General features: G+C 47.3%; 1 protein-coding gene across 1 annotated transcript; it reads left to right on the forward strand.

Annotated features, from left to right (window-relative positions):
• The first annotated feature begins 47,900 nt into the window (after positions 1-47,900).
• Positions 47,901-50,547, forward strand: LOC125529891 (cysteine-rich receptor-like protein kinase 44). Its single transcript, XM_048694310.2, has 7 exons — positions 47,901-48,221; positions 48,318-48,431; positions 48,542-48,687; positions 48,790-49,000; positions 49,423-49,663; positions 49,755-49,905; positions 50,000-50,547. The coding sequence occupies exons 1-7, from the start codon at positions 47,945-47,947 to the stop codon at positions 50,327-50,329; spliced, it is 1,470 nt and encodes a 489-aa protein (XP_048550267.1). The 5' UTR covers positions 47,901-47,944; the 3' UTR covers positions 50,330-50,547.
• Positions 50,548-72,089: the final 21,542 nt, after the last annotated feature.

The raw sequence follows: 72,089 nt of genomic DNA on the forward strand, positions 1-72,089 counted from the left end.
GCTGCGCTCATGCACCTTGTTAGCACGCGCATGGTGGATGCAGTCGCGCTCTCGGCAGAGTGGGCCACCGAAGTTGCCCTCACGACGCGGGTCCACGTGCCCATCTTTCACCGGCGATGATTGAATAGTGAAATGATATTTGGGGAGCGAGCTAGTGTGTTTGAGACGCCGGCTGTGGACTGTAGCCGACGGACCTTCTCGCGTAAGCCATAGGCGTACTATACACCGACGGTGCTCCGGATGTTTTGTGCTGCATCTCACATGGTTGGTGATAATAAACTGTGTGCGATCTACTTGATTTTTCATCTTGATTTGAATTACATAATGGGGTCACAGCGGCAATGGACGTTGTTTGAATTGCTATACCTTTTATCTGCAGTGAACATGCAATATGTTTGTCATAAAATAATTGGAATTATTCAGGGTTCGTTTGAACATTTTATACATTAAATTGGTTTTCTAGCCATTTCAGGTGCACAATTCAAAATTAAACTACATGCACATGCTCCAGTGCACCAACATGAGTTGTAAAATCATATATGTGTCCATGGGTTTATGCTTATGTCCCATGCAAGAAATTTATGTCCCATCCAAGACATTTTTATGCATTAATTGAGTTTTCAATGCATTTATGTGCATGATTCAAATTTGAACTAGATGCACATGCTCCAGTGCATATAAATTGGTTGAAAAATCAAATATGTGTCCTTGGGTGCAGGCTTAGGTCCCATGCAAGAAATGGGAATGAATTTCAAACACCAGGGCACCGTCGATTGCCAGCAAAACATTGAGATACTTGGTTTTTAAATTCTAGTAAATCCAAAACTCGTTTAAAATTCAAGAAACTTGGCATGCTATCATGGAGCGGCATCAACATGTCGAGGTCATATTTTTGTCCCATTTTGGGCAGGTTTGGGTATATGCTTCTCACAAACCTGAGCTTCTCACAACAAGCATGATGGTTTCGGTAGGGAACATCCCACCTTTGGGGACGAAACGATATCCATTGCCTCTTATTGCTTTCAAAAAATTTCTTGTGTCAACATAGAACAACATGAGTGTTGTGTCAATTTTTGTGATTTTGCGGGGTTCGTTTGGACATTTTTATGCATTAACTGAGTTTTCAATGCATTTATGTGCATAATTCAAATTTGAACTACATGCACATGCTCCAGTGCATATAAATTGGTTGAAAAATCAAATTTGTATCCTTGGGTGCATGCTTAGGTCCCATGCAAGAAACTGGAATGAATTTCAAACACCAGGGCACCATGATTGCCGGCAAAACATTGAGATACCTGGTTTTTAAAATCTTGTAAATCCAAAACTCGTCTGAAATTCATGAAACTTGGCATGCTATCATGGAGTGGCATCAACATGCCATGGTAAATGTTTTGCCCCATTTGGGACAGCTTTGGGTATATGCTTCTCACAAACCGGAGCTTCTCACAACAAGCATGATGGTTTCGGTAGGGAACGTCCCACCTTTGGGGATGAAACGATATCCATTGCCTCTTATTGCTTTCAAAAAATTTCTCGTGTCAACATAGAACAACAGGAGTGTTGTGTCAATTTTTGTGATTTTTCACGGTTCGTTTGGACCTTTTAATGCATTAACTGTGTTTTCAATTCATTTATGTGCATAATTCAAATTTGAACTACATGCACATGCTCCAATGCATATAAATTGGTTGAAAAATAAAATATGTGTCCTTGGATGCATGCTTAGGTCCCATGCAAGAAATGGGAATGAATTTGAAACACCATGGCACCATTGATTACCGGGAAAACGTTGAGATACCTGGTTTTTAAAATCTAGTAAATCCAAAACTCGTTTGCAATTCATGAAACTCGGCATGCTATCATGGAGCGGCATCAACATGCCGCGGTAAAAAATTTCTCCCATTTGGGGCAGGTTTGGTATATGCTTCTCACAAACCAGGTCTTCTCACAACAAGCATGATGGTTTCAGTAGGGAACGTCCCACCTTTGGGGACAAAACGATATCCATTGCCTCTTATTGCTTTCAAAAGATTTCTCGTGTCAACATAGAACAATAGGAGTGTTGTTACAATTTTTGTGATTTTTCGGGATTCGTGTGGACATTTTTTATGCATTAACTATGTTTTTAATGCATTTATGTGCATAATTCAAATTTGAACTACATGCACATGCTCCATATATTGCTGAATTGTGTGATATAAATTGGTTGAAAAAACAAATTTGTGTCCTTGGGTGCATGCTTAGGTTCCATGCAAGAAATGGGAATGAATTTCAAACACCAGGGCACCGTTGATTGCCGACAAAACGTTGAGATACCTGATTGCTCTCTAGTTATAGCGCCAGAAAAGCTCTTGTCTGCTAGGATTACGTCGGTATTTCCCCAAAGAGGAAGGGATGATGCAGCACATCGATGGTAGGTATTTCCCTGAGTGAAGAAACCAAGGTTATCGAACCAGTACGAGAACCAAGCAACACAACGTAAACAGCACCTGCACACAAATAACAACACCTCGCAACCCGACGTGTTAAAGGGGTTGTCAATCCCTTTCGGGTAACGAGGCCAGAAAATCGTAGTAGATTGAAATAATAGATCGCAAATAAAATAAATTGCAGAAAAGTATTTTTGTATTTTTGGTTTAATAGATCTGAATAAAAATGCAAAGGAAAAGTATATCGCAGGCAAATATATGAGGAAGAAGACCCGGGGGCCGCAGGTTCTAGTGGCTTCTCTCGAGAAATATAGCAAACGGTGGGTAAACAAATTACTGTTGGGCAATTGACAGAACCTCAAATAATTATGATGATATCTAGGCAATGATCATTAGATAGGCATCACGTCCAAGATTAGTAGAACGACTCCTGCCTCCATCTACTACTATTACTCCACACATCGACCGCTATCCAGCATGCATCTAGTGTATTAAGATCATGGAGAAACGGAGTAATGCAATAAGAACGATGACATGATGTAGACAAGATCCGTTTATCTGTTGCTAGATATAGATCTCGTCTTTTTGTCCTTAGTAGCAATGATACATACGTGTCGATTCCCTTTTCTGTCACTGGGATCTAGCACCATAAGATTGAACCCACTACCGGGCACTTCTTCCCATTGCAAGATAAATAGATCAAGTTGGCCAAACAAAACCCAAATATCGGAGAATAAATACGAGGCTATAAGATATCAAAGAAACTCAAATAAATTTCACGGATATAAAAAGATATGACTAATCATAAACTCAAAGTTCATCAGATCCCAACAAACACATCGCAAAAAGAGTTACACCATAGGGATCTCCAAGAGACCATTGTATTGAGAATCAAGAGAGAGAGATGAATCCATCTAGCTACTAACTACGGACCCGAAGGTCTACAAAGAACAACTCATGCATCATCGGAGAGCCACCAATGGAGGTGGTGAACCCCATCCGAGATGGTGTCTAGATTGGAACTGGTGGTTCTGGACTCTGCGGTGGCTGGATGAATATTTCATCGACTCCCCTAGGGTTTTGGGAATATTTGGGTATTTATAGAGCAAAGAGGTGGTCCGGGGGGCACCCGAGGTGGGCACAACCCACCAGGGCACGCATGGGCCTCCTGGCGCGCCCTGGTGGGTTGTCCCCTCCTCGGGACTCCCCCCACGTGTTACCAGGGCCCAACTTGTTCCTTCTGGTCCATAAAAAATCTTCGTAAAGTTTCGTGGCATTTGGACTCCGTCTGATATTGATTTTCTATGATGTAAAAAACACGGAAAAAACAGGAACTGGCACTTGGCACTATGTCAATAGGTTAGTACCAAAAAATGATATAAAATGGTTATAAAACATCCAAGATTGATAATATAACAACATGGAACAATCAAAAATTACAAATACATTGGAGACGTATAAATACCTAGTTTTTAAAATCTAGTAAATCCAAAGCTCATCTGAAATTCATGAAACTTGCATGCTATCATGGAGCGGCATCAACATGTCGCCGTAAAATTTTTGTCCCATTTGGGGCAGGTTTGGGTATATGCTTCTCACAAACTAGAGCTTCTCACAACAAGCATGATGGTTTCGGTAGGGAACGTCCCACCTTTGGGGACGAAAAGATATCCATTGCCTCTTATTGCTTTCAAAAAAAATTCTCGTGTCAACATAGAACAACAGGAGTGTTGTGTCAATTTTTGTGATTTTTCGAGGTTCGTTTGGACATTTTTATGCATTAACTGAGTTTTCAATGCATTTTTGTGCATAATTAAAATTTGAACTACATGCACATGCTCCAGTGCATATAAATTGGTTGAAAAATCAAATATGTGTCCTTGGGTGCATTCTTAGGTCCTATGCAAGAAATGGGAATGAATTTCAAACACCAGGGCATCGTTGATTGCCGGAAAAATGTTGAGATACTTTATTTTTAAATTCTAGTCAATCCAAAACTTGGCATGCTATCATGGAATGGCACCCGACATACTGTGGTATTTTTCATGTCCATTTTGAGAGAAAGCGCACTCGAATAATGACAGCCAACATAGGCATTTTGAAAAAATAGCTGCCACTTTAATATCTCAAACATTTGTATAATTCAAACCGTGTGCATTATGTTAACCATTCACGTGACGCCACGTGTCTTGGCTTTAATGGCTGTGGGAGGTGTCGTGCGTACAGCTGCTTGACCTTGACTGACCGGGAGGTGTGCAAGCGCAGTCCGGTGCACAGGCTGACCGAGAGGCATGCAAGCTGTCCTTGAATGCGCAGGCTCACTGGAAAGCATGCGAGATGTACGCTGCGCAGGCTCACTGGGAAGCGAGCCCTTTGAGTTCCATGGCCGCCCGCCTTCCTCTTTGTGTGCGCGCCCCCCTCAGCGGCATGGGACGCCGTTGTTGAACGCTACCTCTCAGCGCCGCATTGAAGACTTCAACAACGGCGTCCCGCAGGACGAGAACGACAACGACGGCGTGGCACGCCGCCTCCGTCGCCACCGGAAATAGTTTTTTCTTTGGTTTAATAATGTATCTCGATCATATGAATATAAATTCGCAGTATGACTGAATGAAAGATATGGTTTGAGCGAACTTGTGCTTTTCTCTCTTAATGTATAGACTTATCAAATGATTTTCTTTTAAAAACATCAATGGTTTTTAAATATAAAACACTCATCACAAACGTTTTAGTTAGAGCACCCGTATGCAAACCGACAGCTTCCCCAGGAAGCCAAAGGAAAATGTGCCGAGCAAAATTTGTGCAGCACTTGATCGCAAACGTTTTAGATAGAACACCCGTATGCAAAGTGAGAACAGGATTTGTGCAGCTCTTCAAAGCAAACGGTTCTTTTGGATGACCCATGTGCAACCATTTACAAACAATTTGGTAAGATTTGCATCTGTCATATTGGGTATGTTGCGATTTTTTAAACTGGAAAGATTGACATTTGTTGATCTAGTAACATTGCCATTTGTCAACCTTGTAACACTGTGATTTGTCAAAATATGAAGCTAAAAATCACTAGCAGTATCTAATTTTTGCAACTAAAATTCAGCAATTAAGCATCGATTTCATTCATAGATTAAGCAGTCGTTCTTAATTTATACAAACAGTTCAACTCGACAGCTGAACCGACCAAACTTTTCCCCAATTGTTACCAACCACGTACTGAAATAGCTAGTTCAACTATATATACTAGCTAATTTTAAGTACGTTGTACAGTTCCACCACATCTATAGTTAGATGAACTGAACAAAATAGCCCATAAATACTACTACGGAGGGGCTTTGTACTACTTCCGGCTGCCTCTCCTCTGTTGAGCACGCTCAGTAAGAGGCAGAGGAGGAGGAGCCTACCGACGAGATGGACAACTGCAATACGGTGCCTGCCGCTACTGCAGCTTCAGTGACGCTCACCTCGAACACCCTCTGCCACTCCAGATGACCCCTCTCGAAGCATTGGTTCTCCTCGTAGATCTCTTGATTCCTCGCCTCTGAGGCGGCGTGTGCCGCGGCCACGACGGCGATAAGGCTCTTTGCGTGCTCGACGAGGTGCTCCTCCTCCTCCCGCAAGAACTCTATGTAGCGCGCAAGGTCACGGACGCACATGCGGGCATCCACCTCTGCCTCCCGCCTTCGGGCGACGGTGGACGATGGGGTGGCGGCCACGACCACCACCTCCCGCCTTCGGGTCGCGGTGGCGGAGCGGGTGACGGCCACGGTGGCCGGCAGTGGGGTGGCGGCCACGACGGACACCTCCCACCTTCGGGCCACGACGACGGAGTGGGAGATGGCCCTGGCTTTTAACGGTGGTGTGGCGGCAATGGCGGCCGGCAACAGCTGCCGACGGGCAGCGGTGGCGGAGCGTGTGGTGGGTGTTCCGTGCACACCCAAGAGGGATGCCATGCGCACTACACTACGTCGGGGGCTGCATCGGCGCCGCAGTGTAGCCTCCCAGCTGGAGTTGTCATCTGATGACAGCGGAGTGGTTGAGCGACGACGACGGACCGGTGCCATTGGCGATTGTGGGAGAAGCAGACAAGATAAGCTACAGGGAGGGAGGGGACAATGCGACGCAGGACTCGCCGACCGTGAGGGTTTATATAGCAGGCCGGTAAGCATTGGGATTTTGGGGGATTTCACCAAGTCGGGCGGGAAGCTTGCGTGGGAACCTGCGAGGTTGCGCGGGAATGGTCTCACCGACGATTCATTGGCGCCACTGTTTGGCCAAAAGAATGCTCCCGCGCACTGCGCAAGCTTGCGATGTATGCCGTATACGGCAGCATGGTGACAAGACGTGCGAGAGGAGGACGAAAGGCCACGTACACATACGGTTAATAAAAAACGTTTGCTATTTAATTACCTACTATACCCCCGTCCTGGATTATAAGTAGGATTTAACTAATAAAATATGAATGCATGTCGCCAAAGATTATATAGTTGGATTCGTATTTGAACATAGTTTCCAATTATATAATTTTTATAACATGCATTAACATTTTTTTGTTTAAATTTGAGGGAAAAGTATGGCACAGAATATAAAGGGGACTATATACTAGACGGAGGTAAGAGCACATGGGAACGTATCTGGTGCACCAACACTTGTGGTGCTACCGGTGCACCGGATGCCGTACAACATTTTAAAAAAATCTGAAAAAATTCGAGCACATTGACATAACATCAATGTATGTCGTCACAAAATTTTGTATCAAAATTTGAAATATTTTTTGAGATACAAAAATGACAAAATTGACATCAGTGTGATAATGGGCCAAATCTAAAGCCCAACTTATGTCATGTACTATTTAGTGTTGAATTTGTTATTTTTGTTTTAGGAGCTGTGTTTCGAATTTTGACTTGAAATTTTGTGAAAATCTACATTACTGTTGTGTCGATGTGCTACATTTTTTCAGAATTATTCTAACATTTAAAATGTGCGACTTGAGTTCGGTGCACCGGTAGCACCACAAGCACCGGTGCACCAGATATTCTCCCAGTAGCACACGGCCGCTCTCTACGCAGCGACGCAACTGTTGGCCGGCTTGTACGCGACCATTTCCCGCGTGTTCAACTGCTCTATTCATGTGGTTGCCTGTGGTTCAAGCGGCCGCGGCGCGCTCTGCTCTCGAGTCCCTCCGGGTGCTCTGCCCTCGTCCCTCCACGCGCGCTGCCAGTGTTTGGGGCCGGCACATGATCACGCACATTCGTGTGCATGCAGTTGCGCCGGGTGCGGCGCGGCGATGCAGTTACCCGCTGCAAAAACTGCCATGCGGATGCGCCAAGAATCCATGCCGCCCGGCCCCCTTTTATTCCTGCGGCCATTTACCTTCATCTCTCGTCTCACACGACACAATAAACACACCCACGAGGACACATACAGAGAGGACATGCAGCGGTTCCAATGGCGCTCCCCGTCGCTCCAATGGTGCTCCCGGCGGCCGACAATGACAATGGCGGGCAGTTCACCACGCAACACGTCGTGGACACCCATGTGAGGGGGAAGGCTCTCTCGGTGGTGTACACGAACGATCCGGTCTCGGTGGAGAGCTCCATCCAAACTATGGAGCAGTTCCTTTCCGAGGACAAGTACCAAGTGGTCTGCTTCGACCTCGAGTACACCTCAATAACTGAAATAAACATCAAATCACACGGCTTATTAGCAGCAATCGTCTGTGTTATTACTAGTCTTCACACACATTTCTGATTACGAACCTGTTTGTCGCGTATCACACACTTCTTGTTAAGTTGAACCATTTCCATTGAGTTGCCTAATCACACACAGTTCATCCTAGTGAACCGTGTGATGTATATCGCACACACCTTCATTTGGCTTCCTGTTTCTTTTGTTCCTCCTCATCGCAAATAGTTAATTGAACTGAACCATGTGCCCTGCATCGCACACGCAACTAAAATCTGAACCGTGTTTGATGCATCGTCCATCGCAAACGTTTTGCACCTATTTTTTTTTGAATATGTGCTGCAAGGCAACAGCCTCACAGCTCTTTATTGAAAACAACAAAGAACAAAGTCCTATTACAAGTCCATACAAGAAGAGAAAAGAGGAAGACAGAAATACTTACAAAGTTACAACCCAAGCAGGGCAAATAAAAACACTACCTAAGGAAGGTTAGAGATCCAAGTTAGAAGGCTATCCTTGTATTTACATTTTATCCTATGAGAAAGAAGGGTTATGTCATGGATGAAGTTATGCCTCCATGCTCTGAAAGAAGGTGTCTCATTCCTGAAAACCTTGCCATTCCTCAAGATCCAAACGTTTTGCACCTATTTTGACGGGTTTTTACACTACCGTCTGCGATTATGGCATCACACACAGTTTTGTCGAAGGGTCTCTAATTGTAGTGTCGTGTTTGGACCATCCTGCAGTAGTGTTATCTCCTGAAAAATGTTCTTGGAAGCTTAAGAAAGGGGGTAAGCATTCGTAGACAATTACCAAACTATTGTGAACATCATGCATTTGTTTCTTGTGTTGAACCCCAAAAGGTCTATGAGGCGCTCGAGGATCCGGATTGGCTTAATGCCATGCATGAAGAACTCAACAACTTCGAGCACAACAAGGTGTGGAGATTGGTGCCAAGGCCAAAAGGAAACCATAATGTTATTGGAACCAAGTGGATATTCAAGAACAAGCAAGATGCTCATGGGATTATCGTTCGCAACAAGGCTCGTTTGGTAGCACAAGGCTACTCCCAAGTCGAGGGTATCGACTACGGTTAAACCTTTGCTCCCATTGCTCGCCTTGAATCTATTCGTTTGTTGATTACTTATGTTTCTCATCATAACTTCAAGTTGCAACAAATGGATGTGAAGAGTGCTTTTCTTAATGGTCCTATTAATGAGTTGGTGTATGTCAAACAACCCCCGAGGTTTGAGGATCCCGAGTTCCCCAATCATGTGTACCAACTTGACAAGGCACTCTATGGCCTTAAACAAGCCCCACGTGCGTGGTATGAGCACCTTACCGAGTTGTTGGAAGATCATGGGTTTGAAATTGGGAAAATCGACCCCACTCTTTTTACTAAGAAGGTCAAAGGGGAGTTGTTTGTATGCCAACTATATCTTGATGATATTATCTTTGCTTCTCCTAACAAAGCTTTCAATGAGGAGTTTGCTGCTCTCATGACCTTGAAGTTCAAGATGTCCATGATGGGAGAGTTGAAGTTCTTTCTCGGGTTCGAAATCAAACAAAGAAGAGAAGGAACCTTCATCAACCAAGCCAAATATACTCAAGACATGCTCAAGAGATTAAAACTAAGTGATGTCAAGCCGGCTTCCACTCCAATGCCCGTCAAATGCAAACTTGACATAGATCCCATTGGTAAAGCAGTAGATCAAAAGGCATATCGCTCCATGATTGGCTCCTTGTTTTACCTTTGTGCATCTAGACCAGATATCATGTTAAGTGTGGGAATTTGTGCATGGTTTCAAGCCACACCTAAGGAAAGCCACTATGTGGCGGTCAAGCGAATCTTTCAATATTTGGCTCATGCCCCAAACTTTGCCTTATGGTACCCAAGAGGAGCTAACTTCAACCTTGTGGGCTTTTCGGACTCGGATTGGGCGGGAAGGAAGTGGATAGGAAGTCAACTTACGGAGGGTGCCAATTTCTTGGTTGCTCTTTGGTGAGTTGGTCTTCTAAGAAGCAAAGGTGTGTGTCTCTATCGTCCACCGAAGCGGAGTATGTGGCTGCCGGTAATTGTTGTGCTCAACTCCTATAAATGAGGCAAAGTTTAAAGGATTACGGTGTCATTTCTGACAAAGTGCCACTTTGGTGTGACAATGAAAGTGTCATCAAGATTTCTCTCAACCCGGTGCAACACTTCAAGACAAAGCATATTGATATTCGGTATCACTTCATCCGGGATCACATTGGGCGAGGGGAGATCGAGCTCAACTATGTCAACACTCATGATAACCTTGCAGATATTTTCACGGAGACCTTGGATGAAGCAAGATTTCGTGAGTTAAGGCATGAGCTAAATATCATTGATTTGAGCAATGTGGATTAAACCTTTGCACACCCCACGATACTCATCTTGATGTCTTGTTTAGGTGTAGGCATGGACATAGGGGGAGTGTTGTTCTCTCAATGAACTCTCCCTCCCCCCATTATGCATAAATTGATCAACTCTTTCACATTAGCCATTTTTGATGGTATGTTTGCTTCAAAGACGAGTTTTGGTCATGGGCCCAAGGATAATTCTTCGCGGTTCCATACCAGTTGACTCAAACATTGGTGGCTCCGGCCACCGCCCTCTCTCGTTGAGAGGTTTTGTTTCGTGTTTGGTCCTCGTTGTCTTTTGCCTTCTTTTGAGCCGTGTTTGTGTTTGAGTTGCCTCGTGTGTGTGCTTTTTGCGTGTCCACTTGCTTGAAGGTTGCATTGAAAAGGCCGTGTTTTTCTATTTTTGTCGAAACATGCACTTTCTTGGGTTTACGGTACTACCTTCGCAAGCCACAATACTACCACTAGAGATGGGCTGCCCTCTGCGTGCACAGCTGCATCCCTGGCACGGTACTACCGCTTCCATCGCGGCAGTAATTTTTTACTGCCGCTGGAAGAGTGGTAATACCGCCCTGTGCGCGGTACTTCCGCCCAGGCGATACTACCGCAATGACCCGCGGTACTACCATGCCGTCGCGAGCACGTGAGGGTTAAGAGCGGGCAGGGGGAGTTCCAACTCCCCCATACCCATTCATCTCTTTTCCCCACTTCGTCTCTCTCTCTCCTTCCCAAGAATGGCACCGGAAGACCTCGCCGGATCTCCATCTTCGGCTGCTCTCCTCGCATTCCGACCGATGGGATCAATCCCCACCTCGCCCTCTTGCCATGGAACTCGATATCTCCCCTTGTCCCTCTCTCTTTGCCCCATTGTAGTGTTTCTAGGTTTTGGGGAGATGCATGTGTAGTTCTTGTGATTTTTGGCTAAATCTTTGCAAGAGGAGATTGTTGGAGAGTGCTAGTGCAGTAGATATGCTATTTGGTGTGATACAACGGTGTAGTTTTGATCAACGGTAGTACCGATCTACTTTTACGGATGTTTCTAGATCCGTTCTTGCCGTTCTTGTGAGTTGGTGTTCCGTGCGGTACTACCGCTCCTCCTGGAGCGGTACTAACGCCCGCTCATGCGAGAACTGCCTCGTGCGGTACTACGGTTCTTCTGGAGCGGTACTACCGTCCGGGGCACGGAAGTAAAATTTTACTTCCGCTCCAAGCATGGTACTACCGTGCCCACCCGGCTTAGTACTACCGCGGCTGGAGCGGATGTAAAATTCTACGTCCGCATCCTGGCCCAGTACTACCGTTGAGTTAAAAACTACTCGGTTTTGTCCTCCCAATCTCATTTTTACATGTTTCATTTGGTTTTGGCTTTGGTCTTTGCAATAATACTTCTCGCTTTTCTCGTGTGTCTGTGTTTGTGTGTCATAGGTGGTGGCTCCGGTTCCAATGTCAGGCGTTTGAATCCCAGCCGTGACACGAGCTCCGAGCGGCTTCGCAACCAAGAAGCTCCTGAGGGGTCCAGTGCCCCACAATGCAGGACCAAGACGACAGCTACCAAGACCAAGGAGCCAAATGTTGGCATGAATGAGATGCCTTGCTACCTCTTGAGCTCTGCATTGGTTTCCCTTGAAGAGGAAAGGGTGATGCAGCAAAGTAGCATAAGTATTTCCCTCAGTTTTTGAGAACCAAGGTATCAATCTAGTAGGAGGCCACGCACGAGTCCCTCGCACCTACACAAACAAATAAAATCCTCGCAACCAACGCAATAAAGAGGTTGTCAATCCCTTCACAGTCACTTACGAAAGTGAGATCTGATAGATATGATAAGATAATATTTTTGGTATTTTTATGATAAAGATGCAAAGTAAAGAAAGCAAAATAAACAGAAAGTAAATAGCTTGTTGACGGAAGATTAATATGATGGAAAATAGACCCGGGGGCCATAGGTTTCACTAGTGGCTTCTCTCAAGAGCATAAGTATTACGGTGGGTAAACAAATTATTGTTGAGCAATTGATAGAATTGAGCATAGTTATGAGAATATCTAGGTATGATCATGTATATAGGCATCACGTCTGAGACAAGTAGACTGACTCCTGCCTGCATCTACTACTATTACTCCACACATCAACTGCTATCCAGCATGCATCTAGAGTATTAAGTTCAAAAGAACAGAGTAACGCTTTAAGCAAGATGACATGATGTAGAGGGATAAACTCATGCAATATGAAATAAACCCCATCTTGTTATCCTCGATGGCAACAATACAATACGTGCCTTTCTGCCCCCTACTGTCACTGGGAAAGGACACTGCAAGATTGAACCCAAAGCTAAGCACTTCTCCCATGCAAGAAAGATCAATCTAGTAGGCCAAACAAAACTAATAATTCGAAGAGACTTGCAAAGATAACCAGTCATACATAAAAGAATTCAGAGAAGATTCAAATATTGTTCATAGATAAACTTGATCATAAACCCACAAGTCATCGGTCTCAACAAACACACCGCAAAAGAAGATTACATCGAATAGATCTCCACAAGAGAGGGGGATAACTTTGTATTGAGATCCAAAAAAAGAGAAGAAGCCATCTAGTTAATAACTATGGACCCGAAGGTCTGAACTAAACTACTTACACTACATCGGAGAGGCTATGGTGTTGATGTAGAAGCCCTCCGCGATCGATGCCCCCTCCGGCGGAGCTCCGGAAAAGGCCCCAAGATGGGATCTCACGCATACAGAAAGTTACGGCAGTGGAATTAGGGTTTTGGCTCCGTATCTTGTAGTTTGGGGGTACGTAGGTATATATAGGAGGAAGAAGTATGTCGGTGGAGCAACGTGGGCCCCACGAGGGTGGAGGGCGCGCCCCCTACCTCGTGCCCTCCTGGTTGCTTTCTTGACGTAGGGTCCAAGTCCTCTGGATCATGTTCGTTCCGAAAATTCCCGAAGGTTTCATTCCGTTTGATATTCTTTTTCTGCGAAACTCTGAAATAGGCAAAAAAAACAGCAATACTAGGCTGGGCCTCCGGTTAATAGGTTAGTCCCAAAAATAATATAAAAGTGTATAATAAAGCCCAATAATGTCCAAAACAGGATATAATATAGCATGGAACAATAAAAAATTATAGATACGTTGGAGACGTATCAAGCATCCCCAAGCTTAATTCCTACTCGTCCTCGAGTAGGTAAATGATAAAACAGAATTTTTGATGCGGAATGCTACTTGGCATAATTTTAATGTAATTCTCTTAATTGTGGTATGAATATTCAGATCCGAAAGATTCAAGACGAAAGTTCAATATTGACATAGAAATAATAATACTTCAAGCATACTAACTAAGCAATTATGTCTCTTCAAAATAACATGGCCAAAGAAAGTTATCCCTACAAAATTATATAGTCTGGCTATGCTCCATCTTCACCACACAAAGTATTTAAATCATGCACAACCCCGACGACAAGCCAAGCAATTGTTTCATACTTTTGGTGTTCTCAAACTTTTTCAATCTTCACGCAATACATGAGCGTGAGTCATGGACATAGCACTATATGTGGAATAGAATGGTGGTTGTGGAGAAGACAAAAAGGGAGAAGATAGTCTCACATCAACTAGGTGTATCAACGGGCTATGGAGATGCCCATTAATAGATATCAATGTGAGTGAGTAGGGATTTCCATGCAACGGATGCACTAGAGCTATAAGTATATGAAAGCTCAACAAAAAGAACTAAGTGGGTGTGCATCCAACTCGCTTGCTCATGAAGACCTAGGGCATTTTGAGGAAGCCCGTCATTGGAATACACAAGTAGGGATGGCCCCCGCAGGGTATGGGTATGGGTGGAGCTATCCCATACCCTTACCCATCCGCCCTGAGTTTACCCATCACCCATACCCGTCAAGGGTACAATTTTTTCCCATACTCGTCACCCGACAGGGTTTATGGGTACCCACAGGTAAAAATATCCGCGTTTACAACACATAAATTGAGTAGAAAATAGTTGTAAAAAGCAATATATAATCATAAATTATTAATAGCAACACATTTTAAACAACAATGTACAACAACATATTGTAACAACAACATATTCTCATAAACAAAAATACTTTCCTATAAAGTGACATATAAAAATGTTAAACAACAACACATATGAATACACTTTAAGTTCACCAAATCATGAAAAATTATAGAGATAATTTGAATACACATTAGTGTTTTTACCTAGCGTGATTAGGAGGGAAAATGAATACATTGGGATATTAACGGAAACCCACCTGTCAACATTTTAGATGGGTACATGGGTACGCGGGCATGGGTTATACGATCCCATACCCGTACCCTCTCTACCCGATGGGTATGATATTTTTCCCATTTAAGTTCCCATGGGTAATTTTTTGTCCCATGCCCTTACCCTAATAGGGTTTTTACCCACAGGGTACGCGGGTAATGGGTACCCATTGCCATCCCTATTTAATACAAGCCAAGTTCTATAATGTAAAATTCCCACTAGTATATGAAAGTGATATCATAGGAGACTCTCTATCATGAAGATCATGGTGGTGCTTTGAAACACAAGTGTGGTAAAAGGATAGTAGCATTGTCCCTTCTCTCTTTTTCTCTCATTTTTTTATTTGGGCATTTTCTCTCTTTTTTATGGCCTCTTTTTTCTTTCTTTTTTTACTTTTCGACCGGAGTCTCATCCCGACTTGTGGGGGAATCATAGTATCCATCATCCTTTCCTCACTTGGGATAATGCTATAATAATGATGATCATCACACTTTATTTACTTACAACTCAAGAATTACAACTGAATACTTAGAACAAGATATGACTCTATGTGAACGCCTCCGGCGGTGTACCGGGATATGCAATGAATCAAGAGTGACATGTATGAAAGAATTATGAATGGTGGCTTTGCCACAAATACAATGTCAACTAAATGATCATGCAAAGCAATATGAAAATGATGGAGCGTGTCATAGTAAACGGAACGGTGGAAAGTTGCATGGCAATATATCTCGGAATGGCTATGGAAATGCCATAATAGGTAGGTATGGTGGCTGTTTTGAGGAAGGTATATGGTGAGTGTATGATACCGGCGAAAAGTTCTCGGTATTAGAGAGGCTAGCAATGGTGGAAGGGTGAGAGTGCGTATAATCCATGGACTCAACATTAGTCATAAAGAACTCACATACTTATTGCAAAATCTATTAGTTATCGAAGCAAAGTACTATGCGCATGCTCCTAGGGGGATAGATTGGTTGGAAAAGACCATCGCTCGTCCCCGACCGCCACTCATAAGGAAGACAATCAATAAATAAATCATGCTCCGACTTCATCACATAACGGTTCACCATACGTGCATAGTATGGGAATTAAAAAATTCAATACAAGCATTTCTCAAATTCACAACTACTCAACTAGAACGACTCTAATATCACCATCTCCATATCTCAAAACAATTATCAAGTATCAAACTTCTCATAGTATTCAACACACTCATAAGAAAAAAAAACTATTAATCTTGAATGCCTAACATAATTAAAGCAAATTACCATGTTGTTTTGTAGGACTCTCAAAATAATCTAAGTGACGCATGAGAGACAATAGTTTCTATAAAACAAATCCATCACCGTGCCCTAAAAGATATAAGTGAAGCACTAGAGCAAAAACTATATAACTCAAAAGATATAAGTGAAGCCCATAGAGCATTCTAACAATTTCCGAATCATGTGTGTCTCTCTCAAAAGGTGTGTACAGCAAGGATGATTGTGGAAAACTAACAAATAAAGACTCAAATAATACAATATGCTCCAAGCAAAACACATATCATGTGGTGAATAAAAATATAGCTCCAAGTAAAGTTACCGATGGAAGTAGACGAAAGAGGGGATGCCCGGAAGGCATCCCCAAGCTTGGGCTTTTAGGTGTCCTTAGATTATCTTGGGGTGTCATGGTCATCCCCAAGCTTAGGCTCTTGCCACTCCTTGTTCCATAATCCATCAAATCTTTCACCCAAAACTTGAAAACTTCACAACACAAAACTTAAAGTAGAAAATCTCGTGAGCTCCGTTAGCGAAAGAAAACAAAACATCACTTCAAGGTACTGTAATGAACTCATTATTTATTTATATTGGTGTTAAACCTACTGTATTACAACTTCACTATGGTTTATAAACTATTTTACTAGCCATAGATTCATCAAAATAAGCAAACAACACACGAAAAACAGAATCTGTCAAAAACAGAACAGTATGTAGTAATCTGTAGCTAACGCAAGTTCTGGAACCCCAAAAATTCTAACATAAATTCCTGGACGTGAGGAATTTATCTATTAATCATCTTCAAAAAGAATTAACTAAATAGAACTTTCCAAATAAGAATGGCAGCAATTCTCGTGAGCGCTAAAGTTTCTGTTTTTTACAGCAAGATTAAAAAGACTTTCCCCAAGTCTTCCCAACGGTACTACTTGGAACAAACACTAATTAAACACAAAAAAACACAACCAAAACAGAGGCTAGATAAATTATTTATTAATAAACAGGAGCAAAAATCAAGGAATGAAAATAAAATTTGGTTGCCTCCCAACAAGGGCTATCGTTTAATGCCCCAAGCTAGGCATAAAAGCAAGGATAGATCTAGGTATTACCATCTTTGGTAAGCAATCCATAAGTGGATCTCATAATAGATTCATATGGTACTTTAATTTTCTTACTAGGGAAGTGTTCCATGCCTTTCCTTAATGGAAATTGGAATCTAATATTCCCTTCCTTCATATCAATAATCGCACCAATCGTTATAAGGAAAGGTCTACCAAAAATAATAGGACATGAAGGATTGCAATCTATGTCAAGAACAATAAAATCTACGGACACATAATTCCTATTTGCAACAATAAGAACATCATTAATTATCCCCATAGGTTTCTTAATAGTGGAATCCGCAAGGTGCAAGTTTAAAGAGCAATCATCAAAATCACGGAAACCTAGCAAATCACACAAAGTCGTTCGAATCGTGGTAACACTAGCACCCAAATCACACAAAGCATAGCATTCATGATCTTTAATTTTAATTTTAATAGTATGCTCCCACTCATCATAAAGTTTTCTAGGGATAGAAACTTCCAACTCAAGTTTTTCTTCATAAGATTGCATCAAAGCATCAACAATATGTTTAGTAAAAGCTTTATTTTGACTATAAGCATGAGGAGAATTTAGCACGGATTGCAACAAGGAAATACAATCTATCAAAGAGCAATTATCATAATTAAATTCCTTGAAATTCAAAATAGTGGGTTCATTGATATTTAAAGTTTTGACCTCTTCAATCCCACTTTTAACAATTTTAGTATCAAGATTTAAAGACTCCGAATTTTTGGAACGCCTTCTTGGTAAAGGTGGATCATATTCTGTCCCATCATTATCAAGATTCATATTGCAAAACGAAGATTTAATAGGGGACACATCAATAACTTTTAGATCTTCATCTTTATTATCATGGAAACTAGAAGAACACACTTTTATAAAGCAATCTTTCTTAGCATGCATCCTAGCGGTTCTTTCTTTGCACTCATCAATGGAAATTCGCATGGCTTTGAGAGACACATTGATATCATGCTTATGTGGAATAGATCTAAGTTTCAAAGAATCAACATCAAGAGAAATTCTATCAACGTTCCTAGCCAATTCATCAATCTTAAGCAATTTTCTTCAATCAAAGCATTGAAATTCTTTTGCGAAGTAATAAATTCTTTAATATTAGATTCAGAATCAGAGGGTATCTTATTAAAATTTCCATAAGAATTGTTGTAGGAATTGAAGGAAATATGCCCTAGAGGCAATAATAAAGTTATTATTTATTTCCTTATATCATGATAAATGTTTATTATTCATGCTAGAATTGTATTAACCGGAAACATAATACATGTGTGAATACATAGATAAACAAAGTGTCAACTAGTATGCCTCTACTTGACTAGCTCGTTGATCAAAGATGGTTATGTTTCCTAACCATAGACATGAGTTTTCATTTGATTAACGGGATCACATCATTAGGAGAATGATGTGATTGACTTGACCCATTCCGTTAGCATAGCACTTGATCGTTTAGTTTGTTGATATTGCTTTCTTCATGACTTATACATGTTCCTATGACTATGAGATTATGCAACTCCCGTTTACCGGAGGAACACTTTGTGTGCTACCAAACATCACAACGTAACTGGGTGATTATAAAGGTGCTCTACAGGTGTCTCCGAAGGTACTTGTTGGGTTAGCGTATTTCGAGATTAGGATTTGTCACTCTGATTGTCGGAGAGGTATCTCTGGGCCCTCTCGGTAATGCACATCACTTAAGCCTTGCAAGCATTGCAACTAATGAGTTAGTTGCGGGATTATGTATTACGGAACGAGTAAAGAGACTTGCCGGTAACAAGATTGAACTAGGTATTGAGATACCAACGATCGAATCTCGGTCAAGTAACATACCGATGACAAAGGGAACAACGTATGTTGTTATGCGGTCTGACCGATAGAGATCTTCGTAGAATATGTAGGAGCCAATATGAGCATCCAGGTTCCGCTATTGGTTATTGACCGGAGACGTGTCTCGGTCATGTCTACATTGTTCTCGAACCCGTAGGGTCCGCACGCTTAACGTTACGATGACAGTTTCATTATGAGTTTATATATTTTGATGTACCGAAGGTTGTTCGGAGTCCCGGATATGATCACGGACATGACGAGGAGTCTCAAAATGGTCGAGACATAAATATCAATATATTGGACGGCTATATTTGGACACCGGAAGTGTTTCGGGTGATTCCAGAGAAAACCGAAGTGCCGGAAGGGTTACCGGAACCCCCCAGGGAAGTATTGGGCCTTTGTGGACCTGAGGGGAGAGAGAGGGCAGAAGCCTAGGAGGTGGCGTGCCCCCTCCCATGGGGAGTCTGAATTGGACTAGGGGAGGGGGGCGCGGCCCCTCTTTCCCTCTCCCTCTCCCTCTCTTTCCTTCCCCCTTCTCTCTTCCTAGTTGGACTAGGAAAGGGAAGTCCTACTCCTACTAGGAGGAGGACTCCCCCCTCCTTGGCGCGCCCCAAGGGCCGGCCGGCCTCTCTCCCTTGCTCCTTTATATACGGGGGCAGGGGGCACCTCTAGAGACAAGTTGATCTTCGTGATCGTTCCCTTAGCCGTGTGCGGTGCCCCCCTCCACCATAATCCTTGATAATATTGTAGCGGTGCTTAGGCGAAGCCCTGCGACAGTAGAACATCAAGATCGTCACCACGCCGTCGTGCTGACGGAACTCTTCCCCGACACTTTGCTGGATTGGAGTCCGAGGATCGTCATCGAGCTGAACATGTGCTAGAACTCGGAGGTGTCGTAGTTTCGGTGCTTGATCGGTCGGGCCGTGAAGACGTACTACTACATCAATCGCGTTGTTATAACGCTTCCACTTCCGGTCTACGAGGGTACGTAGACAACACTCTCCCCTCTCGTTGCTATGCATCACCGTGATCTTGCGTGTGCGTTGGAATTTTTTTGAAATTACTATGTTCCCCAACAGGAATTACCATAATTATTAGAGGAATTACTAGGATACGGCCTAGGATTAAAGTTTCCTCTATATGCGTTGTTACCAAAATTATTCATACCAACAAAATTCACATCCATAGATTCATTATTATTCTCAATTAAAGTAGACAAAGGCATATCATTAGGATCATAAGAAACACTTTTATTAGCAAATAATTTCATAAGTTCATCCATCTTTCCACTCAAAACATTAATTTCTTCTATCGCATGCACTTTCTTATTAGTAGATCTTTCAATGTGCCATTGAGAATAATTAACCATAATATTATCTAGGAGTTTAGTAGCTTCTCCTAAAGTGATTTCCATAAAAGTGCCTCCCGCGGCCGAATCTAAAAGATTTCTAGAAGCAAAATTCAATCCGGCATAAAAAAATTGTATAATCATCCACAAATTCAAACCATGTGTAGGGCAATTGCATATCATTAATTTCATCCTCTCCCAAGCTTGTGCGACATGTTCATGATCAAGTTGCTTAAAATTCATAATATCGTTTCTAAGAGAGATGATCTTAGCGGGAGGAAAATACTTAGATATAAAAGCATTTTTGCACTTATTCCACGAATCAATACTATTTTTAGGCAAAGATGAAAACCAAGCTTTAGCACGATCTCTAAGCGAAAAGGAAATAGCTTCAATTTAACAATATCATTGTCCACATCTTTCTTCTTTTGCATATCACACAAGTCAACAAAGTTGTTTAGATGGGTAGCGGCATCTTCACTAGGAAGGCCGGAAAACGGATCTTTCATGATAAGATTCAACAAAGCAACATTAATTTCACAAGATTCAGCATCGGTAAGAGGAGCAATCAGAGTGCTAATAAAATCATTGTTGTTGGTATTAGTAAAGTCACACAATTTGGTATTATCTTGAGCCATCGTGACAAGCAAGCAATCCAACACACAAGGAAATAAGAGACTGACAAAAGGAGGCAAATGGAGAAAGAGAAGGAGGACGGAGAGAGAGAGAGAGGGCGAATAAAACGGCAAGGGTGAAGTGGGGGAGAGGAAAACAAGAGGCAAATGGCAAATAATGTAATGCGAGAGATAAGGGTTTGTGATGGGTACTTGGTATGTTGACTTTTGCGTAGACTCCCCGACAACGGCGCTAGAAATCCTTCTTGCTAACTTTTGAGCACTACGTTGGTTTTCCCTTGAAGAGGAAAGGGTGATGCAGCAAAGTAGCGTAAGTATTTCCCTCGATTTTTGAGAACCAAGGTATCAAACCAGTAGGAGGCCACGCACGAGTCCCTCGCACCTACACAAACAAATAAAATCCTCGCAACCAACGCAATAAAGGGGTTGTCAATCCCTTCACGGTCACTTACGAAAGTGAGATCTGATAGATATGATAAGATAATATTTTTGGTACTTTTATGATAAAGATGCAAAGTAAAGAAAGAAAAATAAACAGAAAAGGAAATAGCTTGTTGACGGAAGATTAATATGATGGAAAATAGACCCGGGGGCCATAGGTTTCACTAGTGGATTCTCGCGAGAGCATAAGTATTACGGTGGGTGAGGGAGTCCTGGATTAGGGGGTCTCCGGACAGCCGGACTATCTCCATTAGCTGGACTGTTAGACTATGAAGATACAAGATTGAAGACTTCATCTCGTGTCCGGATGGGACTCTACTTGGCATGGAAGGCAATCTAGGAAATACGGATATGGATATCTCCTCCTTTGTAACCGACCTTGTGTAACCCTAACCCTCTCCGGTGTCAATATAAACCGAAGGGTTTTAGTTCGTAGGACAACAATCACAACATACAATCATACCATAGGCTAGCTTCTAGGGTTTAGCCTCTCTGATCTTGTGGTAGATCTACTCTTGTACTACCCATATCATCAATATTAATCAAGCAGGACATAGGGTTTTACCTCCATCAAGAGGGCCTGAACCTGGGTAAAACATCGTGTCCCCTGCCTCCTGTTACCATCTGGCCTAGACGCACAGTTCGGGACCCCCTACCAGAGATCCGCCGGTTTTGACACCGACATTGGTGCTTTCATTGAGAGTTCCTCTGTGTCGTCGCCGTTAGGCTTGATGGCTCCTACTATCATCGATAGTGATGTGGTCCAGGGTGAGACTTTTCTCCCCGGACAGATCTTCGTATTCGGCGGCTTTGCACTGCGGGCTAATTCGCTTGGCCATCTGGAGCAGATTGAAAGCTACGCCCCTGGCCATCAGGTCATATTTGGAAGTTTGAACTACACGGCTGACATCCGCGGAGACTTGATCTTCGACGGATTCGAGCCACAGCCGGGCGCGCCGCACTGTCACGATGGGTATGACCTAGCTCTGCCGCCGAATAGTACCCCAGAGGCCGCGCCCGCATCAGCTCCAACCGTTAGCTCGGAGCCAACTGCGCCAATCGAGGACGGGTGGTTAGACACCACCTTAGGGCTGCAGTCTCAACGGCGATCGAGCCAAACACCAGCCTAACCCTCTGTGCAGCCCGTGACTCCAAGGTGCCGGACTCTTTTTCGAACTCCGAACCATCCGCGCCCCTGCCAATCAAATCCGATTGGGCGCCAATCATGGAATTCACCGCCGCGGATATCTTTCAGCACTCGTCCTTCGGCGACATTCTGAATTCACTAAGGTCTCTCTCTTTGTCAGGAGAGCCCTGGCCGGACTATGGCCAACAGGATTGGGATGCGGACGACGAAGAAAATCGACGCCCACCCACCACCCACTTAGTAGCCACTGTCGAGGATTTAACCGACATGCTCGACTTCGACTCTGAAGACATCGATGGTATGGACGACGATGTAGGAGACAAACATGAACCAGCGCCTATAGGGCACTGGAAAGCCACCTCGTCATATGACATATACATGGTGGATACACCCAACGAAGGAAATGGCGACGAGATAGCGGAGGATGACCCCTCCAAGAAGCAACCCAAGCGCCAACGTCAGCGGCGCCACTCTAAGTCCCGCCAAAGCAAAAGTGGTGATACCGGCACAGGAGATAATAACACTCCGGATAGTGTCGAAGACAACAACAATCCCCTCCAGCAAGATTTAGAGCAGGAGGATGAAGGAGCCAGCTCTCCTGAGAGAGCGGCAGACGGAGAGGAGGAGGATGACAATTACATGCCCCCTCCGAAGATGAGGCAAGCTTCGGCGACGGTGAATTCGCCGTACCAGAGGATCCAGTCGAACAAGAGCGCTTCAAGCGCCGGCTTATGGCCACGGCAAATAGCCTGAAGAAAAAGCAGCAGCAGCTTCAAGCTGATCAAGATCTGCTAGCTGACAGATGGACTGAAGTCCTCACGGCCGAGGAATATAAACTCGAGCACCCCTCCAAGAATTACCCAAAGTGCAAGTTACTACCCCGACTGGAGGAAGAAGCGTATGATACAGCTGATCGGCCACCTCGTGGCCGCGATAGAGAGGCATTCCAGCCAAAAGCTCAGCCTCCACCCCGACGCCGTTCAAATAAAAAGGCATGGGGAGATACGCCAGACCTGCGAGACATATTGGAGGACAAAGCAAAGCATGCAAGATCGATCTACGGATCATGACGGCGCACCACTCTAAGAGACGACAAACGTCACACCGGATACAGTAAAAGCAAATCCGGCCGGGCCGAACACAGCGGGCAAGACCCATTCGAGTTGCGTCGTGATATAGCCCAATACAGAGGCGCCGCACACCCCTTATGCTTCATAGACGAAGTAATGGAACATCAATTCCCAGAAGGTTTCAAACCTGTAAATATTGAATCATACGACGGCACAACAGATCCCGCGGTATGGATTGAGGATTTCCTCCTCCACATCCACATGGCCTGCGGTGATGACTTACACGCCATCAAATACCTCCCACTAAAGCTCAAAGGACCAGCGCGGCATTGGCTTAACAGCTTGCCAGCAGACTCCATTAGCTGTTGGGAAGATCTGGAAGCCGCGTTCCTCGACAACTTTCAGGGCACTTACGTGCGACCACCAGACGCCGATGACTTGAGCCACATAATTCAGCAGCCAGAAGAGTCGGCCAGGCAATTCTGGACTCGGTTCCTTACAAAGAAAAATCAAATCGTCGACTGTCCGGATGCGGAGGCCTTAGCGGCTTTCAAACACAACATCCGAGACGAGTGGCTAGCCCGGCACCTTGGTCAGGAAAAGCCAAAATCTATGGCAGCTCTCACGACGCTCATGACCCGCTTTTGTGCAGGTGAAGACAGTTGGCTGGCTCACAGTAATAACATATCAAAGAACCATGGTACCTCAGATACCAAGGACGGTAATAGCAGGTCACATCGCAACAAACATAAGCGCCGCATTAACAGCCAAAATACTGAGGATACGGCAGTCAATGCCGGATTCAAAGGCTCTAAGCCCGGTCGGCGGAAAAAGCCATTCAAACAAAGTACGCCGGGTCCGTCCAGCTTGGACCGTATACTCGATCGCTCGTGTCAAATACACGGCACCCCAGACAAGCCAGCCAATCACACCAACAGGGATTGTTGGGTGTTCAAGCGGGCCGACAAGTTAATTGCCAAAAACAAGGACAAGGGGCTGCATAGCGATGACGAGGAGGAGCCCCGGCAGTCGCACACCGGAGGGCAGAAGAGGTTTCCCCCGCAAGTGCGGATAGTGAACATGATATACGCGACCCACATCCCCAAGAGGGAGCGGAAGCGTGCGCTCAGGGACGTATATGTGTTGGAGCCAGTCGCCCTAAAATTCAACCCCTGGTCCTCCTGTCCGATCACCTTCGATCGCAGGGACCATCCCACTAGTATCCGTCATGGCGGATTTGCCGCACCGGTCCTAGACCCAATCATTGATGGATTCCACCTCACTCGAGTCCTTATGGATGGCGGCAGCAGCCTGAACCTGCTTTATCAGGACACAGTGTGCAAAATGGGTATAGACCCCTCAAGGATCAAACCCACAAAAACGACATTTAAAGGCGTCATTCCAGGTGTGGAGGCCCATTGCACAGGCTCAGTTACACTGGAAGTGGTCTTCGGATCCCCGGATAATTTCCGAAGCGAAGAGTTAATCTTCGATATAGTCCCGTTCCACAGTGGTTATCACGCGCTGCTCGGGCGAACCGCATTCGCTAGATTCAATGCGGTACCACATTATGCATACCTCAAGCTCAAGATGCCAGGACCTCGCGGAGTTATTACAGTCAATGGAAACACAGAGTGCTCTCTCCGAACAGAGGAGCACACCGCAGCCCTCGCAGCATAAGTGCAAAGCAGCCTCTCAAGGCAATCAACCAGTTCGGTGCTTCAAAGCCCGGACACCTTCAAGCGCACTCGGGGCAATCGGCAAATAGACCGCCTGGCGCGATCTGAGCTCGCGTGGCAATACGGCGGCCACCCCAATCCCAGCCCAACGGCGAAACTCGTGCCGCGCGTACATAATTACGCATTAAAAATACCATGGGCACAGGTGGGGAGGGGGCACAACTGCGGCACGCCCCAAGACGTGGCTTAAACCGCACTAGGGGCTTCCCGTTTGGTTATTTTTCTTTTTTTTCAGGACCTTAATCTCTGGAACCACTGTCCGGCAGCACTATTGTCGAACACATGATGCAGCAACCAAGGAGGCAGACAGCTACGTCATACCACGGAATTCCCAGGTTGATTACAGTAACGAGCGAAATATTCGATTTAATATCATTCCTCAGCTTGCCCTTGGAAGGGACATAGTCCTAGTCTTTGCTTATCGCACTATCTGTATCACTCTGCTTTAACGCAATTTTTTAATAAACAATGCATGACATTACGACTATTATTGCATTCTTGTTATATATATATCTATGTGTTCATTAATGACACCTTGCAACCGTACACCTTGGTACGGCTAATACACCAGGGGCTTACATACCTCACAATACGGTGTGAAAAGTCCGAACACTTTCACAAGTGCGGCACCCCGAACTTATAGCATTATATGCATCAGCTCCGAATCATGTCTTTGGTCAAATGTTGGGTTTGCCCGGCTCCTATGTTTTGGTACCTTACATTCCGCTCTATCGGCTAAGGTAGCGCTAGGAGAACTACTGCGATTGTGCCTCGGTTCTTCTGGGTTCAGCACCTCAATAGAGAAAGCTAAAACTGACTGTCATGATAAGGCGAGAGACTGGTCACTGTTCGGCGAGGTTTTTCAAGTCCCTAAAGACTTATGCCGCTTAGGGCGAGGGGTCGGCCCTGTCCGGCTTACAGGCGTGTATCGCGCCCCGAATTCGGCCTTCCGAATACCAGGGGCTTCGCCGAAATTTAAAATTATAGAATTCTATGGCTAAGTGAGAGTGATAAAGCATTACTAGTCCGGTTGCCTTGTTCGTTGTGCTGAGCACCTCCCTCGAAGGACCCAAATATGGGAACAAGAGTGCTCAGGTTTATCCCGAACACCCCAGCACTCGTGGCATGGGGGCAGAAGCCGAGGACTAGCCATCTCTCAGATTGGATAAACGGCCAAACAGAAGGTAATATTTTAAATTCACACAAGCGTTGCATAGCGCATACGAAACAAGTTTTCATCATACAGGATCACACGAGCAAGTTTACTCAAATATTACATCCTTTGAACATTCGTCCGCTACAAGACGGGCACCCTTCAGGACACCCTCATAATAAATTTCGGGGGTGCGATGCTCCTTGCCCTGCGGCGGCCCTTCCTTGATCAGCTTCACAGCGTCTAGCTTGGCCCACTGCACCTTCACACGGGCGAAAGCCCGGCGTGCACCTTCGATGCAGACGGACCGCTTGATGACCTCCAGCCGTGGGCAGGCATCCACAAGCCGCCTCACCAGACCGAAATAGCTGTTCGGAAGGACGTCATCAGGCCACAGCCGAACTATAAGGCCCTTCATGTCCTGTTCGGCCGCCTTGTGCAGCTCGACCAGCTGCTTTAGCTGGTCGCTCAGAGGCATCGGGTGTTCGGTCCCAGTATACTGAGACCAGAACAGCTTCTCCGTTGAGCTTCCCTCCTCGGCCTGGTAAAACTGCGCGGCATCCGACACGCTGCGGGGCAAATCTGCGAATGCTCCTGGAGAGCTCCGAATTAGGGTAAGTAATCGGTAATTTACTTTTGCATGCTTGCTCTGCATATAGAATGCCTTACCCGCTGCTATCTTCTTCATTGCATCGATCTCCTGGAGGGCCTTTTTGGCTTCGGCCTTGGCACTCTTTGCACTCTCGAGGGCCGCGGCAAGCTCAGACTCTCGCGTCTTCGAGTCAAGCTACAACGCCTCGTGCTTCGTCACGAGAGCCTGGAGATATTGCTGCACCTCGCCCACACGAGCCTCTTGTTTTTCCCGCTCGGTGCACTCCTTGGTCGCTTTATCTTCGGCCTTGGCTAGCGCTTGCTTCAGGGTCGCCACCTCGGTCATGGCCCCTGGCAAACATACGATGATCATGTCATTTTGCAATCGCGTCTTCTTTTATATATACATATCTATAGACAGGGTATTACTTACCCTTGTTCTCCTCGAGCTGCCTCTTGGCAAGGCCGAGCTCTTTCCTGGACCCCTCGAGGTCCTGCTTCAGTACGGCGACCTCCGCAGTCAGTGCGGCGGACGCCAGCAGTGAAGCCTGCATATGCATATTGACACACTTATATTAGACTCTTGCGATATTATTTGATCCTCTGTTCGGCTTTTCTTTGTGAACACCGAACAAAGCATCAGGGGCTACTGTCAATGCGGTAATATTTCTACTACATTTTAAAACAATTACCTCGAAGCCTGTTAGAATGCTGGCACAGGCTTCAGTCAATCCGCTCTTGGCGGACTGAACCTTCTGGATCACCTCGCTCATGATAGTGCGGTGCTCCTCGTCGATGGAAGCGCTGCGAAGCGCTTCCAGCAGACTGTCCGGCGCCTCTGGATGGACAGAGGTCACCGGCACAGGCGTCTTTCCCCTCTTAGAAGGAGGCCGCATGCCCGAGCCCGGAACCGCTGGAGGGTCCGGCGCGGTGTTCGGCTAAGGGCCGAACTCGGAGCTCTCAGGGGCCCCGTCCCCTCGACTCTCGGAGTCCGAAAGGTCGCCTTGAGGCGCCTCCGGGACTGTCTCCCCTCGATCCGGTGCCTCTTGAGACAACACCTCGGCGTCGTCGGCATGATGAGGGGAGGTGGCGGTCGGGACTGGATCGCTATCCATGTCCGACAAGCCCAAGGAGTCGTCCGATGATACCTCGATATTGGCTCGTGGTGGCCTGCATAATTATGTTCGGTGATTAGGGAAAACAGTGTGCCGAAGGAATTCCATGAGTTACTCTGGTATCCGAATACTTACGATCTCCCCGGGGGCTTGGCCCTGGGCAACCACTCGTCTTCGCCTTCGTCGGCGGCGGTGGAACTGTCCGGAAGGAGAGTCCTTCCCTTCTTGGACCCTCCGGCCTCCCCAGTTGGGGCGGCCTTCCTTTTCCTGTCTCCCCCAGCCGGTGGGGGAGCATCTTCTTCTTCTTGCTCATCTTCGGGGGAAGAGTGCGCCGCAGAGTCATCAGAAGGTGAGTCCGACGACGCCTGGCGTCGGGAACTCTTTCGGGTTCCCTTGGCCTTCTTGGTCTTCTCCGGCACCGTATAAGGGGTCGGAGTCAACATCTTTGCCAAAAGAGCGCTACGGGGCCTTCAGGCAAAGGAGCCGGACGGTCGATCTGTCCGGCCATCTTCTGCCAGTCCTGTCAAAGGTACGGGAGTTTAGATCCCGCATAGAGTCAATCTATAAAAAAATAAGTATCCTGTGAAAGGTAAAGCATCTTACCGCACTGGCTTGGCGCTTTGCGCTGAATCCGCGATCCTCAGTAATAGGAGGGGGACCTCGACACTTTTGAACAGCACCCTCCAGGCATCTTCATGAGTCGTGTCGAAGAGCCTGTTCAGAGTTCGGTGCTGCGTCGGGTCAAACTCCCACAAATTGAACTCCCGTTGTTAGCACGGGAGGATCCGGCGGATGAGCATAACTTGGACTATGTTGACAAGCTTGAGCTTCTTGTTCACCATGTTTTGAATACATGTTTGGAGTTCGGTCAGCTCTTCCGAACTACCCCAGGACAGGCCCTTCTCTTTCCAGGAGGTGAGCCGCATGGGGATGCTAGATCGGAACTCGGGGGGCGCTGCCCATACAGGGTCGCGCGGCTCGGTGATGTAGAACCACCCCGATTGCCACCCCTTTATGGTTTCCACAAAGGAGCCCTCGAGCCATGTTACGTTGGGCATCTTGCCCACCATGGCGCCTCCGCACTCCGCCTGGCGGCCACCCACCACCTTCGGCTTGACATTGAAGGTCTTCAGCCATAAGCCGAAGTGGGGCTTGATGCGGAGGAAGGCCTCGCACACGACGATAAACGCCGAGATGTTGAGGACGAAGTTCGGGGCCAGATCGTTGAAATCCAGGCCGTAATAGAACATGAGCCCCCGGACGAATGGATGGAGAGGGAATCCCAGTCCGTGGAGGAAATGGGTGAGGAATACTACCCTCTCATGGTGCCTGGGGGTGGGGATGAGCTGCCCCTCATCTGGGAGCCGGTGCGCGATGTCGTCGGGCAGGTATCCTGCTCTCCTCAGTTTCTTCATGTCCCCCTCCGTGACGGAGGAGACCATCCACCTGCCTCCCGCTCCGGACATGGTTGGAGAAGGTTGAGGTGGGAAGTGTGGACTTGGGCGCTAGAGCTCGAGTGTGCGAAAACGGATGAGCAAAGGAGGAAGAAGGCGTGGATAGAAAGGTGAATCCTTATCCCTTTATATGGGCGGACGAAGCTAAGCGTCCCCACTTGCCTAGTAAAACTCGCTTATCCCCCAAGCGCCGCAATTGATGGCGTAGTTGGGTTACCCACGCCCGTATTGATGAGAATCCCGTAATAAGGGGACACGATCTCTGCTTTGACAAGACATGTCGAAAAGCTGCCTCGCGTTATGTGCGGGGCTGGTTAAAGGAAACGGTTCGAATAATCACTGGGCCATGACATAACTTCATGCTGCCAAAACAAGCCAGCAAATTAGATCTGCGAAAATATTATTCTCTCTACGGTAGAATGTGGAACTTATTTTGCAGGGTCGGACACTATCCTCGTATTCAAATTCTTCTGTGATGTATTCGGAGAAGGAACCCGCCTTGCAATGTCGAAGACAATATTGCGCGCCGGACTCATCGTCATTGAAGCCTGGTTCAGGGGCTACTGCGGGAGTCCTGGATTAGGGGGTCTCCGGACAGCCGGACTATCTCCATTGGCCGGACTGTTAGACTATGAAGATACAAGATTGAAGACTGCATCTCGTGTCCGGATGGGACTCTACTTGGCATGGAAGGCAAGCTAGGCAATACGGATATGGATATCTCCTCCTTTGTAACCGACCTTGTGTAACCCTAACCCTCTCCGGTGTCTATATAAACCGAAGGGTTTTAGTCCGTAGGACAACAATCACAACATGCAATCATACCATAGGCTAGCTTCTAGGGTTTAGCCTCTCCGATCTCGTGGTAGATCTACTCTTGTACTACCCATATCATCAATATTAATCAAGAAGGACGTAGGGTTTTACCTCCATCAAGAGGGCCCGAACCTGGGTAAAACATCGTGTCCCCTGCCTCCTGTTACCATCCGGCCTAGACGCACAGTTCGGGACCCCCTACCCGAGATCCGCCGGTTTTGACACCGACAGTGGGTAAACAAATTACTGTTGAGCAATTGACAGAATTGAGCATAGTTATGAGAATATCTAGGTATGATCATGTATATAGGCATCACGTCCGAGACAAGTAGACCGACTCCTGCCTGCATCTACTACTATTACTCCACACATCGACCGCTATCCATCATGCATCTAGAGTATTAAGTTCAAAAAAGAACAGAGTAACACTTTAAGCAAGATGACATGATGTAGAGGGATAAACTCATGCAATATGAAATAAACCCCACCTTGTTATCCTCGATGGCAACAATACAATACGTGCCTTGCTACCCCTACTGTCACTGGGAAAGGACACGACAAGATTGAACCCAAAGCTAAGCACTTCTCCCATTGCAAGAAAGATCAATCTAGTAGGACAAAAAAACTGATAATTCGAAGAGACTTGCAAAGATAACCAATCATACATAAAAGAATTCAGAGAAGATTCAAATATTGTTCATAGATAAACTTGATCATAAACCCACAATTCATCGGTCTCAACAAACACACCGCAAAAGAAGATTACATTGAATAGATCTCCACAAGAGAGGGGGAGAACTTTGTATTGAGATCCAAAAAGAGAGAAGAAGCCATCTAGCTAATAACTATGGACCCGAAGGTCTGAAGTAAACTGCTCACACTTCATCGGAGAGGCTGTGGTGTTGATGTAGAAGCCCTCCGTGATCGACGCCCCCTCCGACGGAGCTCCGAAAAAGGCCCCAAGATGGGATCTCACGGATACAGAAAGTTACGGCGGTGGAATTAGGGTTTTGGCTCCGTATCTGGTAGTTTGTGGGTACGTAGGTATAAATAGGAGGAAGAAGTACGTCAGTGGAGCAACATGGGCCCCACGAGGGTGGAGGGTGCGCCTAGGGGGGTAGGCGCGCCCCCTACCTCGTGCCCTCCTGGTTGCTTTCTTGACGTAGGGTCCAAGTCCTCTGGATCATGTTTGTTCCGAAAATCATGTTCCTGAAGGTTTCATTCCGTTGGGACTCCATTTGATATTCTTTTTTTGCGAAACTCTGAAATAGGAAAAAACAGCAATTCTGGGTTGGGCCTCCGGTTAATAGGGTAGTCCCAAAAATAATATAAAAGTGTATAATAAAGCCCAATAATGTCCAAAACAGGATATAATATAGCATGGAACAATCAAAAGTTATAGATACGTCGGAGACGTATCATGCCTCAAGGCGAGTTTCTGATTCGAAGGAAGCTCAATCCCTACGTCAACCCTAGGGAGATCACAAGGGGGAATGACCTTTTCTGGACCAAGCAACAAAACCTTATCTTCTTGGATGTGATCAAGGCCAAGCAAAACACCTATGTGCTAGTGAAGTGGATTGACATGAATCATATGAAGAAGGACAACAATCGGGCATACTTTGGTGAGCCTGTGGATATGGTGGAGCAGTTTAGCATTGGGGAGTTTCTCACGTTCCACATGGACTTTACCTTGCATCCATGCTTAGTGTCATTTATATTGTTGCAAGGATTGCCTGGTCTATAAAATATAGGGGGAGTGTTGATCCATGTATGTGTGCCATGCAGTCCAAAGCGTATCTATAAAGTGCACACATCTAGGGGGAGCCTGTCTATATTTTATAGATGTTTGGGTTTGCTTATTGTCGGTGTCAAAACCGGCGGATCTCGGGTAGGGGGTCCCGAACTGTGCATCTAGGCCGGATGGTAACAGGAGGCAGGGGACACAATGTTTTACCCAGGTTCGGGCCCTCTTGATGGAGGTAAACCCTACGTCCTGCTTGATTAATATTGATGATATGGGTAGTACAAGAGTAGATCTACCACGAGATCAGAGAGGCTAAACCCTAGAAGCTAGCCTATGGTATGATTGTATGTTGTGATTGTCGTCCTATGGACTAAATCCCTTCGGTTTATATAGACATCGGAGAGGGTTAGGGTTACACAAGGTTTGTTACAAAGGAGGAGATATCCATATCCGTATTGCCTAGCTTGCCTTCCACGCCAAGTAGAGTCCCATCCGGACACGAGACGCAGTCTTCAATCTTGTATCTTCATAGTCTGACAGTCCGGCCAATGGAGATAGTCCAGCTGTCCGGAGACCCCCTAATCCAGGACTCCCTCGGTAGCCCCTGAACCAGGCTTCAATGACGATGAGTCCGGCGCGCAGTGTTGTCTTTGGCATTGCAAGGCGGGTTCCTTCTCCGAATACATCACAGAAGAATTTGAATACGAGGATAGTGTCCGACCCTGCAAAATAAGTTCCACATACCGCCGTAGAGAGAATAATATTTTTGCAAATCCAATTTGCTGACTTGTTTTGGCAGCATGACGTTATGTCATGGCCCGATGATTATTCGAACCGTTTTTCAACCAGCTCCACACATAACGCGAGGCGGTTTCTTGACACGTCTTGTCAAAGCAGAGATCGTGTTCCCCCAATTACGGGATTCTCATTAATGTGGTCGTGGGTAACCCAACCGTGTCTAGGACTCCTAGATTATAGGCAAGTCCTAAACGGCTACGAAGAGGACGCTTGATATTCACCCTCTTTATAAAGGGACAAGGCTTTCGCTTTTTCCCTCTCGTGCTCAATCAAACCCTTCCCCCGCCTCGAGTTCCAACACCCAAAGCCCAGGTTAGGTGCTCCGGATCTTCAATCATGTCTGGATTCAGCCTTCAAGGCCGATGGATGCCCTCCTCCGTGACGGAAGAGGACATCAAGAAGTTGAGGGAGGCCAGATACATGACCGCCGAGGTTTCGCATCGGCTTCCTGCTTGAGGGCAGGTCGTCCCTACTCCCGAACCCAATGAGAACGTCGTGTTCGTCTCCCACTTCCTCCGAGGCCTAGGCCTCACTCTGGATCCCTTCATCAGGGGTTTGATGTTCTATTACGGGCTAGATTTCCACGATCTAGCTCCGGACTCCTTTCTCCACATCTCGTCATTTATTGTCGTGTGTGAGGCCTTCCTCCGCATTACCCCTCACTTCGGCCTGTGGCTCAAGACCTTTGAAGTGAGGCCGAAGATGATCGAGGGGCAACATGCAGCGTGCGGAGGTGCATCAATAGGCAAGATGGCAGGAGCTCCCTGGCCGAAAGGTTCCTTTCCAGAGGTGTCCGAATTATGGCAACAGGAGTGGTTTTACGTCACAGCTCCTAGAAGTGCCAAGTGGGCGGCTGCCCCCGCTTTCCGCTCGGGCCCCCCACCACGACTAATGTCATGGATTAGCAGAGGTCTGAGCTGGGGTCCAACCAAGGACGTGCCTATACTGCAAAGCCGCATTCGAGATCTCTTCGAGGGAGATTTTAATTTGGTCGTGGTAATGCAAGTTATGCTGGTTCGTCAAGTCCAGCCTTGCAAATGCCGGCCCCTTTGCTTGTGGGAGTTCAACCTAGAAGGACCGCGTGCCATTCAAAGTTTCCTCGGCCTGACGCACGAGGAGATGTACAGGTAATTCTTCGGACCTCAAATAGAGTGTGCGGATGCTACTGAGGACGTGGGCCTGAGCAATAACCGCTCCGTCGAACAAGTAAGAAATCCTCTAGCCAAACACACTATCCTTTATTCATCATGAAGTTATTTCTGAGAGATCGCTCTTCGACCAGGACTAGCTAACAAAGGCGAAGATGATTCGGTGTTCGGCCCCCCTCCCTGAGGGTTTGGAAAATCCGGTATTGGAAAAGATGCTCGAGCTCGCACCTTGCCCGGAGCCCTCGAAGGAAGATACAGGGGGGAATAATATGGGCGGAAGCGGGCCCCCATCGCTGCCAGTTCCAACCGAGGGAATGAGCGCCTCCTTAAAGGAGGATAACCGGGGGAGGAAGAGGACTACTTTCGAGGATCCGGAAGCTGAGGCCTCCAAACGAGAGAAGAAGTCTCCAACAGAGGGTCCTGCCTCGGGGGGTGCTCTTGCCACACAAAGTCCGCGGGGGGATCAGCCCTCCAACGAGTCGTAAGTGATCCAAAAAATACTTTAATAGTAAAGGTATACTATCTTTCTTCTGAGAAAATAACCACCGCATATATCTTGCAGTTCGGGTCTTAGCCCTTTTCAGCTGAGCTCGTCTTCGGGGGATCTTCTTCCGGAGATGATGGAGAGCGAAACGCCTCCCCCGGACTCCTCCGCTCAAGAAGCGGGCGACCCCGAAGTGTCGTCACGGAGGGCCTCTCCGGATCCGGTGAGGCCAGAAGATAATCCCATAGACCCCCGAAGTCCCCAGCGTCCGGCTCCCGAAGAGAGCAAACAAAAGAGTCCGGCACCATCTGGTATGCGGTCGGACGTTCTGAGGGAGCTGTTGGGGCGAGCGGACATCTCAGAAGAACACCGTACGCTGATGGGTACGGTGATGGAAAGAATTTCGTCCGCCGAAAGCGGATTACATGAAGCCTTTATGAGTCTAGTGACAGGCTTTGAGGTACGTGAGATAATATGTGATAGTACCGCACATGTTAGGTGTGCCCTGTGTAGATAGTAGCCCCTGAGACTCTAGTTGTCGTCAAGAACGGCGGCGAACAGAGGATCATAGTCCCAGGCAATAACCAGACTGCCTTTATATGCAGGTGGTGGAAGCTCCGGTGGCTAGCCGGACTAGTGAGTTTGCCGAATTAAAACGGCAACTGGATGCGGCAGACGCCGACATCGAGCTTGTTAACAAGCGGCTTGACGAATCACAGGGTAAGTAATGTTTTTTGGTGAATGTCACACAATAAGAGCGGCATGATGCCAGTATCTTTAATATGTTGTGACTGCAGACAGAGCTGCCACCGTGGAGACCCTTCGGGCGGAACTCGCCCGAGCCAAGGAACAAGCGAGGGTTAGTAATGCGGCTGCTTTGAAGGCGGCCGAACAGTTAAGAGCCGAGAAGGCCGCCCATTGCGAAAGCAAAGAAAAGATGTCCAAGATGGCCGTAGAATTAAAAGGCACTGCCGACCGTTGCCAGTTCCTTGAAGAAGAGAACCGAGTGAAGGCAGCGGACCTTGAGAAGGCCACTATGGCGACTAAAGACAGTCGCTCTGCTATGAGGGCGAAGAAGGAGGAGTTGCGCGAAGCTGGGGATATTGCGGCTGGGAAGCCCTTTCTGCTGCAGAGGAAGTTCGGAGATCCGCGGTATGCCCCTCTGGATCGGCTGTGGAGTTCGGCAGACGCATATATGGACTTGGCGGCGAGCGTTGTTGATGCGGTCGAATACTTCCAAGATCAATCAGATCGTGAAGTGGACAAACTATTCTGGTCGCAATTCAACGTTCCAGAGCGTCCGCTTCCCTTGACTGAGCAGCTAGCCGAATGGGCCGAACTTAATAGGTTGTCCGGACTCGCCATGAGGTCTGTTGTAGATCATTTGTGGCCGGAGAAGCCGAAGCCGAACAGCTATTTCAGCTTAGTGCAGCAGTTCCTTGGTGCGGTGCCGCGCATCAACGCGATGAAGAGGTCAGCATGCATAGAAGGCTCGCAGATGGCCTTTGCCCGTGTCAAGGCATACTGGGCGGAGATGGATGCTACCACTGTTGCGGCGCAAGGTTCGGCCATAGGTCGAGTAGCTGCTGAGCACTATTTTGAAGAGGTTCTTGAGGGTGCTCGTTTGATAGAGTCCCAGTGCTCGAAGAATATTATGTTTGAATGACATGTATTCCCATTGTAAACACAATGTTTTTATAAAATATAGTAAGGCTGTATTTATACTTTTGCCGGAAAGTAATGTGATGCCTCCTGTGCGGCCGTTTGCGTATATATGTATATAACTTGAAAGATTGCAGTCGTCGGCTTCAACCCCCACGCATATAATGCGGAGGTGCTCGCAAAAAATGCGTGTTCACACTTAACCCAACGTCTTGGTCCTATTAAGGAGGTGATAGCGCAGCGAACGAGGCAACCGGACTATAATGCTTTAACACTTTCACTTAGCCATAGGAGTTTGACAATGGGGCTACTAGATAGCCCCTGGTGCCTCCGCACTCTCCCGATCTCAGGGTGCGTACATGCCTGGCCGGAAAACGGCCCTTCATTAAGGCGGAGGAATTCTAACATTCCGATAGGTCATCGAGTGGTTGACCAGTCTCACGTTATATCATGATAGTCAGTTTTCGGCTTTCTCTACTGAGGTGCTCGTCCGGATGAACCAGGGCACAATCGCAGTAGTTCTCCTGGTGCTGCGTTAGCCGATAAAGTGGAACGTAAGGCACAAAAACACAGGAGCCGGGCAAACCCAACATTTGACCAAAGACAATGATTCGGAGCTGATGCATATAAGGCCAAACTCGCGACGCCGAACACTGCCTAAGGTATTCGGTCTTTATGGTATAAATCGGGCCTAAATAGTGCCCTTTGTAAGAAGCCCCTTGTGTCCAGGTACGTGCATTATTCTGACGCGGCCACATGCCAAGACGTCAGCATCCTTCTCAATTGTACTGAGAATTCGAGGGATGTGTATCAACAAGAGACAGTAAAAAAGGTTTACGCAGGGTCTTAATCTAAAAAGAATCCTTGGAGCGGGTCCCTGCTGCACGTCTACGCCTGTGTCTCCGTTGTGCTGTATCCTGGACGGGTGTAGCGCGATGATCATCTGCAAAAAGATAGTTTTTAAAGAAACCATGTATAACTAAAAATGAGTAGAAATTGCCACTTGTCTGCGCGCGTTGAGCCCCTTGTATTTGTAATAGGGGTGTGGCCATCAATCCGGTACAAATTACATATAGCAGCGCCGGACTCGTCTAACCGCGACCGTGGTCTTGACGACCTATCAAATGCTTTAGTTGGTGAGGCCGTTTTTTAGTGTGCGGCTGCCATTCTCTTCGGCGCGCAAAGATCGCTTAATACTTCCGTTCACTGTAATGATGCCGCGTGGACCGGGCATCTTGAGCGTCAGGGAAGCGTAATGTGGTATTGCATTAAAGCAAGCAAAAGCTTCGCGTCCAAGTAGTGCTTGATAGCCACTTTGGAACGGAGCGATGTGGAAGGTTAAATGTTCGCTACGGAAGTTATCGGTGAAGCCGAATATAACCTTTAGTAGCAGGGAGCCCGTGCAATGAGCCCCTGGGCCTGGCATTACTCCTTTAAAGGTAGTATTGTTATGGCAAATTTTCATTGGGTCTATCCCCATTTCGCGGATTGTATCCTGGTATATCAGGTTGAGACTGCTGCCACTGTCCATCAGGACTCGTGTGAAGTGGTATCCGTCAATTATTGGGTCTAATACCAGGGCAGCCCATCCTGCACGCTGGATACTTGCTGAGTAATCACGATGGTCGAAAGTGATCGGTTGAGACAACCAGTGGCAGGACTCCGCGGTGATATGCCTTTGGGCATATTTTTCTGGGAGTGTTGTTTTGTTTCTCCCCTTGATCATGTGTAACATGTTTACTGTTTTGACTTCTGGTGGAAATTTCTTTTGTTCCCCAGTGTCTTGCTTGAGAGGCTCATCCTCGTCTTCGCTTGGTGTATCCTCCCCCTTGTGTACGGCGTTGAGCTTGCCGGACTGCTTGAAGACCCAACATTCTCTGTGGGTATGATTAGCGGGTTTACCAGGGGTGCTATGGATCTGACATATTTGGTCCAGAATTTTGTTTAGGCTAGACAATTCGTCTCTGGTGCCTTTAAAGGGCGGCTTTTGCTGACCTGGCCGAGAGCTTTTGAATCCGGCATTTACTGTTGTGCTCTTCGTGCTGTCTTCTTTATTCCAGCGTTTGTTATTGTTGTTGCGCCGTAATTTCCCATTTCCATCTCTAACTTCAGATGTACTGGGGTCGCTGGTGCTGCATCTGGCTAGCCAGCTGTCCTCACCCGCGCAAAAGCAGGTCATGAGGCTTGTTAATGCTGCCATTGTTCTCGGCTTTTCTTGGCTGAGGTGTCTGGCAAGCCATTCATCACGGACGCTATGCTTAAAAGCTGCCAAGGCTTCGGCGTCCGGACAGTTGACAATTTGGTTCTTTTTAGTAAGAAACATGTTCCAAAGCTTTCGGACTGACTCTCCGGGCTGTTGAGTTATATGACTCAAATCATCCGCGTCCGAAGGTCGGACATAAGTCCCTTGAAAATTTGCCCGAAAGGCGTCTTCGAGCTCTTCCCAGCTTCTAATGGAGTTTTCGAGGAGGCTTTTAAGCCAGTGACGAGCTGCCCTTTGAGCTTGAGGGGTAAGTACTTGATGGCGTGGAGATCATCTCCTCGAGCCATATGGATATGGAGGATATAGTCCTCAATCCAGACCCCAGGGTCTGTTGTTCCGTCGTATGCCTCTACGTTTACGGGTTTAAATCCCTCTGGAAATTCATGGTCCAGCACCTCATCGGTGAAACATAGGGGGTGTGCGGCACCCCTATATCTGGGTGTACCGCGTTGTTCGGATGTTTGTTGTGTTACATCGTATGCTGGGACGCGCTTGCGTGGTCCATAGATGGATCTAGTTGCGCCGTCCTTTTGGTGCGAGCCTCGCGTGGATCGCGTATTGGCTTGTGAGTGGCGTTGTTTGCCGCTCTATGTTGGTCGTGAAGTCGTCTATCCGGCCAGGTGGCCGTTTTGATTTTTGATTGTGGGGGGTCTGAGGCCTCCTCATGGAATTCAGGTAGCAACTTCCGCTTTGGGTAGCTCTTGGTGGGGCGATTGCCGCCGTACTTCGCTGCTGTGTTGAGTACTTTACTCCATCTGATTTGGAGTGTGTCCTGCGCAGCCTTGAGCCTTTGCTTCTGCTTTTTCAGACTCCTCGCGGTGGCAACAAGCCTTTGACGGGCATTCTGCTGCTCCGGGTGCCTGTCCGACGTTATGTCGTCCGGACTATTATCTTTGACAGAATTGGTTTGTTCGGTTTGATTCTCTGTATTGCCGTGGTCTGGCAGTGGTTCGCCCTGCTGCAATGCTGGGTCTGTATGATCATTATTTCTGTCGAGGCGGGATTTGGGGCGGAGCTTGCGCCGCCGCTTTGACTGCTTCTCGAGGGAACAAGCCTTCGGTGCGTCCTTCCGTTCCTCGTCGTCGTCTTCTTTTGGTGTGTCCACCATGTATACGTCATATGATGAGGTGGACGTCCAGCGCTCTGTGAGCGGTGGTTCCTCTTCGCCTCCCGCATCGTCGTCCATACCGTCGATGTCTTCAGAGTCGAAGTCAAGCATGTCGGTTGAGGCATCGACAGTGGCTATTAAGTGGGTGGTGGGTGGGCGTCGAATTTCTTCATCGTCCGCATCCCAATCCTGTTGGCCATAAGCCGGCCAGGGCTCTCCTGACAAAGAGAGAGACCTTAGTGAATTCAGAATGTCACCGAAGGGCGAGTGCAGAAAGATATCCGCGGCGGTGAATTCCATGATCGGCGCCCAATCGGATTCGATTGGCAGGGGCGCGGGCGGTTCGGAGTCAGAAAAAGAGTCCGGCACCTTGGAGTCACGGGCTGCGCAGAGGATTATGCTGGTGTTCGGCTTGATCGCTGTTGAGACTGCAGCCCCTGAGGCGATGCTTAACCACCCGTCCTCGATTGGCGCAGTTGGCTCCGAGCTAAGGGTCGGAGCTGATGCGGGCGCGGCCTCTGGGGTACTGTTCGGCGGCAGAGCTAGGTCATACCCATCGTGACAGTGCGGCGTGCCCGGCTGTGGCTCGAATCCGTCGAAGATCAAGTCTCCGTGGATGTCGGCCGTGTAGTTCAAACTTCCAAATCTGACCTGACGGCCAGGGGCGTAGCTTTCAATCTGCTCCAGATGGCCAAGCGAATTAGCCCGCAGTGCAAAGCCACCGAATACGAAGATCTGTCTGGGGAGAAAAGTCTCACCCTGGACCGCATCGCTATCGATGATAGTAGGAGCCATCAAGCCTAACGGTGACGACATAGAGGAACTCTCAATGAAAGCACCAATGTCGGTGTCAAAACCGGCGGATCTCGGGTAGGAGGTCCCGAACTGTGCGTCTAGGCCGGATGGTAACAGGAGGTAGGGGACACAATGTTTTACCCAGGTTCGGGCCCTCTTGATGGAGGTAAAACCCTACGTCCTGCTTGATTAATATTGATGATATGGGTAGTACAAGAGTAGATCTACCACGAGATCAGAGAGGCTAAACCCTAGAAGCTAGCCTATGGTATGATTGTATGTTGTGATTGTCGTCCTACGGACTAAAACCCTTCGGTTTATATAGACACCGGAGAGGGTTAGGGTTACACAAGGTCGGTTACAAAGGAGGAGATATCCATATCCGTATTGCCTAGCTTGCCTTCCACGCCAAGTAGAGTCCCATCCGGACACGAGACGCAGTCTTCAATCTTGTATCTTCATAGTATAACAGTCCGGCCAATGGAGATAGTCCGGCTGTCCGGAGACCCCCTAATCCAGGACTCCCTCACTTATGTTCAGTTTATATCCTTATGTGCAAATCCAGTATTGTCATCAGTCCACCAAAAAGGGGGAGATTGTAAGGGCATATTTCTCCCTATGTGGTTTTGGTGATTGATGACAATGCATTTGCAGACTAATCGTGTGCATTGAGCATTTCAGATATCTCCTGTCTAGGCACAAGACGATTCGGTGCCCCTCGGAGCCTATCGAAGACGGTGTTTCTCTACATTTCTTTTCGGTGGATTTGAGTCGTAGGGAAGCCGTACTATTAAGAGGGGGTCCACTTCGGAAAGGTTAGGGTGGAATCAACACATACATATTGTTCCTTTGCACCACCTTTCCTTCGCTTCATTGGAGCACCGGTCGTTTTTCCCTTGTCTATGCGAAGATGAAGGCCTCCAAGTGTTATAGTTCTGTGGCGCGCGGTAGTACTGCTCAAGGAGCAGTAGTACCACAGCGGTCCACAGTAGTACCGCCTAGGGCAGCGGTAGTACCGCGTCAAGTGGTACTACCGCTCCTGGCCAGCTGTAGTACCGTGGCCCCTAGCCCAAAATGCTGGCACGCATGGAAGTAGGTGCGGAAGTAATTTTTTACTTCCGCGCCCTACGCGGTAGTACCGCTCCCTGTGAGCGGTAGATTTTCGCATAGACCGAAACTCAGCAGAAGTAGCCATGGATGTAACTTTATTAGTCTGTGCCTTCCCAGCCCAGTTGAACCCTGCCTTGCGGTAGTGCCGCAAGGACATGCGGTAGTACCGCTCCGGTGGTTCTATCGCTCGTTGCTATATGCAACAGGGCGTCGTCTGGTCTCTACCGCACGAGCGGTAGTACCGCACCATCATGCGGTAGTATCACACATCTGTGCGGTAGTACCATATGCCGCGGGCTGAATAAGTGGGTAATGGTTGGATATTTTCCCCCACTATATAAAGGGGGTCTTCTTCCCCAAGTTGACAACCTCTGCCCTCCCTAAGCTCCATTGTTGCTCAAAGCTCCATTTTTGCCCTATCTCTCTCCATAGCCAATCAAACTTGTTGATTTTCTAGGGATTAGTTGAGAAGGCTCCGATCTACACTTCCACAAAGAGAAATTTGATTCCCCCCACTAATCCCTTGCGGATCTTGTTACTCTTGGGTATTTGAGCACCCTAGACGGTTGAGGTCACCGCGGAGCCATATTCCATTGTGGTGAAGCTTCGTGGTGTCGTTGGGAGCCTCCGATTAAGTTTTGGAGATTGCCCCAACCTTGTTTGTAAAGGTTCGGTTGCCGCCTCCAAGGGCACCAATAGTGGAATCACGACATCTCGCATTGTGTGAGGGCGTGAGGAGAACACGGTGACCCTAGTGGCTCCTTGGGGAGCATTGTGCCTCCACACCGCTCCAACGGAGACGTACTTCCTTTCAAAAGGAAGGAACTTCGGTAACACACCCTCGTCTCCACCGGCTCCACTCTTGGTTATCTCTTACCTTTACTTGTGCAAGCTTATATTGTGTTGTATCCCTTGCTTGCACGTGTGCTTGTTGTTGTTGCATCATATACGTTGCTCACCTAGTTGCATATCTAGACAACCTACTTTGATGCAAAGTTTGATTTGGTAAAGAAAAGCTAAAAATTGTTAGTTGCCTATTAACCCCCCTCTAGTCAACTATATCGATCATTTCATCATGTCTACATAGTTCTCGAACCCGTAGGGTCCGCACGCTTAACGTTCGATGACGATTTAGTATTATATGAGTTATGTGATTTGGTGACCAAATATTGTTCGAAGTCCCGGATGAGATCACGGACATGACGAGGAGTCTCAAAATGGTCGAGAGGTAAAGATTGATATATAGGATGACAGTATTCAGACACTGGAAGTGTTCCGGATACTATCGGGTATTTATCGGAGTACCGGGGGGGTTACCGGAACCCCCGGGGGAAAGATATGGGCCATAGGAGGGGAGCACACCAGCCGACAAGGGTGCCCCCCCCCAAGGAAGGAGGCCGAGTTGGAGATGGGAAAGAGGGGGTTCACCCCCCCCCTTTCCTTCTCTCCTTCCTCTTCCCCCCCCCCCCCCTCCGGAAATAAGGAAAGGGGGGAGGCCGAATTGGGGAGGACCCCAAGTAGGATTCCTCCTACTTGGGGCGCCCCATAGCTGCCTCCCCTCCCCTCCCACCTATATATATGTGGGGATTGGGCACCTAGAATACACAACATCAATTGTTAGCCGTGTGCGGCGCCTCCTCCGCAGTTTACACCCCCGGTCATAGTTCTATGATGCTTAGGTGAAGCCCTGCGAGAATCACTTCACCATCACCGTCACGACGCCGTCGTGCTGACGGAACTCATCTACTTCCTCGACACCTTGCTGGATCAAGAAGGCGAGGGACGTCATCGTGTTGAACATGTGCAGAACTCGGAGGTGTCGTGCGTTCGGTGCTTGATCGGTCGGAGCTAGAAGAAGTTCGACTACATCAACCGCGTTGTCAAACGCTTCCGCTTTCGGTCTACGAGGGTACGTAGACACACTCTTCCCCTCTCATTGTTATGCATCTCCTAGATAGATCTTGCGTGAGCGTATGAGCTTTTTTGAAATTGCATGCTATGTTTCCCAACAAAATCCATACCAACTACATTAGCTATTAGATATAGGGGGAGTGAATTTTGTATATGGAATTCATGTTGACCTTAAGGTTTTTCAATCATGAGTATGTTAGTTTGATTTCAAACATATTCTTGAATTGGTTAGTAGGAATTAATGAAGTTGATGGTGGATTTGTGTGCTTTGGAATGGTAAGGGAGTTGTTTTGGTCATCTTTGGCTGGGTGATGTCACGTTTCCCTTTTTACCATTTTTATTTAGTTACTTATTTGACTAGTTTTTGTTTTTCTATTTTTGTGATGAAAAGTTATTTTGCTTGTTTGGTGTGTAGATATTCATCAGGAGTTTGTGTTAGATGGATTCTTGTTATACCGGGGAAACTATGTGTCGGTACTAAAACCAACTGATCTCTGGTAGGAGGTCCCGAGTTGTGGATCTGGGAACGATTGGTAACAGGAGATGATGTTTGCACAGGTTCAGGTCCTCTCGAAGAAGGAAAACCGTACGTCCTACTTTGATTATATTGATGTGATCGAGTATTGAGTACAAGATGATCTACCTTAAGATCTTATGTTGTGTTCTAAACCCTAAGGTGAGTAATTGCACCTCTACGGACTAAGCCCCTCTGTTTATATAGGCATCGGGGGTATCTAGGGTTACACATGGTCGGTTGCCAACTAGGAATAAACATGTCGAGTGCTGGAGTAGTCCTTACTATTAATACGGTTACTGTTCGTGCTACCATTGCTACTATTACCATTACTATCAAAACTATCAAACTATTGTGCTACTAAACATTTTGTTGCAGAGAAATAACTTTTTAGGTGTGGTTGAATTGACAATTCAACTTCTAAGGCCTATAAACATTCTTTGGCTCTCCTTGCGTCGAATCAATAATTTGGGTGAAATACCACCCTCGAAGACTGTCGCGATCCCCTATACTTGTGGCTAATCACTAATCAACGACAAAATCACATGTCGCAATTGGCATGGAAGCAAGAAGTGCATCTTTTTACTCATAATGAGACAATCAAGAACATCTTCTTTCAGTGCAAGTTTATGCATTTTAAGTGGCCGGTCATCCAAATAGTGTTCATTTTATTTCCGCACATAGGTGTTGCCAATATATATTGTCACTCGGTTGACGGAATATCAACTAGGTTTAGCACACTATAAAGATGGGAGTGTTTGCCTTACTATAGTCGCTTTGACTAAGTAAGGTTATTTTCGTTGTACGCATCGGCTTCATACGTGGTTTATGTTACATCGAACGAAGTATTGTCTGTTGTTCAAGGCTGTGTGTGCACGGTTGGGGTGGATGGCAAGAGAGATCTTACCCAATATGGGTGACAAGATAAATTTTCGGATTGATCTCCTTCTTCGACATATGCTGAGTGTTGGTCTCATACGACTTCACCGTTGCAATATTTCATTTTCGTTATTTTACTCGGACTTATTATGCTTGGTTGTGTGTATCTTGACTATGAGTATACATAGACTGGCGATCATTCTTAATGTTCTATATCCGTTTGATGCTATATTCTGAGTAAATAAAAAGTGTCTTTCATGGAAAACAAAAGCTATTTCTGCTGTTGCATGTGCTTCTGCCTCAGCGTGCAGAGCCGCGCGTGGATCCCCGGCCACGACGATATGATCGGGCGGGACAGGGATCCAGTGACTAGCCTCGGGCCAGTCACGCCGTGACTGGCGGGCGGCCAGCCGTTGGATCAGAGGGGGCGGCGGTTCAGATTGAATTCTGTAGCAGGAAACACCGTAGACGGTACTGTAGCAGAAAACACTGTGGAAAAGGGACACTGTAGAGAAAGCACGGTAGAACGGATACTGTTCATGCGGATCTGTCCGTCGATTCCAGATCGGACGGTATAGAGAGAAGCCAGTTACCGTACTGTTCATTGGTGACTTGTGACTAGCAAGTCACTGAATCTCGATCCGATCGGCCGTCCCCTTGCTTGCCGAAATTCGCTTTTTACCACGCTTATTTATTAAAATGCTTGCTTCAACTTCATGCAAGGCAGCACCCAAACAAAACAACGCCAAACGTGATCGGAGACGTGCCGTTTACCGCCCTAATTTTCTGCCCTGGCGCTACGTTCACACGCCACCGTAGCAGGGCATGCCCTCCGGCCCGGCCGCCGGAGGAGTAAAGTCTAAAATAAACCCTGAGATTATAGAGACCGACGTAAATGAACCCTAACCTTTAAATCCCTGAAGTCCGTACCCTGATCTCTCTAATCCTATTCTATCTGGACCCTGGATTTGTTTGGCACGCCAGGAAAAGCAAAATCCTGGCCGGGAACTCGCTCTCACAGGGGCGCGGGCCAACGCATCATCTTCTTCCTCGTTCACATCTCTGTCCTTGTGCTCTCCATGAATGGCAATAGGGTATACGCTAAACAACGTGCGCCCTCTCCCGCGGATGGCGCGGACGCCCGCCGCCAGTGTGTACTTCTCTTGCGACGACGGCTCCTGGAATCCTGGTAGGGTGATCTCCGAAGGTGCCGTGCCCAGCGAGGTGCCTGCGGCAGCCTAGTCGGCGGTGTGCCTGGTGAGGCGAGGACGCCGAAACGCCATTGCTTGCTGCAGATGTTGATCAAGGTCTGCACGGACATTTCTCTTTCATAGCCTTGGCCGGCGTCTTCTGCATCTCTCCGAGGTGAGCGGCGTGAGCCTGCTAGACGCCCAGACGTACGCGGCTTGGAGTGCGTCGTCCGAGGTGAGCCTGCTATCTAGCTGCGCTTGCCTACTCGCCACGCCTCAGCCTCATCGTACCGCGTCGCCATCCCCGCCGAGGGTGTCGACGGCTTGGCTTTCTGCCCCGCGTGCGTTTGTTTCACGTGCGTACGTGTACGTGTACGCATCTAGCCGCTGGTTAGAATCGATCCAGTAGCTTGCTGGCTTGTATGTGCGTGTATTCTTGTGTGTACTTGCTACTTGCACGCATTGATTATGGCTACTCACCCAGCCATAGGTGCTCGTTGACCACGGCTGCCACCAGGTCGGACTTGCCCAGGTGCAGCAAGTTGCTGAGGAGCTCCCGCCATCCGTGGCCTCTGCACCGCACCTCATCAGCCAGTGCTTGCCACCGTGCGGTGGATCGATAGGGGAGTGAACATGTGAGGAAGAGACTGGGAAAGTACATGCATATGACAGGTGGACCCATGTAGTAAGTGACAGTAGAGTTCAATCCCGGCTGGGATCGTGGCTTTCCTATTACACCAAATAAGATTGTACTCATACGGGGTTTAGATTGACTGGGATTTGTAAATACGAGGTACCAATTTCAGGGATTTAAAGGTAAGGATTCATCTGCGTCGGTCCATACAACTTCAGGGCGGAACCCACCGGGCAAAACGCCAAACCCAAACGCGCACCACCCAAACAAACAAAAACGGGATCCCACTGAGGGTTGACCGGCCGGTCTCGACGCCATGACACGGCCCCCATGCACGGCGATGAGGTGGCCTCCACGCCACGCACACGGTCGCTCAGCGCCACCATCAGTCCATCACCCTGCGTAGTGCTCCCTCCAATGATTCCCGTGGCGTCCCCTTTGTCAAAAGGAAATGAAAGTATTGCAGCTGTGACAGGGAGGCCTCGGCGTCCTCTGTTCACACGGGCACGTCCTAAGCATGGTCATAGGAGATACGTACTGTCGCCTCGTTTTTAATTAGGAGCTGAGATAAGATAATGCGTTGGGTGCCCTGATTGCAGATTGCCCCCCTTGGTTGCGCCGATTTGCGTGTGTGCCGACGTGTGAAAAGGCTTTTCCCGCGTGGTTTCAAGTGGGAGGGACGCTTTGTAGTAGTTTTAACATCATCATGGATGTGTGGATTGGTTTCACATAGTAAAAGTGTGCATGGTTAGGTTATACAGCTGGATCATCTGTGTAAAAACAATCTGTTGGAGATCCTTAGGGGGCAATGGACAAGAGCAGCAGCCTCTTCATCATGGCGATAGAACGTTTTGTTATTTATATTATTTTTTTGTAAGTAGTCAACACGTTGTATAAGCGGCAATCGGATCACATAGCATGGCACTCTCAACACCATTGCACCAGCTCAGCAAAAGAGTAAATCATTTGCCGCCCAATGTTAAAATAACGTAAACTCCACTGAGCAATAGAAAAGGGGTTCCTTGATGTTAAAGCTCTTGCAGGGCCAAGTTCAAGATTAGGCTGTCATAAAAGGACCAACATAAAACATTGGCAGGAACCCTTTGAAAAAACATCCGGCAGGCATCAACGTCCCCTCCCTCTCCTCCCCCACACCTGCGACGCTTCTCCGGGCATCCTGATGAGTGATGGCCCCCTATTTCTCCTAACCAAGCTGTACAAATATGCCCTGTACACATTTGCGCCAGCAGCAAACCAGTAGTAGCACCAACGCATCTCGCAAGCCACCGGTGTCCGCCTCCGTGGCTAACTATACAAGTACGACTCCCCAGGACCCCAACGACCCAATAGCTAGCAAACAAGGAACGAACACCCCCATACGATTCCCACGGCTCAAGGCAGAGGAAGACCGGGAAGAGATACCCATGGTGGAATCGCCGTACCGTCTTCGGCATCGCCGGCTGATGGACACCGTGCCTGCGACGGCGAGCGGTGATCCAGGTATATCCAGTTCTTGCTTTGTTGCAAACATGTAGTATGTGAATGGTTCTTCGGTTGAGGAAGGTGATTGAGTTGTTGTTGGGTGGTGTGTTGCAGCGCCAGGACATGGCGGCTCCAACGGGATGCCGATCATGGTCTCCATCCTGGTGGTGGTCATCATCTGCACCCTCTTCTACTGCGTTTACTGCTGGAGATGGAGGAAGCGCAACGGTGAGCCCTCTCTCTAGCTGTGCGATTGAGCTAGTCGGGCGTGATGTTGGTAGGAGTACTAGCACTGGAATTGGCTGGCTAAGCGAACTTTTTGGTTCTTCGTTTCGCAGCTGTGAAGAGGGCTCATCTAGAGAGGCTGAGGCCGCTCTCCAACTCGGACCTGCCGGTGATGGACCTCTCCACCATCGCCGCCGCCACCAACGGTTTCTCCAAGGAGAACAAGCTCGGCGAAGGCGGCTTCGGCCCCGTCTACAGGGTACAAGCGCCGCCATATCCTAGCTTTGAGATGATACGTGCCGTTTGCTGGTGAGATCGCGTTGATTAAACCAGCTTGGCCGGCATTCATGCTGATTTTCAGGGCGTGCTGGACGGCGGCGCGGAGATCGCGGTGAAGCGGCTGTCGGCGCGGTCGCGGCAGGGCGCGGCGGAGTTCCGGAACGAGGTGGAGCTGATCGCCAAGCTGCAGCACCGGAACCTGGTGAGGCTGCTGGGGTGCTGCGTGGACAAGGACGAGAAGATGCTCGTCTACGAGTACCTCCCCAACCGGAGCCTCGACGCCTTCCTCTTCGGTCAGTCGCTTCCCTTTCCTCCCCATCTCTTGTCCAATTATTTACTCGATCGTGTAACACGCCAATGGGGGAGATTAGGTGTGGAGGTTGATTGGGTTCGATTCGGTGACACATGGGGCATAGCATATGCACATGACTGAACCAAATTGTTACAGCTCCTGGGTTGGGTTCTGCAGTCTCCATTGTTTACTGATTTTGAGTCAATTAGGTCCAATGGGGCTATCAGATCGACGCAAAGATAGGTCAATGGGAACCCTAAGTAGGTAGCATGGGAATTCGTGCGGCGTCCATGTGCTTCATGCGTGCAACCTTGCTCGGAATACGAAAATTAGAACTACGTTTTCAAATTCAAAAAATGAACTCCGCTAAAAGTTATCGTGAACTATTAGTAACTTGATGAAATTTTGGGTGCAATTCATCAGGTACCAGAAAGACCGCGCACTTGGACTGGAAGATGAGGCAGAGCATCGTGGTGGGGATCGCGCGCGGGCTGCTGTACCTCCACGAGGACTCGTGCCTCAAGATCGTCCACAGGGACCTCAAGGCCAGCAACGTGCTCCTCGACAACAAGATGAACCCCAAGATCTCCGACTTCGGCATGGCCATGATCTTCGAGGACGAGGAGATCGAGGTCATCAACACCGGCCACGTCGTCGGAACATAGTAAGCGCGCAATGCTAGAACAGCGATGTTCTTCAGGCCGTGTGAATGTGATCTTTGTAGGTGCTGACCTGAAGCTGGTTGAAAAATGCAGCGGGTACATGGCGCCCGAGTACGCGATGGGGGGCGTCTTCTCGGTGAAGTCGGACGTGTACAGCTTCGGGGTGCTGGTGCTGGAGATCCTCAGCGGCCAGCGCAACGGCGCAATGTACCTCCAGGAGCACCAGCACACGCTCATCCAAGACGTACGTAATTGCATGGCTCTCCATGAAAATCGCTCACGAAATGCAGAGTTTTCTCCTTCTCGTCTGAACATTTTTTGATGGTTCGTGCGTGCAGGCATGGAGGATGTGGAGCGAGGACAAGGCGGCGGAGTTCATGGACGCGTCGCTGGCCGGGTCGTACGCCAAGGAGGAGGCGTGGCGGTGCTACCACGCGGGCCTGCTGTGCGTGCAGGAGAGCCCGGAGCTCCGGCCGACCATGTCCAGCGTGGTGCTGATGCTCATCGGCGACCAGGCGCAGCTGCCGGCGCCCGAGCAGCCGCCGCTGTTCGCGAGCCCGAAGAAGGCCCCGGCGTCGGACCAGTCCTCGCTGGCGGTGAGGTCCGAGACGACGTCCAAGACGCACTCCGTCAACGACGTGTCCATCACCATGATCCAGCCACGATAGAGTCCCTCCTCCCTTCTTCTTTTGTGTATCGTGCGGGAGTTCTTGATGAGATTCGTGGTGACGCGTGAGATGTCCATACACGATGATGGGGAGGAGGTTGGAAGAAAGAAAATGTATGACAGCATGAGCATCGTCGAAAGAAATCCATGGGGATTCTGTGAGCCCGGCGAGGTTGAATTCTTCTCACCCTGTAAATATCTATTACAGTTTCGGTAGCATCTTGCGAGTTGTGACTGCACAGAAAAGGCCATGGAAAATGAGAAGAAAACGGGCTTTTGCGTCTGAATTTTTGCGCACCATGACATGGACACCATGGAGATGCTTTGAACTTGCTATGACAAGATTAAGGAGATGATTCCACCGTGATGCTGTGAAGATAAAATCGATCTTTCTGGTGAGGGATTGGTGCCGCTGAAAGGAACAGGTGCCTGAAAAAATAAGACCCGGAGGGTGGAAGCAGAGAGGCGAGCAGCATCCGGCCGGTGCCGGCTTGGACCTGATCTCCCGCGAGGTCAAAGAAACTTCGCAAGCATCCGAGCACGCGCACCCATCATCATCAGAGGCCACTAGGGTAGTATTAGTAATGTACTCTGCTTAGACACGTATTGCTCTGCTTTGTGTTGAGCTAACTGACATCTAATTAACGACCCCATGACGGCATGTATTGGCCTCGACGGCACAGGCCACCTACTACTCCAACTAGCCGTCTATCCAGCGCCCGCACGCGAACAAAACATATGCTAAAAAACTCGCGAGATATCAAGATCATAATGATCACTTAGTAGTATTATCTTCTAACTTTAACCAGGCGGCTAACAGCGACCCCAGTCGTGAGCGGCATTGTTTGCTCTGACTTCCAAGGCCGTTTGGATACTTGTCTGAATGTCCAGCTGATGATGAGAAGCTTCGACCGATCGCTTCGCTTGGCCTGTTGCTGGTTGTCCGGTTGGCTGGCTCCATGCCGTGGACTCCCGATATTTCTCTGCGACGACTGAACCAGATGGAACTCCCGAAATGACACTGCACCTTCTTATTAAGACTATCCATAGTGAGATTAATATAGGTGATAACATCATACATATCTAGACAAAATAAATGATGTGGCAAAGAATTAATGAAAAAAAAGTCATGTAGTAACATAGCTAATTATTAATAGTATAAGTAGCATCACACATATCAAGGCAAGATGAGTCTACAACCTAATAAATGAAGTGTTGCATGACACCACATATATGTTACTCTCCACTATAGAGGTAATAATATAGACTAGTAATATATGCATGTTACTCCCTCCGTCCAGGTGTGTAAGTCACCTTACGAAAACCAAATAATCTCAAAACACTTAGGCACGGTACATTAACTCCCTCCTCGTTTCTTATTTCGTGACATATGTACCAATAAGAGATGTGGGCCGTGCATACTTTCAATGACTTGAGACTACCAAACATGACATGCATTGATTATTTCATTGCATGCAATGCTATTAACTAGCAAAAAACATTAAGTTCTCTCGTTTTCCTCTTCGTCGGTCATGATGCACAACCTAAGATGACTTATACACCTAGACGGAGGGAGTACTAGTCTAAGGTACTCCCCACTGTGGCTAGTCTAACAGCATTCTGATCTTCGGGACTTGCATCACATTTACAACCCGATCATGCAGCCTACGAGGGTTGGAGGATTGAACGGGCGAAAAGCGGCGCGAGAACTGACAAGGTCAAGAACAGTTGGGCTGCCCGCCCGGCCGGGAGTGAATTGCAAAAAACCACCACATTTGAAGTTGAAGCACCGATTTGCCACCACATTTCTAGCGCGTCCCAAAAATCCATCACTTTTGTTGTTAATTTTCTCAATAAAATCAAATTACCATTTTGCGGCAGCTAACCCGATTTCTGACATGGTTGGCCCACCGGTCAAGTGCCACATCGGTCAAAGCAGACGGCGAGTGTGTTGACAAAATTAATTGCAACCACTGACTATCACGAACACAACCCTAGTTGGATAACACTAACTTGAGGAACAACACATCCATAGAACCTCCTCCCAGTGTCCTTTCCTTCAAATGCAACATATTTTCATGCATGGGCCAAGTGCAGTCTACATTTGATGCTTGCATTTCCAGCTCTACCACAGAAGGATGCATCTATAGTGGTGTTAGGGTTCGCCTGCATTGTAGCACACTAATTAACCGCAAGACAAAGAGCAACTGCTCCAAAGATGGTCTCAAATCGAAGAACACTTGAACCCTAACCCTAGGTGCAAAGCAGAGCACTTACCCACTGCTCCATGTCCATGCCGACCAGCTCCTCCTCCTCGCCGCTCTCCTCTTCATCCTTCCACAACGACATCTTCTACGACGGCGAGGGAACCATGCCTTCGGCGGCGGCGAAGAGCTCCGGCGACGACAAGAGGGGACATAGCAAGAGTTGTGAGAGTGAGCGAGTGGGGTGGAGTGTGAGCAAAGCGAGTGGTGGGCGAGCACGGCTTTGTTATGTACTGTAAGTGCATCTAGTGCCACCCCTAGTTGGTTTTGGAGTATTGAAGACAAACCTAGTTAAGGGACTAATGTGTTTGTGAGAATTGCAGGATAACACAGGTAAAAGTCCCTCATTGATTCGGTTTTCCTATCAGAGATGACCCCTAAAAATGTATGAAGACATTGAAGTCAAAGGTGGTATGTGAAGACATTCACATTGAAGACTATGACAAGAGAAGACATCGCGTGAAGACTATGGAGCGTGAAGACTTAGCAGTTTCATCGTTCTGTGTTTTTCTTTGTTGAGTCATAGGAACCACCGTACTATTAAGTGGGGTCCAAGAGAACCAGTCAGAATGACTGAAGTGATGCTTACCCAAAATCCTATGTCTTCGAGTGAAGACTATGAGAGCGAATCTTGTCTAGAGTTGGACAAGTCAGCTTTGCTTGTAGCCCAAGTAAAGTTGCCGTGTGTGTTTGAAACCTGACCGTTGGAACACGTGTCAGTTTCTTAGTGACCCAGGGTCATTTCCGACAAATCAGGTCGGGTTGCCTAGTGGCTATAAATAGCCCACCCCCTACAACCATAAATGGTTGGCTGCTCAGAGTTAAAGCACGGCTTCTGTCGTTTGAGAGCAACCCACCTCGAAGCCTTTGAGAGAGAATTCCTTGCGAGGATAAAGCCCTAAACACCCAGAGCCAAAGAGTGTTAGGCATCACTTAAGTCTTCTTGTCTGTGTGATCTGAAGACTTATTACACTTGAGGACTGTGAATCCTCCAGCCGGTTAGGCGTCGCGTTCTGAGCATCCAAGAGTCATTGTGGATCGCCAGTGAACGAAGTCTATGAAGGTTTGGAAGTCTACCTTGAAGACTTACCAGAGTGATTGGGCGAGGACTGGGTGTCCTTAGCTCAAGGGGAATAAGGTGAAGACGAGGTCTTCCGAGTTGAGTCTCAGCCTTCCTAACCAGACGTACAGTTGTCACAGCAACTGGAACTGGTCCAACAAATCATTGTCTTCAACGAGTCACTGGTTTCATCCTTCCCTTCCCTTTACTTACTGTTGGTCCTTGTGAAGTCATTGTGCGATTGCATCACCATTTGGCTTCACTGAGTGATTACTTGTTCTGATTGGCTTCACAATATCTTCCTACCTGATCCTTACTGCCTAGCTGCTATTAGTCATTGTGCATTCACTTCATTAAATACTTGACTATGGTTTGCCTAGTGTAGTCTACTTTCCGCTGCATAGTAATAGGTTTATTTCTATCGTTTGTCTTCGAAACTTACATGTTTTGAAGACTTTCATAAAAATCGCCTATTCACCCCCCTCTAGTCGATCACTAGCACTTTCAATTGGTATCAGAGCAAGGTACTCCCTTGTTCTGTGTGATTCGGTTTAACCACCTGGAGTTTTAGCTATGTCGACTGCAGGGATAATTAAAGTCTCCGCTGCGTGCCTCGTCTTCGATGGAACTGAATATCCCTACTGGAAGAATAAGATGCGCATGCATCTTGAAGCCATTGATGTCGACCTATGGTATGTCGTCAAGAACGGCATTCCCAAGGCTGGAGAAGGTGTCACTGCTGCTGATGTCAAGAAGTTCGTTCAACTGGACTCTACTGTCAAGAATATCATCTGTGGTCATCTGACCAAAGGACAGTATGGCCGTGTGAGTGCTTTGGAAACATCTAAGCTAGTCTTGGACTGGCTTTCCAAGGTCAACGAAGGCGTCTCAACCCAGAGAGATCAGAGAATCAGTGTCCTTCACAACCTCTTTAACCGCTTCAAGAGAAATGACAATGAGAATGTCCAGCTCACATTTGATCGACTCACTAACATCATAAATGAGCTTCAAGCCCTCTGCGCTACTGAGATCACCAAGCATGAAGTCGTCAAGACACTCCTGAGATCACTTGACAGTTCGTTTGACACCCTATCCCTGATGATTCAAGAACGTCCTGATTTTAAGACACTCGATCTGTCTGACATACTTGAGAGGCTCAACACACACGAGTTTCAGCTTTCTAAGAAAAGAGACATCTACGGTCCCAATTATGGGCGAACTCGTGCCTTGAAGGCAAAAGCTGTCTCCTCATCTGAAGAAGAGTCTGACAGCAGTTCTAATGATCCTGAAGACATTGGAAAGGAGCTTGCTATGCTTGTGAAGAAGTTCCAAAAATTCACCAAGAAGAAAGGCTTCAGAAAGTCTTCACGATCAAGCTCAAGGAATGATGAAGCTTCTGCTCATGACTACAAGAAAAGAACCTGTCACAAGTGCAAGAAACCTGGCCACTACATCTCTGAGTGTCCACAGTGGGACAATGAGAACAAGAATAAGAAGAGCAAGGAGTATGACTCTGACGACAAGAAGAAGAAGAAATACTCAAAGTCTTCTTCCAAGTCTTCCTCCAAGTCTTCATCACACAAGAAGAGCTCATCTGGCAAGGCACGTGTGTTTGTTGGCAAGGAAATGGATTCTGAGGAGGAGTCCGCTTCTGAGGAGGCGGAGGTGGAGTCTGAGGAGGAGTCCGATTCTGGCGTTGCGAGTCTGGCTACAGCATACGTTGCCAAGTCCATCTTCAACACTGAAGACAATGACTTCATCACCGACACCGATGCAAATGACAAGGACTACTCCGCTCCTTCCTACTATTTCATGGCACGCGGTGCCAAGGTAAACACACGCACTACTCACTATCAAACATCTAGTGACGATGACTCTGATTGTGGTTCCAAACCCAGCTACAAAACACTTGCTAAAATTGTCACTGAACAATAGAAAGCTATGGAACACATTCAAAAACTGTTAGACAAAAGCGATGATCTGTTAGACGCTGAAATGACTCGATCTCAGTCCTTAATTGAAGACATAAAAAATCTTCACGTTAAGTATGAGGAACTTGAAGGTCGTCATGAAACACTCTCAACAACTCATGAAAGGCTTTCCTATGATTATCTTCAAAGGAAGTAAGATCTTGAGAAATTGAGAGCGGCTCATGAAGATCTTCAAAAGGAAAACGAGTCACTTCGCGCCAAACAGATCAGTTCAGCTCAGGAAGGATTTGAACCATCATGTCTTTAATGCATTGAGCATGATAACGCTACTTCTGTTGCTGAATGTTCTACTGCTGCCACTGTTGCAATATCTTCAACTGTTGATGTGGTAACTAACCCCTCTGCTGAGGATACCACTGCTATTGCTGATGAGAATGCTAGGTTGAAGACACTGCTTGAAACAGGGATGTACAAAAGTCTCAAAGGGCATCAGACACTATGTGATGTCCTCAAAAGGCAGATCCTGAACCGAAACCCTAGGAAAGAGGGTGTTGGGTTCGAAAGGAAAATGAATGCTGATGGATCTTACTGAAAACCTGAGCAGTACCCCAAAACCACATGGGTTGCTGCAAAGGAACCTTCAGCGGATCCATCCACTTTATCTGGCTTCATTTGTGCTAATCCCATTGTTATTGATGAATCCTTTGATGCAAACTATAAGTTGTTTAAGAATCAGAATGGTGAAGTGTTTGCAAGGTATATTGGTACTAACTGTAGGAATGGACCGCCTATGAATAAGATCTGGGTGCCGAAAAGGTGTTTGGAGAATCTTCCTATGAATGTCATCTTGACACCACAGGTGAAGAAGACAAACCCCAGACCACAGGCTTCATATGGTCCAAAGGCTTCATACAGACAGAGGACTCATCTGAGTCGCACTAACGCAAATGTTCTGCAGGGAAACCATACGCAGGCCTGTGAATATGAGCGCGTTTCATCAAACCGCCATGTTCATAAGACCAAGAACTATTCTACTTATTCTTATGAGTACTATTGTCCACCTGCAAGACTTTTTGTTAGGGCTCCAAAGCCAAAATTCTCAGATGCTGCACTTAGACTCATTGCTTCGAAGCCACCCTTGAATATGTGGGTGGCTAAGAAAGCTTAACTCTCTTTTGCAGGGAAAGGTCTCCAGCCGAAAACCAAAATCGTCTAATGCTATTGCTGGGACCTTAAACATCTTGTAGGGCGCAAGATCAAATGCCCAAATAGTCTTATTATGTACTTTGTTCTTGAATCGCTTACTACTTGCCCTAACAGTCCTAATCTCGATCTAAGCTTTAATAATCCACTGGTTCGTCAAATATTTTTGCTTCACAATTCTCTTCGTGAAGCCTATCCCCCTAACTACACTGTAGGGTACGACACCAGCTACTTCAGAATGGATTATTGATAGTGGGTGTACAAATCACATGACTGGCAAGCGAAGCCTTCTCATGGACTCAACTTTACGTCCATCTGACAAAAGTCACATCACATTTGCTGACACTGGTAAAAGCAAGGTATTGGGTCTAGGTAGAGTTGCAATCTCAAAGGATCAACACATGGATAAAGTCATGCTTGTTGAATCCCTTGGTTTCAACTTAATGTCTGTCTCAATGCTTTGCGATTTAAACATGATTGTGATGTTTGGAAAATATCGTTGTCTTGTACTAATGGAATCTGACAACTCTCTAGTGTTTGAAGGGTATCGGAAAGATGATTTGTACGTGGTAGATTTCTCAGCAGGACCATAACTTGCAGTATGTCTTCTAGCAAAAGCTTCTGAATGCTGGCTCTGGCATCGAAGGCTAGGGCATGCTGGCATGAGGAACCTCCACACCCTTGTAAGGAAGAAGCATGTCATAGGCATCGAGGGCGTCAAGTTCAAGAAGGATCACTTATGCGATGCCTGTGAAGCAGGAAAGATGACGAGGGCCAAGCATCCCTCGAAGACAATCATGACAATGACTCAACCCTTCGAACTACTCCACATGAATCTTTTCGGTCCCACTCATTACTCAACTCTTACTACTACTGCTTGTCTCTATAGCTTTGTCATTGTTGATGATTATTCAAGATATACTTGGGTGCATATAATCCTCTACAAGACTGAAGTGCAGGATGTCTTCAGACGCTTCGCCAGTCGAGCAATGAACAACTATGGCGCCAAGATAAAGCACATCAGAAGTGACAATGGCACTGAATTCAAGAACACTGGCCTAGATACATATCTTGATACCTTAGGCATCACACATGAATTCTCAGCTCCGTACACGCCACAGCAGAATGGCTTCGTCGAATGCAAGAACAGAACACTTATTGAGATGGCCCAGACGATGCTTGATGAATACAAGACTCCAAAAAAGTTCTGGCCTGAAGCCATTGATACTGCATGCCATATCATCAACCGTGTTTATCTTCACAAGCTTCTGAACAAGACATCCTATGAGCTCCTTACTGGCAAGAAGCCAAACGTCAGTTACTTTAGAGTATTTGGTGCCAGGTGCTGGATCAAGGATCCACATCACACTTCAAAATTTGCACCAAAATCACATGAGGGTTTTATGCTGGATATGGAAAGGATTCGCACTCCTATAGAGTCTTCAACCTTTTTCACTATAAAGTGGTTGAAACAGTGGATGTGCGGTTTGATGAGACGAACGGCTCACAAAGAGAGCACCTGCCAAATGTGCTAGATGAAGTTTCATCCAGTGAATCAATCAAACTTATGGGAACTGGAGAAATCATACCGTCTGAAGCTCAGCCTGAAGAGGAACTTATCATCTCTACAGCTGATCAACCTGAAGACAATGCTCAGCCTGAAGACAATCCCTCTAATGATGACAATGATCAGCAAGAGCAAAATCTTCGTCCTGTACATCCTCGTGTTGCAAATGAAGTACAGATTGAGAGAATAATTGATAGCATCAATGCACCAGGTCCACTCACTCGTTCAAGGGCAACGCAGCTAGCAAATTTCTGTGGGCACTTCGCATTCGTCTCAATATCTGAACCCAAGAAAGTTGAAGAAGCCTTCATGGAATCTGAATGGATTCAAGCTATGCAGGAAGAGCTTCAATAGTTTGAGCTGAATAATGTATGGGAACTGGTTAAGCGTCCTGATCCTCGCAAGCACAATATAATAGACACCAAATGGATATATCACAACAAGCAAGATGAGCATGGCCAAGTTGTTAGAAACAAAGCTCGTCTTGTTGCTCAAGGGTACACTCAAGTTGAAGGGATTGACTTTGATGAAACATTTGCTCATGTGGCTAGACTTGAAGCCATACGCATACTGCTGGCCTATGCGAATCATCATAACATACTTCTATATCAAATGGATGTGAAGAGCGCTTTTCTCAATGGCAAGATTGAAGAAGAAGTGTATGTTGCACAACCGCCTGGCTTTGAAAATCCAAAACATCCTGACATGGTGTACAAGCTTATCAAGGCACTGTATGGCCTCAAACAAGCCCCTCGGGCTTGGTATGACACACTCAAAGACTTCCTGAAGAGCAAAGGCTTCAAATCCGGTTCCCTCGACCCCACTCTCTTCACGAAGACATATGATGGCGAATTGTTTGTGTGCCAAATATATGTGGATGACATTATCTTCGGCTGCACCAATCAGAAATATAGTGACGAGTTTGGATATATGATGCAAGAGCAATATCAGATGTCCATGATGGGTGAGCTGAAGTTCTTCCTTGGTCTTCAAATACGTCAGCAACGCAACGGCATCTTCATATCTCAAGAGAAGTACCTCAAAATTGCCTGAAGAAATTTGGTATGCAAGATTGCAAAGGCTTCACGACGCCATTGTCAGCCAAACATCATCTGGGTCCCGACGACAATGGTAAAGAGTTTGATCAAAAGGTATACCACTCCATGATTGGTTCTTTACTTTATCTATGTGCATCTAGGCCAGATATTATGCTTAGTGTTTGCATGTGTGCTCGATTCCAAGCGGCACCAAAGGAATCACATCACTTAGCTGTGAAGCGAATTCTTCGATATTTGGCTTATACCCCAACACTAGGATTATGGTATCCTAAGGGCTCAGAGTTTGATCTGGTTGGATTCTCGGATGCTGATTATGCTAGTGACAAGGTCGATCGCAAGTCTACATTAGGCACATGTCATTTTCTGGGACGATCACTTGTATGTTGGTCTTCAAAGAAGCAGAACTGTGTTTCTCTCTCCACTGCTGAATCTGAATACATTGCTGCTGGATCTTGCTGCGCACAGCTTCTGTGGATGAAGCAAACCCTCAAAGACTATGGCATTCATCTGAAGCAAGTGCCACTCTACTGCGACAACGAAAGCGCCATCAAGATCGCCAACAACCCAGTTCAGCACTCGAAGACAAAGCACATTGAAATTCGTCATCACTTTCTCAGAGATCATGTTGTGAAGGAAGATATTGATATCATACACGTCAACACTGAAGAGCAATTGGCAGATATCTTCACCAAGCCTTTGAATGAGAAGAGATTTTGCAAGTTACGGTGTGAGCTAAATATCTTGAAATCCTCAAATGTTCTGTGATTAGGCACACATCCTAACACTTATGCATATTGATGACTTAGATGTGCAACACACGAAGTAAAGTATATCTTCAATCAATGAAGACATACATTCTAAGTGTGAATACATTAATGTGGAATTTGACTTCGGAGCGCCACGATAATTGTGCGCCGTGTCTGTGTCTAATACTTCCTATACGGTGGGTAACGCCACTACCAAATTCTTCTGTTTGAAGTGTTTCACCCATACGTTGCATTTGCTATGTCTTCACATTTGGTTTGGCTTCAATCTCAACCTGTCTTCATGATTATCTTCACTATGTTGGTTTGATTGTCTTTCTCACATATATATACATACATATACTAGTGTTTTGTCCTCTACAGCATTCACTTATAGCTATGTCTTCTTGTTGAATCTTTTGAACTAAGTGAATGTGATCGGACCCTAACCTCTCTATGCTTTATATCTCAAACTCTATCTCTCCAAATCATATGCATTCTCTTGAAACTATCGAATGTCTTCTCTGCGTCCTTGTCAGCAGAAGATACAGAGACAAATATTAAGTCCGCTTTCAATGCTAATTCCTTCACCTGAAACCCGGAGAAGTGGGAACGACCACCCGACAATCCAGGCGTGCGTGGGAACATGGAACAACCTCCGATATGTTGCATGATGGTCACGTGTCCTTCAGATGTGAATCGCCAGGGGCACCTGTGTAATAACACTGTGCCGTCCATGTCTCTATAAATACACGTCTCACCACAGTCATTATCCTTTCTTCCACTCTCGCACGAACCCTAGCGCCACCGCTAGCCCTCCACGACGCCAGCGACGAAGCGCTTAGCTGCCGCGACCTCTCCGACGCCGTCTTCACGCCGGCCGCGGACATCGTCTTCTCCGCCGTTGCCGTAGGTGTCCTCCATCGCCAAGTTAGGGCACGGACGATCGAACTGCTCGGCCTCCTCTTCCACTCCGTCTAGCAGTTCTTCGTGTGGTAAATAAAACTTCCTTTTTACGGCCCCTTTGATCCTATAGATTCGTCACTTTCTACCACAAGCAGTTTCTGTTCACACAAGTTGGATCTATTTCATACCGCATCTCATAATATGCCTAGTATGTTCACTTATGCTTCACAAAGTAGTTAGATTCCTCACTTGTACTGATCCGTGAATTCGTACAAATCTGGAACCAACTCCTTATCTATGAGTGAATGTCTTTGCACGATGAGGTCAATGTCTTCTAAACTGATTTATCTTCAAAATCTTCTGAGAATGCATATGACCTCTTCCCCTTCCCTCGCACCTTAATGCTGTCACAGGTACATGTCCGTGGGAGAATCCCTTGGTTCTCATAGTCTGCATTCATTTGCAGAATTCTTACAGCATCATATAAATTCTCCCGAAGCCAATTCCTGTTTGTCCAGCAAGCGAAAGTCTTTGAATCCTTTGAACGTGTTGAAGCCATTCAGTTTAAAATTCATGGCTGCAGAGAAATCAGTAAGGAAGGGTGGCAGAAAGCGTCGAGGTGAAATATCAAGAGATCTGCCCGATGACCTCTCAGAGCTGTATAAGACAGATCCAGAAGAGGATTACAATCAGCGCAAGACACGAATCCAATGAATTCGAAGATATTGGGCAGAACAATGGTCCAAGTGCCGGTTTGTGACCAAGGAATATGCAGAGAAGAATGCCATCAAGCGACCATGGGGAGACATCCTATACAGAAATCTTCAACCCAGGTCCAGAGATGAAGCCATTGAACAAGGCTTCTATCCCTGCATGGTCCGTGGACCACAGCCTGCGGATGCTGACCCATCGTCATTGCTATGGTGTCGTGACGACAATCTATTCAAGTGCAACTTCCAGTTTGCCCAGAATTCGGCGAAGCAGAATAAGAAGTCATTGGGACTAGACTTCAACCCTGGTCCCTCTACTCCCCGTGCTGATGGCACCCGCGAAGCTGAACCCAATCTTATTGGGCCCTTCTACAACCTGGAAGGTCTCATCACTCATATCATGGTTCAAGGGACAGCCGTGGATGAGCCTGCAGATGACGCTGAATCTTATGAAGCGCCTGCACCGCCGAAGCCAAAGAAACTGAAGCAGCCTAAAGCTTCAAAGCCTGCCTCAGCAGCAAAAATCTCACGAGCGAAGCCACTGGCTACTACACCTCCTGAAGACAGTGTGCAATCCGAAGATTTGTCACGCATCTCCAAGCCCTCGAAAGTCAAGATGCCTTTGCAACACACCAGCCAAGAACTGACTGCTGCTGCTATTCTGCGCAACAACGCCATTGATCTGTCCAGCGATGAAGATCTTGCAGATGACGCTCTTGAGCAACTGATCAAGAGCAAAGAAGCAGAAGTCTTCAATGATTTGCCTCTCTTTGACGTGGCAATCATCCACAACTTTATTGATGAGTGGTTTGACACGCCCAAACTCAGCTTTGAAGATCTGCAACTTCCAATTGGCGTCAGTCTCGCCTTCCATGGCGCCATTGCTTCAGAGCTTACTCTAGCTCAGCGCATCGTTGAACTGAAGCAAAAGATCGACTTTGAGAAAGCTCAGTTCAAGAAACACATGGCCAAGCTCAGCGTGCAAGAGGTCAAAAATTTCAAGATCATACTGCATGAGCTCAAAGAAGCCTTTCTCAAGAAGCGTGAAGAAGTTCAAGGTTCTCGTGAGCGCATGAAGAGCCTGGCTAACAAGTGTGTGCAAGTCTACAATGAGGCTGAGAAGTGCAAGGCCCTTGGTCGTCCTGGCATCAATCCCAGGATGGCTGCCAAGAAGAAGAAGAAGCCAACTGTGGCCGAACCCGAAGCACCAAGGCAGGAAGCACATCCCATTGTCTTCCCAGCTAGCATGACTGGCTCGAAGCCAAAGGTCAGGTCAACCGCTTCAGAACTGAAAAAGACGAGGACTGCTGAGGCTGAAGCGAGAAAGAGGAAACATCCTGAAGCCTCTGCTGCTGCTCCCTCCAAGAAGAAGCGCAAGACCAAGAAGGATCGGGCTGCTACCACAGAGCCCTTAGTTGTTGAACCTATCTCCATGGTTCGCCCTACAGCTGAACATCAAGAACGCCAACTGACTGTCCATGAGCCTGCTTCCACAGAGGCTCATGAAGCTGAAGACATCCCAGCAGCTGATCCCACCGCTGCTGAAGACATTGGTCATCATGACAATGTTGAAGATGATGTATTTCTTCCTCAGATCGAGCACAACTTGGTATCATCGCCTGTGCTTACGCACAGCGAACTCATTAGCATTGGTCGTCCTCTGGCGCCAATTGCTCAGGATGCATCATGGGCTGATCACCCACAACAAGTCACACCACCCCGGCAAGAAGAAGAAGATGACTTTGAGGCCCAGCCAACTCCGTCTCCAGAGGCGTCGCCAGCGTTACGCAGGCTTCGCAAAGGACCAAGGTCTCAAGTCCCTCTTTCGAGCGTTCTAGAAAGAGAAGTGCCTCACCAATCTGTTGCACGTCAAGTGTTTCCAGATGCCACTCCTACTGTGAATGTCTCCGAATCTGAGGCTAAAACTGCTGAAGACATTCCGGCTACATCAGCCGACGACACACAAGAAGAAGAACGTGTCCCTACTCCCCCCATTACTAAAGAAGCTGTTCTCGAGGAGAACGTGTCTATGCCCGACCCTCCCGCTCATCAAGTGGAGGTTGAGAATCTTGAGGCTGCCACCACCAACACAAATGAAGCCAATGACGTTGTCATGGCTGAAGCAAATATGGAGCCTGCACCAACCAATGTGCCAGAAGTCAGTGAAGTCAATGACGCTACTGCTCCTGTTCCCGCGCCTACTGCTGGTCCTCAGTTTGACTATCACGTTGAGCACAGACCTCAGGTACAGAAGCCAATGCCAAGGTTGCCCAGGTTTCCAGGTCCTTCATCAGCACCCGGATCCTTTAATGTCAACGGCTTCAAAGCAGACAACACCTTCTTTAATAGCGCCAAGAACCCCAACTCAAGGGAAAGAATGTCTTCTGATCGGTTCTGAAGCTATCCGCAGCGAAGTTATTACTCATGCATTATGTACAATCAAGGTCGCATTTTCCCTCACATGCGTCTTGACACTGAAGCCATAACTGGTCTGCCTTGCTTGGAAGAAGCTCTGGATTGCTTCAAAGAGTCTGGACTGTTGCCTTTCGTCACCGACCAAGAGCACTGGAACGAAGAGTTATTGCTTCAATTCTATGCCACTCTTCACATTCGTGGCTACAATAGAGATCCGAAGACTTGGGTCCTTGAGTGGATGACCGGCAATGTTCATCACGAAGCAAAAGCCTTTGATATCATTGAGCTCACTAGTCTGCCCACTCCTGGAGATCTTTATGAACCTGGTTGTCAGCTTCACAATGCAGCTATGGAGAGCATCTTTCAGAAGCCTGAACCGAACATGAGTCAGATGCTTAGCATGATGAAGCCTTTGCCTCCATATGTTGCATATCCTAAAGAGTTCTTTGTTGAAGACCTTGAGTATCTGCCACGCACTATCTATCACGTTATCAGGCGAACTCTCTGGCCCATCAAAGGACATTCTCCACATGCAAAGCTGGAAGGTGCAATGAAGACTTTGGTCTTTTATATTCTTCACAGCAAATGCTTCAATGCACAAGACTTCTTCATCCGCCAACTTGCTGCATCAGGATCTGATCTTTTTGGCTTGAAGTTTTACGCTCCATGGATAATGCGGTTGATCAAACTACACTCAACTGTCTCATATCAGCCCTCTGCTCGCAATCATCAGATCTTTCTGCCTGACGTTGATATGTCCGTTGAAGCCATCTATCCAGAGCCTGCCAAGGTGCCTCTTAGTCTTCAGAATGCTGAGCATCAAAGTTTCTCTCAAAACATTGAAGAAGTTGAAGCAGTCACTCGTGTTTTTCCTCTAGCTGATACTACACGTGCACCTCATCGTGCCCTCACTGAAGCCACTGAAAGCACTATTGCCCAACGGCCCAAGAAGCGATCTCGTGTTCTCAATGACCGAGAGCTTCTGGTTGCCCTTCATCAGAAACAGGATAGGCATCATGACTGGCTGAAGCGCCAAATGCAAAGCCTCTTGATGGATGTCAACCGCATTCACAATCTTGCCACCAAAAATGCCTTTGTTGCCCATGAAACCTGTCGGCGTACATGGAAAGGGCTGACGCTTATGTGCTCTGAAGATGATCTTCAAGAGGATGACTTCTCTGAACGTTTCAAGTTTGACTCCACACCTCCAAGAAGAACTGTGCTACCATGAACTCCGTCTCTTGAAGACTCTGAGTTCTCTTCCTCTGCGGCAACTGTGAATGCCAGAGTGATCGAGGACGAAGACGATGCCACTTCACCGCCCCCTACTTCTGCACGCATCGACACTGCCCCGAGTTCGTCTGCACCGCCGAACAACACCGACGACCTTGCTGCTTCACCTACTCCTCATGGGAATGAGTAGATGCTCTATGTCTTCAAACCTTTTTGGTCCTTACTGACAAAAGGGGAAGAAGCATATGAGTTTGATAGTCTTCAAGCGAGTCCATATGGGCGGTTGCTTTATGTTTTGCCTAGTGTTTACAACTCTCATTTTGATACACTTGGTTCTTTGAGTTGTAACACTTAAACTCGATGGTCGTCTGCTACTTATTTGCTATTCTGTGATGCGATGATAAATTCCACATGTGTGATGATAAATTTCGCACTTAGATCATTTTGCAGACGTCCATTTTTCATTATGCATGTCATTATCTTCACATACTTTTCATGCATGATGAATTGTCATCATAAGTTGAAGAGGATCTCCACAAGTACAACCTGCCATGTGCATTTGCATTCCAAAAGCAAATTACTTTTATGCACATCTTCAGGGGGAGCCCTTGCAACTTATGAAGACAATTCACTATCCTTTACAATTTCACATATTATATTCCCCGTTGAAAACTTCAACTAGTTTGTCATCAATCACCAAAAAGGGGGAGATTGTAAGTGCATCTAGTGCCACCCCTAGTTGGTTTTGGAGTATTGAAGACAAACCTAGTTGAGGGACTAATGTGTTTGTGAGAATTGCAGGATAACACAGGTAGAAGTCCCTCATTGATTCAGTTTTCCTACTAGAGATGACCCCTAAAAATGTATGAAGACATTGAAGTCAAAGGTGGTATGTGAAGACATTCACGTTGAAGACTATGACAAGAGAAGACATTGCGTGAAGACTATGGAGCGCGAAGACTTAGCAATTTCATCATTCTGTGTTTTTCTTTGTTGAGTCATAGGAACCACCGTACTGTTAAGTGGGGTCCAAGAGAACCAGTCAGAATGACTGAAGTGATGCTTAACCAAAATCCTATGTCTTCGAGTGAAGACTATGAGAGCGAATCTTGTCCAGAGTTGGACAAGTTAGCTTTGCTTGTAGCCCAAGTAAAGTTGCCATGTGTGTTTGAAATTTGACCGTTGGAACACGTGTCAGTTCCTTAGTGACCCAGGGTCATTTCGGACAAATCAGGTCAGGTTGCTAGTGATTATAAATAGCCTACCCCCTACAACCATAAACGGTTGGCTGCTCAGAGTTAAATCACGACTTTTGTCGTTTGAGAGCAACCCACCTCGAAGCCTTTGAGAGAGAATTCCTTGCGAGGATAAAGCCCTAAACACTCAGAGCCAAAGAGTGTTAGGCATCACTTAAGTCTTCTTGTCTGTGTGATCTGAAGACTTATTACACTTGAGGACTGTGAATCCTCCAGCCGGTTAGGCGTCGCGTTCTGAGCATCCAAGAGTCATTGTGGATCGCCGGTGAACGAAGTCTATGAAGGTTTGAAAGTGTACCTTGAAGACTTACCAAAGTGATTGGGCGAGGACTGGGTGTCCTTAGCTCAAGGGGAATAAGGTGAAGACGAGGTCTTCTGAGTTGAATCTCAGCCTCCCTAACCAGACGTACAGTTGTCACAGCAACTGGAACTGGTCCAACAAATCATTGTCTTCAACAAGTCACTGGTTTCATCCTTCCCTTCCCTTTACTTACTGTTGGTCCTTGTGAAGTCATTGTGCGATTGCATCACCATTTGGCTTCACTGAGTGATTACTTGTTCTGATTGGCTTCACAATATCTTCCTACCCGATCCTTACTGCCTAGCTGCTATTAGTCATTGTGCATTCACTTCATTGAATACTTGACTATGGTTTGCCTAGTGTAGTCTACCTTCCGCTGCATAGTAATAGGTTTATTTTTATCGTTTATCTTCGAAACTTACATGTTTTGAAGACTTTCATAAAAATCGCCTATTCACCCCCCCCTCTAGTCGATCACTAGCACTTTCATCCTTCCACGACGACATCTTCTACGACGGCGAGGGAACCATGCCTTCGGCGGCGGCGAAGAGCTCCGGCGACGACAAGAGGGGACATAGCAAGAGTTGTGAGAGTGAGCGAGTGGGGTGGAGTGTGAGCAAAGCGAGTGGTGGGCGAGCGCGGCTTTGTTATGTACGCACGACCTAACGGCCGTCAACCCATTCGCCGTCTGCTTTGACCGACATGGCACCTGACCGGTGGGTCAGCCATGTCAGAAATCGGGTTAGCTGCTGCAAAACGGTCATTTGTGTTTATTGAAAAAATTTACGAGCAAAGTGGTTTATTTTTGAAAGGCGCTAGCAATGTGGCTATAAATCCGAACACAAACTTCAGATGTGATGTTTTTTTGCGATTCACTCGTGGGCCGGCCGGCTCATGCGTCCGGATAATTATGCGTGGCCTAGCTTGAGACCTATCGGGTTGCTTGGGTGGGACGATGAGTGTGCCGCGATTGACGGCGGCTGCTACTACCTACTACTACGGGGTAGGCTGCACGCTCATATTTTCTTTCTCTATCCTCACGTGGCTCCGACGATTTTGTTTTCCCTTCGAGAAGGCGAGTATCCCGGCGTCGGCGCTTTTCCACCGCGCGCACGAGGTCGGGGAACGCTTCTTTCGTCTCTGCGGTCTGCAGAGTGAGTGCAGCAGACTGCAGTGGCACCACGGTATCCGGCGTCTGTCTACGGCGACGCTGCTAGGCCATTTCTTAAGCAAAGTGGGCCGTTCGTATACAGCAAGTAGGCTCAGGCTCGTCTCGTGCCATTTGGGGGCAGAAAGCAGCCCATGACTTCGGTCTAGCATAGTGTTCACTTTTTGGGGCTGAAATCCCAAATCTACATTCGGTGCCATGTGTCTGAGCCACTGAAAAAAAAATAGCGTGCTATATCGCCGCTAATAGCACGCTATAGCATATAGAGAATTGTCTCGCTAAATAAACCAAATGTACAATGCCTTGCTAATAACGCGTTATAGCGCGTTATAGCACGCTAATAGCATATTTTTAAAGGTGACGCTATTTTCTGTAGCGCGCTATTTGAGCTCACCATAAATTTTCTACCAGCAACTAGGCTCGATGGGATATGTTGGTGGTGCAAATAAGAAATGAACGCATAACTCATTGCCTAAGCTGGGAAAAGATGAGTGGATTGTTAGAAAGTTAGGCAGATTTCATGGAAGCTTAAGCCTGATTAGTATCTTCCCCAAAATCATTTTTGCCCATCACCCGGTGCAAGGTTCTCATATGACGGGGTTTCGCAGACCTGCTCTCTTTCGAAGGGTTGTGCACGCAGTTGCTGAAAAATGGTCGCCAAAGAAGCAGCTCATCATAAAGGAACTCGATAGATGTGTATGTAGAATATTCTTTATGTTGTGCTATGTGCAGTCTCTATCCTTTGTATCTCCTCTACATAGAGGAGACACATGAAGGGGTGACAAGATGCAAGTGACACGTGGTGAAACGACTTTTTGAAAGTACAAAATATGTCCACAAAGTGCTCAAGCTTTGGCACTTATACCCATATCTAGGCAGGGCACTACCATGCAAAAAAACCTACTTATTTCAGCAAGGCGCATAACATTAGCCGCACTCGAACATGATTCACGAAACACGACACGTGCGCCCCCTATGTGGCGTGAAGTGAGTGAGTAAGCGCGTGCATGATTGCTATCTTTTTTTATACTACAAGGAGTGGTATAGCATCCCGCCGTTCATACTGCTCTTTAAAAAAAATTCACGAATACGCAAAGGGTTTGGAGATGTTGGAACGACCTAAACCAGAGCGACCCTCGGAGGGAATCTCCGGGACGCGAAGGACGGAGGAGGGACGTCGCGGCGAGAGGAAAGCACGAGTAAGCATTTCACCCCGCTTTCATACGGCCGGTGCTCGCGCCCGTGACCCGTCCGACAGTGGTCGCGGGCGAGGCGCGACGTGCAAAATTAAAACCGGAGCGTGCCGCCCCCGCCGGTCGTTGCCATGCTTTCAAGACGACGGCCTCGCCCGCTGTCCCGCTCGCTCACGCGCGCCAGGTGAGAGGCATCGAAACGTCGTACGCACTTGCTGTCAGCCCAGCCGCGCCGCTGTTTAGTCTCTACAGCGGCGGCTGCAAGTGCGCTTCTGTTTACTGCTACGACTGAAGCTTCGGGCTTTAGTGATTCCACGCTCTGCGCGTGTGCTCCATCCATTTATCTTGTTGGAAAAGGGCGTTTGCCCGATTTCATTAACCAAAGCAGAGAGCTGCAACCTGCAAGAGCCAAAGTGTATAATGGAAACGTTAACCCCGAAAAACTACTACTCCTGCGTACCAGGATACCATCGACCATGCAGGTTCTGAACCACAACTGGAGTTCAGAGACGGAGTATCAGGATAGACTTTAGTTTGCTCGGGCGCGGTCTTTGGGGCGAAAACACATGATCTTTAGTGGTTGGATCCAGCAACTGCGGCGTCGTTGTGTCATTCTCTTTCTCAAGTCGTCGCTGTTGAAGAAGCCTTGGTTGGCGCCAAAGGCAGTGGTGTTGCATGGTGTGTGCTGCAGTTATATTTGGAGCAAATCCAACGCGCCGACCTAAATAGTTTGTGTGTGTCCGTTTGCGTTGGAGTGGACCAAAACGACGGCCCAACATGCCGATTTAAACCAAAAAAATCATCCGCTCGGTGTTCGTTTGGACGCATTTCAAGCCTAAATTTGCTTCCGATTTGCATCCACACGGAGATGAGACGGACGCGCCGCGCGTCCTCTCTGTGTCCGCCATGGCCCTACTTGTCAGCCGCCCAATGACCGCACAAGATCGTATTAAACGCGACCACCTACCTCGGGCCCGCTTGGCAGTGGGTGGAAGCCCGACGAGCTCATCCTTTCTAATGCAAGCGTGTGTGCGTGGGGGGAGGGGGGGGGGGGCTCATCCACTTACCCTCCCCCGTTCACATCTGGCCAAGCTTGTCCCCCCCGCTGACGACAGCAGAACCCTAGCCATGGGTTTCTTTGGGAAGAGCAAGGGGAAGCTTCATGCCGGTGCCAGCTCGTCCCGCGCGCCTCCTACATTGTAGCCGCCAACTCATGCACGCGGTGGGCCATGGGATAGGATCCACATCCCCGTGTACCAAGCGCGCTGGCACTGGCAGTACCGCCAGCCGTTGCCGTATTCGGATGTCAACCTGCCCCACGGCTGGCATCTAGATCCACACCGCATCCCCGTGTCGGTGGTGCCGCGATCACCGTGGGCGCGCCCAGAGGAGGTGCATCGACGCCTGATGTCTGCTACACAACCTTCTTTTTGTAGACGTTGTTGGGCCTCCAAGTGCAGAGGTTTGTAGGACAGTAGCAAATTTCTTTCAAGTGGATGACCTAAGGTTTATCAATCTGTGGTAGGCGTAGGATGAAGATGGTCTCTCTCAAACAACCCTGCAACCAAATAACAAAGAGTCTCTTGCGTCCCAACACACCAATACAATGGTAAATTGTATAGGTGCACAAGTTCGGCGAAAAGATGGCGATGCAAGTGCAATATGGATGGTAGATATAGGTTTTTGTAATATGAAATTATAAAAACAGCAAGGTAACTAATGATAAAAGTGAGCGAAAACGGTATTGCAATGCGTTGAAACAATGTCTATGATTCATACTTTCACTAGTGCAAGTTCTCTCAACAAGGATAACATAAGTAGATCATATAACTATCCCTCAACATGCAACAAAGAGTCACTCCAAAGTTACTAATAGCGGAGAATAAACGAAAACATTATTGTAGGGTACGAAACCACCTCAAAGTTATTCTTTCCGATCCATTGGCTATTCTTATAAGTGTCACAAACTGTTGGGGAACGTAGCACAATTTTAAAATTTTCTACGCATCACCAAGATCAATCTATGGAGTCATCTAGCAACGAGGAAGATAGGAGTGCATCTACATACCCTTGTAGATCGCGCACGGAAGCGTTCAAGAGAACGGGGTTGATGGAGTCGTACTCGAGTGATCCAAATCACCGATGACCAAGTGCCGAACGGACGGCACCTCCGCGTTCAAGACACGTACGGTTGGGAAGACGTCTCCTCCAATTTGATCCAGCAAGGGGGGAGGAGAGGTTGATGAAGATCCAGCAGCACGACGGCGTGGTGGTGGAAGCAACGGTGATCTCGGCAGGGCTTCGCCAAGCGCAGGGAGACGGAGGAGTGTCACGGGAGGGAGAGGGAGAGGCCAGGGGCTTGGGTGCGGCTGCCCTCCCTCCCCCCCACTATATATAGGGTGCCTAGGGGGGCGCCGGCCCTAGGAGATCCAATCTCCTAGGGGGGGCGGCGGCCAAGGGGGTGCCTTGCCCCCCAAGGCAAGGGTGGCGCCCCCCACCCCTAGGGTTTCCAACCCTAGGCGCAGGGGGAGGCCCAAGGGGGGGCGCACCAGCCCACTAGGGGCTGGTTCCCCTCCCACTTCAGCCCATGGGGCCCTCTGGGATAAGTGGCCCCACCCGGTGGACCCCCGGGACCCTTCCGGTGGTCCCGGTACAATACCGATTACCCCCGAAACTTTCCCGATGGCCGAAACTTGACTTTCTATATATAAATCTTCACCTCCGGACCATTTTGGAACTCCTCGTGACATCCG

This window comes from Triticum urartu, chromosome 6A, assembly GCF_056163025.1.
Source record: "Triticum urartu cultivar PI428250 chromosome 6A, HENAU_Tu73, whole genome shotgun sequence".
Lineage (NCBI taxonomy): Eukaryota > Viridiplantae > Streptophyta > Magnoliopsida > Poales > Poaceae > Triticum > Triticum urartu.

Bases quoted from the DNA above. Each gene is read 5' to 3' on its own strand.
- LOC125529891 (XM_048694310.2), top strand. From the start codon at position 47,945: ATGCCCTGTACACATTTGCGCCAGCAGCAAACCAGTAGTAGCACCAAC. The intron at 48,432-48,541 runs GTGAGCCCTCTC...TTCGTTTCGCAG, and splicing joins GAGATGGAGGAAGCGCAACG to CTGTGAAGAGGGCTCATCTA. The intron at 48,688-48,789 runs GTACAAGCGCCG...GCTGATTTTCAG, and splicing joins GCTTCGGCCCCGTCTACAGG to GGCGTGCTGGACGGCGGCGC.